The sequence below is a fragment of the Xenopus laevis genome, chromosome 7L, assembly GCF_017654675.1.
Source record: "Xenopus laevis strain J_2021 chromosome 7L, Xenopus_laevis_v10.1, whole genome shotgun sequence".
Taxonomy (NCBI): domain Eukaryota; kingdom Metazoa; phylum Chordata; class Amphibia; order Anura; family Pipidae; genus Xenopus; species Xenopus laevis.
Genome location: NC_054383.1, coordinates 37,931,826 through 38,003,914, shown reverse-complemented (window position 1 = coordinate 38,003,914; position 72,089 = coordinate 37,931,826). Strand labels below are relative to the sequence as shown.

The 72,089-nt window shown below is 38.8% G+C and overlaps 4 protein-coding genes and 1 non-coding gene across 6 annotated transcripts; all 5 read left to right on the top strand.

Annotated features, from left to right (window-relative positions):
• Nucleotides 1–4,104: 4,104 nt before the first annotated feature.
• On the top strand, nucleotides 4,105–13,198 carry LOC108696982 (beta-microseminoprotein). Its single transcript, XM_018226681.2, has 4 exons — nucleotides 4,105–4,212; nucleotides 5,675–5,765; nucleotides 8,512–8,617; nucleotides 12,994–13,198. The coding sequence occupies exons 1-4, from the start codon at nucleotides 4,210–4,212 to the stop codon at nucleotides 13,121–13,123; spliced, it is 330 nt and encodes a 109-aa protein (XP_018082170.1). The 5' UTR covers nucleotides 4,105–4,209; the 3' UTR covers nucleotides 13,124–13,198.
• Nucleotides 13,199–19,582: 6,384 nt separating this feature from the next.
• Nucleotides 19,583–25,168, top strand: LOC108696980 (beta-microseminoprotein). Its single transcript, XM_018226680.2, has 4 exons — nucleotides 19,583–19,688; nucleotides 20,851–20,950; nucleotides 22,265–22,367; nucleotides 24,911–25,168. Exons 1-4 carry the CDS (start codon nucleotides 19,686–19,688, stop codon nucleotides 25,038–25,040), a joined length of 336 nt encoding a protein of 111 aa, XP_018082169.1. The 5' UTR covers nucleotides 19,583–19,685; the 3' UTR covers nucleotides 25,041–25,168.
• A 1,585-nt stretch (nucleotides 25,169–26,753) lies between these two features.
• LOC108695778 lies at nucleotides 26,754–31,445 on the top strand. Its single transcript, XR_005962648.1, has 4 exons — nucleotides 26,754–26,833; nucleotides 27,621–27,720; nucleotides 28,213–28,315; nucleotides 31,138–31,445. It is a non-coding gene; the product is annotated as an uncharacterized LOC108695778 (transcript).
• Nucleotides 31,446–39,884: 8,439 nt separating this feature from the next.
• On the top strand, nucleotides 39,885–55,609 carry LOC108696223 (beta-microseminoprotein). Of its 2 annotated transcripts, XM_041568809.1 has the most exons (5): nucleotides 39,885–39,932; nucleotides 40,767–40,851; nucleotides 51,761–51,869; nucleotides 53,079–53,181; nucleotides 55,159–55,609. In XM_041568809.1, exons 2-5 carry the CDS (start codon nucleotides 40,798–40,800, stop codon nucleotides 55,280–55,282), a joined length of 390 nt encoding a protein of 129 aa, XP_041424743.1. In that variant the 5' UTR covers nucleotides 39,885–39,932; nucleotides 40,767–40,797; the 3' UTR covers nucleotides 55,283–55,609. The 2 variants fall into 2 exon arrangements, with proteins under 2 accessions (XP_041424743.1, XP_041424744.1); XM_041568810.1 differs by lacking the exons at nucleotides 39,885–39,932; nucleotides 40,767–40,851 and adding an exon at nucleotides 50,532–50,673 and having other exon boundaries at nucleotides 55,159–55,590.
• A 4,428-nt stretch (nucleotides 55,610–60,037) lies between these two features.
• Nucleotides 60,038–66,837, top strand: dnajc9.L (DnaJ heat shock protein family (Hsp40) member C9 L homeolog; the record flags this gene model as incomplete). The annotated part of the gene is given in 5 exon segments (NM_001095806.1): nucleotides 60,038–60,285; nucleotides 62,576–62,716; nucleotides 63,080–63,334; nucleotides 64,159–64,245; nucleotides 65,958–66,837. Coding segments are annotated over 5 exon segments (789 nt in total). The 3' UTR covers nucleotides 66,081–66,837.
• Between the last annotated feature and the right edge of the window lie 5,252 nt (nucleotides 66,838–72,089).

Genomic DNA, 72,089 nt, shown 5'->3' with positions numbered 1-72,089 from the left:
CGCCCAAAGTTGTCTCAGGAGGAAACTTCGGGCAACTTCACGATGTGTAGGTTTCAGTATTGGTGTTTTCAGTTATTGCTGGTGGAGAAGCATTTTCTGCCCACAGTCGAGCATTTTTATAGTGGGTGACAAATCTCCCCAGCCATCACCATAGTTATTACAGGCAAAAAGGAAATATATTTTTTAAAATTTTCATTATTTGATTAAAATGGAGGCTATGGGAGATGGCCTGTCAGTAATTTAGAGCTTTATGGATAACAGATTTCCAGATAATAGATCCCATGCCTGTATACCAGCTGCTGCTAGATCCTTTTTGTTAGAACAGGATTACAGAGGACATCTACGATCGGACAAACATGATCATCTACGACGACAATCAGGCAAACCTGGGAACCCTTCCTTGGTACTGTTGGTGAAAGACTGCTGCTTACTTGCTTTATTTAATTTTGTGAATGCGCTTAGGCTCAAAGTTGAGAAGGGGCTTAAACCCAAGCCATATTCGAAACCATAACCCAATTAGAGAGACATCAGAGAAAACCTAAGAAGGAGTCGGGCTCCAGAAACGCTACACATACATACATACATACAATTGCTAACTTTGACCTAAGGCTGATCACTGAAAAATGCACCAGCCCTGGTTATGTTCCTAATAACCCCTTCAGCTGTTCAAGATCATGAGTAGTGATGGGAGAATTTATTCTCAGGGCGCAAATTTGTGGCGAATTCCCACGTTTCGCCGCCGGCAAATAAATTTGCGAAACTGCCACAAAAATTCACCAGCGTCCAAAAAACGTCTGTTTTTTTTGGATGCTGGTGCATTTTCACCGGCGGCGTTTTGCAAATTTTTCACCGTTTCGCTAATTTTTCCACGAAACGGGACAAATTCGCCCATCACTAATCATGAGGATCATGATCTTCTAAAAAGAGATCAGGTACATACACTGAATATATACATAAGCAATAGCTGTCTCCACTACCCCAACCAGATAAACAATATTCTGGACACAGTGTAACCATTGCCTTTTGATACAATGCATACAATGTGAGTTGGTAACTGTTTTATTCTGATTAAAGGACACTACATTTAGCAAAATATTAAACAAATCTCACCTACATCTCAGTCATAAAACATTTCTATAATAATTACTGTCCAATGACAAAATCGATGTGTACATATAAATAAGTATCTTGAGTAAACTTGTGGCCAAACATTCACTAGCATTCCTCTTGCTCTGCATTTTCATTATAGATTTTCAGTTAGTCAAACAATAAGGCCAAGGGCAGGTCACATTGCAGGCAGCTCAAATAGATAGTGCTTTTTTGGGAAGAATATACTGTATTTACTATATTATGTGCCCTGTACTTTCTATAAAACCACCCTTCTTTCTGACCAATAGCATTTGAGTTTAATTCAGCAGTTTTTGTCACAACCATGTATAACATATCTTCCATTTGTGCTACCTGCTTCTCTCCTCTCACCACTTTGGTCTGCAAATCAGAGCCGGAACTAGTGGTAGTTAGAAGAGGCACGTGCCTAGGGCGCAAAGTTGGAGGGGTGCCACTTTTCTGCCACCTTCCCCTAGTTCGGAGCCTTGTGTGTCCCCCCCATGCACCAGCAATTACTCTATTCCGGGTGTGTATTGTGCTCATTCTTGTGCGCACATGAGGAGGGGGCGACATGGTGCCCAGCTGACTTGGCCCGTCACATTAAATTACAAATTTATTATTTTATCCATTTTGTTCTTCTGCCACCAAACTCTTTGTTCTTCTCACATTCCTTCTTCTTTTAACTTTCATAAGATTTTTTCTCGTTCCCCCTAACGGGTCTCCTTTTCATACTGCCACTCCTAGGGCGTTATTTATTAAAAGATTTATTTATACCCAGATGCTGCAAAAAGCCTGAATCCAAACATCCGCCATCCCAGACCTGTTGAGGTCACGTATAAGTCAATGGGAGAGGCACCTATCTCAATTTGAAGTTTTCGTGGTCTGCTTCCTTGCCCTTTACTTAGTCCATTATCCTCTACTGACCCCATAGTATTTAAATATACAGAGTATCTGATTTGAGTGTGTTTGCTTGATTCTAAATAATGTTTTTTACTGTGCACAAGCAGGGCACTGGACCTTACAGCGCCCCCAAAGTAAAGATGTGACATCATGCGCACATGTGATGCGTTAGGTCACTACCAGCCTCAGGTTCGGACCCATATCCGCACCCTGCCTTCTTTTTCCTTTTTTCGTGACTGGCCCAATACAGTGCTCACACGTAAACACATACGCGCATGCACGCTCACTTGTACACGCATACACACTGGGGGGTGGGGCGGTGGACCACCCTGCTATGATATAAACCCTGCACCCCCCAGCTCCGCCAGTCGATTTACATAGTTACATAGTTAAATCAGGTTGAAAAATTACAAAGTCCATCAAGTTCAAACCCTCCAAATGAAACCCAGCCTCCATACACACACACCTCCATAACTTCACATAAATTATATAATCCAAGCCACTCTTAAAAGCGTAATGTAGTAGTATCATCAGCAAAATAGAATACAGTACTTTCAATGCCCACCTCCAGGTCATTAATAAACAAGTTGAAAAGCAAGGGACCTAGTACAGAGCCCTGCGGTACTCCACTAACAACACTGGTCTAATTAGAAAATATTGCATTTATCACCACTTTTTGCTATCTATCTTTTAGCCAGTTCTATTTCCATGTAGAAATACTATGTTCCAGTTAGTCTCTCTTTCTCTCTCTCTCTCTCGCACCCTGTGCACAAGTGACTACACTGTCCTGAATTGCAGCAGTCAGTGTAGGGCTGAGAGATGTCCCACTTAAATCAGATGCTCTGTAACTTATTTTACCTTTTAGGTCACATTGCTTATCAAAGGTAGCAGCACAAATAGGGAAAACAGTGACCACAGCAGACAAGCTTGGGACCCACTGGGATTCTTCCTGGTGTTCCAGGCCAATCCAACCCTGGTCACATTTTGCCATTTATCACTCAGAGCATTCAAATCACTTAGGATGTTGCTATAAATTCTAACAGTGACAGCTTTATAAACGACTGCGTCCTTCCTTGTCACTTTCAACCAAACCATTTAATAATAATATTTAAGCACTGAATTCTATTACCTTATTTACACATAAGTAATGATTATGTTAATACCAAGGATAGCTAGTCTACAGACAGTTCACATAGCAGTTGTAATTATCTTTAATTTTTTTTTAAAGGTTTTTATTTTTGCTTTTCACAACAAAACAACACACACATTAACATGTACAGTTAGGCTACGACAATCCAAAAGTAGTTATACATCAAAATAGGTTGACAAGTAGTATGGGCATACAGCATAGAACTGTAGGTGGGTGAGGGGAGGGGGGGGGCACTCTGGACCAAGGACGCTGGTTTGTTAAGAATGCACAAAGCTAGGGGCTGCTTCTGAGTTATCTTTAATTTTAATGCCAAAACTTGCAAAACTGCCATATTGACAAAATGAAGTGTGGATTTTGTGGATTTTATATTCTTTTTAAGTGGTTGTTAACCTTTATTAACTTTTAGTATAATGTAGACTGAGTGATATTCTGAGACAACTAGCAATTGGTTTTCATTTATTATTTTTGTTTTTTGAGTTTTTTAGCTTTTTATTCAGTAGCTCTCTTCTTTGTTATTTCAGCTATCTGGTTGCTATGGTCCAAATTATCCTAGCAACTATGCATCGATTTGAATAAGGAACTGGATAAAAAAAAAGTTGCAATAACAATACATTTTTGTAGCCTTATTGAACATTTGTTTTTAGATGGCATCAGTGATCCCCATTTGAAAGCTGGACAGAAGAAGACAAACAATTAAAAAAATATATAAAAAAGAAAACAAATAGTCCAATTGAAAAGTTGGTTAGAATTAGCCTTTCTATAACATGCTAAAAGTTAACTTAAAGGTGAACATTCAATTTCAATAACACTTCTTACTCCAGTTTTAGTTTTGCCCACTTTTCCACCCTAGGTTTGTTACAGTTAAAAATACATGAAATTGTATTGACTTTTGTTAATGCTGATGTCCCTTTAAGAACAGGAATGTTATTGCAAAACACAGGATTCCAGTAACATCCCCCTTTCCGAGGAAAATGTGTTGCTCAGAACCAGTCTGATCTGCTATAAGTACGACCAGGGTTCACTGTGTTGCACCTGCAACGACTGGAAACACAATGGTGAGTGGAATGTGATTATGTAGTTATTTAAAATGTATATTTAAATGATGATTAATGCAATTTCTTTCCCAAGCTCAAAGAGTTTATCAGGCCTTTAGTTTCCATATCATTACTTCCAAAAACATCTCACATGCATGCTTAAAAGATAAAAAGTATAGTTTTATTAAGTCTCCATGTGGGGAGTTTTTGATATTTTAAAATGACTTAATAAAACTATACTTTATCTTTTAAGCATGCATGTGGGATTTTTTTAGAAGCAAAGATGTTGTACCTCTGTTTGGTCACTAGAGGACCCCAGCATGCTAGTATTGGTTTACATAGATCTATTTCCAAGTAATCTAGCTATAGAGTGTACTTAAGTTTCCAGTTTTGACAAAATTATATTTTTTCAAGAGCAATGGTGTTATTTGGTTTGCATTAGATATCTTCTCTCTCCTTCTTTATATAACGGTAAGTCAATCTTCACACAAAAATGTGCTGTATATTGTCTGGTATGTTAACAGAGCAGCACTTGAAGGGGCAGATTTATCAAGGGTCGAAGGGAATTCGAGGGAATTTTCGAAGTAAAAAAAATCGAAATTCGAAGTAATTTTTTGGATACTTCGACCATCGAATAGGATACTACGACTTCAACTTCGAATTCGATTCGAAGTAAAATACTTCGAATATTTAACCATTCGATAACCAAAGTACTGTCTCTTTAAAAAAAACGACTTCGATACTTCGCCAAATTAAACCTGCCGAAGTGCTATGTTAGCCTATGGGGACCTTCTACAGCATTTTCTACGTTTTTTGAAGTTGAAGTAAAATCGTTCGATCGTACGTTAAAATCATTCGAATCGTTCGTTTTACTTTGACAGCAGAATACACAAATTCAATAAAAAAAGTTTGAATTCAATATTTGAATTCGAAGTATTTTAATTCAATGGTGTAATTTCAAAGTATTTTTTACTTCGAAATTCGACCCTTGATAAATCTGCCCCGAAATGTATTCTTTATACAATATAGATTTTGTTTGTGTTTTTGAGCGCAATCTATTGCCTTATTTCCCGTCTAAGGAGGAGATTTATCATGGCTTTTATTTTATGTATTTGGAGGGTGTAGTAGCAATCATTAAGGCCTGTAAATATTTGGGTTATAAATGCAATTGTGGTCAGCTGCTCAAATATAAAATGTTTCAAGTGCTTCCAGGAGCTCAAAGAACTCACTGTCCACTGATGTGACAATTTGTACCTGTAATTTGTTCTGCATATTCCTCCCCACCTCCAGGAGATTCAAACGTTCTATTGAAAACATTAGGGTTCTCTGGGGGTGCAAGAAAGTTATTCTGCCAGTGAATTACTATCACATGAAAGAAGTCTATATGAAGGGGCAGCAGCAATTGGCCCCTTGTAGTTAAATGCACAGATGATGAATCTGCACATATTTTTTTTTATATATTTTTTTTCCATAAACATTTCAGAAGTGCATTTTGGCTTCTCTGATTGCCCTTGCCATTTTGGTGACAACATGCAGCGCCGGATGCTTTTCTCGGCTGCCGGGGGAATCCCACGGTAAGACGGAATAACACTTTTCCAGTATTGCAGTATTTATTGTAACTTTATTGTAAGTTATGAATCAGTGCAATGAATATTTTACTACTCCAATTACTCCTATTTCTATTTGTTATCTGACAGTAGGATTTTCAGTTTAAAGGAAAACTATACCCCCAAAATGAACACTTAAGCAACAGATAGTTCATATCATACTAAGTGGCATATTAAAGAATCTCACCAAACTGGAATATATATTTAAGTAAATATTGCCCTTTTACATCTCTTGCCTTGAGCCACCATTTCGTGATGGTCTCTGTGCTGTCTCAGAGATCACCTGACCAGAAATACTTCAACTCTAACTGTAACAGGAAGAAGTGTTGAAGCAAAAGACACAACTCTGTCTGTTAATTGGCTCATGTGACCTAACATGTATGGTTTGTTTGGTTTGTGTGTGAGTACAGTGAATCCTACGATCCCAGGGGGCGGCCCTTATTTTTTAAAATGGCAATTTTCTATTTATGATTACCCAATGGCACATACTACTATAAAAGTGTATTATTATGAAAATGGTTTATTTACATGAAGCAGGGTTTTACATATGAGCTCTTTTATGCAATATCTTTTTATAGAGACCTACATTGTTTGGGGGGTATAGTTTTCCTTTAAAGGGATAGGGTTTCTTTTTACATGCATAATGAAAGTGGCAGTGATAATGCCTTAAATAAGCTGCCTAGTGCTAATTGTATGCTCTCCCTTTATTGAGTGCCTGCCTACACATTTGCTACACACTAGTCTAAAGTGCACTGATCCACTCCGTTGACCTGAAGGCAAAAGCACAGATTACACAAATACCTTTAAACCTCCCTAAATGCTGATGTATATGAAGTACAGGATTCCTTTGCATACAGACCACCTCTTATCTAGTGAGTCTTCTGCACATAGGGGCATATTTACTGAAGAGTAAAGATTTGGAGTATTTTTCCAAAAAAAAAAAATCAAAACTAGTAAAAGGAGAGTATGACAAGTGAATTAAATTTGCATTGGTGAAAATTCTCATCACATTGGCATAAAAACTCCAGTAAATATCCTCTGATTTGCTAAGTCCATTCATTTTGGCCAAGAGAAAGTCTGGTGAGCTGCCATTATAAAGACAGAGCAGGAGTTTGCATCTCATTATCTACTGTACCTTCTCCATGCTAATATCCCACATGCAGTAAATGGCATAAATTCTCTAACTACAATTGTATGGGGGAATTTACTGGTGAATTTTCACAGAGAATTTTACGCCAGGAGAAAATGTTCACAAATGTAATTATGAAATGTGAAATATGAAATGTGTTCTGAAATAGGCTTCATGAATTGAGGCTGGTTATTAGCAGTAGGGGGGAAATGTTAAGTTAGTAAACCATTTATATGTAAGAACCATAAGAAAAAAATAATCAACCAATTTGCAAATATGAGTTAAGCTGGCCATACATGAAGAGATCCGCTCGTCTGGCAACATCGACGAACGAGCGGATCTATCTCCGATATGCAAACCAATGGCAGGGCTATATTGGGGTAATCTGAACATTCGGCCCTAGGGCTGAACGATCGGATTACAACAAGGAGCAATGAGCTCCGACGGGTCAGTCGACGGAAAAATGAAACCTTCCCAATCGATATCGTGGCCAAATATCGATCAGGAAGACCCGTCGGGAAGCCCCCATACACAGGCAGATAAATTGCCGAATTGGTCTAAAGGACAGATATCGCCAGCTTTATTTGCCTGTGTATGGCCACCTTTACTAAGCACCCACAGTATAGTGTATTTTTTAAAATAGTGACAGTTCCCCTTTAACCTCTGAAATAGTTACCCTTCCATTCACTGTTTACATCATACTAAATATTAATTTCTAGGTGAACTACCCCCTTATACATAAAATCTTACTCCTTAAACAGGGGTCTCAGTCCAATGAGAAAGTCCCCATAAATTTATAGTGATACAGGACTGGAACTAGGGGGCCTATATATTAAACCTTGAATTTATCTGGTCAAGGGGAAAACTCTAATTTTTGGAGGAAAAAAAAACCTTGAATTTTTAGAGATTTATTAAGCCCAACAGCTGATAAAACTCCAAATCTGAAAATACTTCATCTCAAAAGATCATGTAGAAGTCAATGTCCCTGAAGTTGTTTCTTGAAATCGTGATCTGTGCTGGATAATCCGATAAAGTCTGGGTTTTTGTCCAGTAATCTCATAAAGTCGAGTTTTCGGAGCATCTAAAGTAGGATTCGAATTGACGCTCGATGAGTTCAGTTCTTGGATGTGAGTTTAGTCGACTTTGTTTTAATAAAAAACTGAGATAAACTTGAGTTTTAGTAAATAACCCCCTAGTTTTAGGCAAAGGAGCTCCAGTTGCACTGGGGGACAGCATTTCTGGATCCCAGTTTAGCTTCATGTTATACCATAAAGTACAGCCCTGGAAGTGACACCACTTGCCTTCCCTCCCCAGCCAGGCAGAAAGTCCATAAAAGATGCTAATAGCTCAAAACATATTGTAATTATGTGGAAACAACTGATTCTGTGTATTATATATTTGTTTTTAATTCTATTGTAAAAGAGCAAAGCTGCCATATTGCATTACTTTCTTTGGGCAATTATTCTAAAGAAAAAAGCAAACATGGGGGGGGGTGAAATCGAAAGCTTATTGCAATTCACAGAGATCTGGAGGTTCAGTCAGTTTGTGCCTCATGGAAGCTATTTTGTTATGTTTTCTTCTTAGGTTGCTTTTATAGAGGTGAGCTGCATGACCGGGGGAGCAAATTTAGAACAAAAGATTGTATGGACTGTACCTGTTCTATGGATGGCTCAATGAGATGTTGCCAAGCGTAAGTTTATTTCCAGAGAATTCTACAGAAATTCTAATGGTACAGCACGGTACCTACCAAGGGTGCACCTCAGGGCCCACTGGAGCCGTCTGAGGAATTTCTTTGCAGCTCTGGAGAGGACAAGTGAGGCCGGTTGCACATCCTGGGACGGCCTATGGTCATTACATTACTTTAGCTGTGTTGGGTCTTTGTATTCTGTGGCAACGAGTTTCTGCTGTTACAGTGATAACTGGGAACAAATACACCATAAAATGTCAGTAAATTTGCTCTGCTTTTTGAAATTCCACCATTTAGAGAGGTTTAACATTAGGCCATTACTTCCTTGTGGTGACATTGTCTGTGGCCAGGGCTTAAAGGGTTGTTCACCTTTGAGTTAACTTTTAGTAAGATGTAGAGAGTGATATTTTGAGACAATTTGCAATTGGTTTTCTTTTTTATTATTTGTGGTTTTTGAGTTAAGCTTTTTATTCATCAGCTCTACAGCAATTTCAGCAATCTAGGGGTAGGCAGAAGAGGCAGAAGAAGCTGCCTAGGGCGCAATGATAGGGGGACTCTGGGCAGCTTCCTCTAAAATTGTCTTCTGCCTACCCCTAGACCGTGTTTGCACCCCTCAGTCTTACTCCCTTTTCTTCCCTCTCTCACCCACCCCTCCATCATTCTTCCCATCCCTCGGTTGCTCTCCACTCCTTCCCTTTCCCCTTCATCGTGGTCAGGCGAGCACCAGGGTGTGGCCATCCGGGTTGCCTAGGGTGCCCAGTCGGCCTGGCGCTGCCCTGCCGACACATTGCGAAGTCGACCAAAGTTTCCTCAAGAAGCAACTCTGGACAAAAACAAAAAAGAGATGAGTAGGTTTTGTCACCGGTGTTTTAAATTATTACAGTGGAGAATAGGGTTGCCACCTGCCCAGTATTTTACCGGCATAGCCGGTAAAAACGATGGTTGATCCCAATGTTATTAATAGGGAATAAAGATAAATATATAGGAAGGCCAGTATTTTTTTCCAGAAAAGGTGGCAACCCTAGTGGAGAACCATTTTCGGGAGGTTTGTCCCTCCGCAGTAGTGCACCGTTATCGCAGACAACAAATCTACGCGTAGGTCATTACCCGTAGAGTACATTTTAAGCAGGTCGTCTTAATACATTATTTCCCTTTTTACTGTATTAATGGAACTTCTGATACATTAATATTAAAGCCAGTGGGCACTGGTTTTCTCCACCAGAGGGCAGCGAGAGTCATAATACAATGTGCTATAAGCCTTAAATAGCAACTAGTACAGGTATGGAACCTGCTATCCAGAATGCCCCGACCTGAAGTTTTCCGGATAACAGATATTTCTGAAATTTGGAACTTTGTGCCTTAAGACTACTAGAAAATCATGTAAACATTAAACAAACCAAATAGGCAGGGGTTGCTTCCAATAAGGAATAATTATATTATATAATATATAATTATAATTTGCAATTGGTTTTCATTTTTTATTATTTGTGGTTTTTGAGATATTTAGCTTTTTATTCAGCAGCTCTTTAGTTTGCACTTTCTGCAATCTAGTTACTAGGGTCCAAATTATCCTAGCAACCTTGCATTCATTTGAATAAGAGATTGGAATATGAATAGGAAAGAAACTGAATAGAAAGATGAGCAATAAAAAGCAATAACAATACATTTGTTGCCTTACAAATTTGAGTATTTATTTTGTAGATGGTGTCAGTGACCCCTGACTATGGAAAGAGTCAGAAGAAGAATTTAAAAACTATAAAAAAAACTATATATATATATATACTGTATATATAAAAAAAATAACCTGAAAACTGAAAAGTTGCTTAGAATTGGCCATTCAATAACAGGGGGGGGAATGTAATTAAAAGTCGCAGGCGTTATTTAAAATGGCGTCTTTGTGAATGTTTAGCCCTGCTCGTAGTGTAATATCAGTCACATTGCACATTTTTCGCTAAGCAAAGGTTTAGCATTAACACCCGCTCTTGCATTAAAAGTTAACCTTTAGTATGCTATAGAGTAGTCTAATTCTTTTCACTTGGTCTTCATTATTTATTTTTTATAGTTTTTGAATTATTTGCTTTCTTCTTCAGACTCTTTCCATCTTTCAAATGGGGTTCACTGGCCCCATCTAAAATTCTCTGTAAGGCTACAAATGTATTGTTATTGCTACTTTTTATTCCTCGTCATCTTTCAGCCCCTTTCTTATTTATATTCCAGTCTCTTATTTAAATCAATGCATGGTTGCTAGGTTAATTTGGACCTTAGCAACCATATTGCTGAAATTGCATATTGGAGTCCTCCTGAATAAAAAGCTAAATAACTCAAAAACCACAGATAATAAAAAATAAAAACGAATTGCAATTTGTGTCAGAATATCACTATCTACATCAAACTAAGGGGCAGATTTACTAAAGGGTGAAGTGACGTTTGCGAAAATTCGCTAGTGTGACATTATTTTGTAGTTCGCCGATTTACTAATGGGTGCAGGGCTAGCGAAGGAGACTCTATCGGTAATTCGCTCCCTTACGCCTGGCAAAGTTGCACTCTGGCAAAGAGATTTAACTTCGCAAATTTAGTAAGATACGGATTTTATTGAACGTTTCCTCTTGCGCCAGACTTGCCTTTGCCACCTCAGACCAGGCGAAGTGCAATAGAGTAGATAGGACTGCCTCAAAAAATAGTTGAACGTTTTTTTAAAAAAACGCTGGCGACTTTTCATTTTTCAGGGTGATAGGCTGCAAAAGAATTTTTTTCTGGAGTACCCAGCTTCCTCCCTACATTTCCTTACATGTGGCACATAAACTATACACTGGGCTCATGTGTAGGGCAATATAACAACTCTATTTTATTTTATGAAGGTTTCCCGGGCTTGTGTAGTGTAATGTATTTGCTGCAACATATACGTCCATTCAACTTTAACTTCCCACGTATGCAAATTAGCCAATGCTAGTGCAACTTCGCTAGCGTTCTCGCCCTGGACGCAACTTTGGATTTTAGTGAATTAGCGTTGTCCTGGCGAATCTACGCCTGGTGAAGTGTTGCAATGTGAGCGAAGCAGACACTAGCGCTAATTCGTTGCTTAGTGAATTTGCCCCTAAAAGTTAAAGGGATACTGTCATGGGAAAAAAAAAATTCAAAATGAATCAGTTAATAGTGCTGCTCCAGCAGAATTCTGCACTGAAATCCATTTCTCAAAAGAGAAAACAGATTTTTTTTTATATTCAATTTTGAAATCTGACATGGGGCTAGACATTTTGTCTATTTCCCAGCTGCCCCAAGTCATGTGACTTGTGCTCTGATAAACTTCAGTCACTCTTTACTGCTGTACTGCAAGTTGGAGTGATATCACCCCCTCCCTTCCCCCCAGCAGCCAAACAAAAGAACAATGGGAAGGTGACCAGATAACAGCTCCCTAACACAAGATAACAGCTGCCTGGTAGTTCTAAGAACAGCACTCAATAGTAAAAACCCATGTCCCACTGAGACACATTCAGTTACATTGAGAAGGAAAAACAGCAGCCTGCCAGAAAGCATTTCCCTCCTAAAGTGCAGGCACAAGTCACATGACCAGGGGCAGCTGGGAAATTGACAAAATGTCTAGCCCCATGTCAGATTTTAAAATTGAATATAAAAAAATCTGTTGAGAAATGGATTTCAGTGCAGAAATCTGCTGGAGCAGCACTATTAACTGATTCATTTAGAATTTTTTTTTTCCCATGACAGTATCCCTTTAACTCAAAGGTGAACAACCCCTTTAACTTTTTAAAATAGGTATTTATTTCCAGTTCATAGATAACAATCCACTGTGAAATAGAATTTTTCATACCTCCAATTATTTCGTTACTTTAACTCAAAGGGGAACCACCCCTTTAATATAGCACATTTTGCAAAACAAAACAAAGAATGTAAAGAATTATAAATAATTGCCGTCATACCAATAATTTTTTAAGAAACAATTATTGTCCTGCAAAAATAATATAGGGGACTATTCTGGTAGATAATCAAATAGTTATGCCTTTTAAGTTTAGAGTTTGATTTTCTGATATTTTAGGAAATTAATGTAATCTCCGACACTTTTTAAAATAAATTATTGGCTGAGCTACAAGAGTTTATGTTTTTAAAATGTTTTTTTTGGAATCTGCACATAGCAAAGATTAGGGAAGAGTCAAAGCCTATCTAGTAGGGCAGGCTGGGTTGTGATGTATTTGAGCAATTTTTGACAGATTTTGGTTAATGGACTGGTCTCGTTTGCTCACTTTAGACTTGGCAGAAGAGAAGAAAGGTAGCAAAGGGAAGGGACTAGTTTAACTCATAGGCAGACAAACTGCATTTGTTATCATTATAAAATTTAATAAATAAACCTTTTTCTTTCTTTATAGATATGGTACCCCAGTGAAGTATGATAAGGAAAAGTGTACGGCTGTTTTTAATAGGAATACCTGCCTTTATAATGTTGTGGAAAAGAAAAATCCTTCAAGGGAATGTGACATTTTAGCTATGGTTGGCTGAAATGACCGTCTCCTGGAGCTAGAGCTTCATTAATTGAATGTTAACAAATAACTGAAAATAAAGTCATTAAATTTACAAATCTTGCTTCCATTATTACACTACATTAGGGGTTAATTTACGAATGCACATGCAAGTGTGAGTGCTCTAAAGTGGATACAATGGAGAGTGTAAGTTGATACAATGTGCCCTTACACACTCCTGCACTTCCATATGGTTGCCAGTGTGTACCTATTAAGGGCAGGACTCCACGGACGATTCTGGCGTGATCCGATGCTCTGCGCAAAAACGCAGGCGTCACGTCGGATGTGATGGAAATAAGGTAAGTAATTCTATTGTCGGATCATGTCTCAGTGTTGATGCGACGTGACAGTCGGATGCAGACGCTGCATGCTCATCGCATCGCATCAACAATGCGACACGATCCGACAATAGCATTACTTTATTTCCGTCGCATTCCGATGTGACGCCTACGTTTTTGCGCAGCGCGCCGGATTAAGCCGGAATCGTCCTGCCCTGACACTGGAGACACTGGGAGTTTCCTGCTATCCTGTGGGCCAGTCTGACACTGTTAGTTGTGGTCTGTTTTATACCTATAGAAAAAATGAGGTGAATGCCACAGTGGTACTGCAGCTTATATGATTACAGGTATGGGATCCGTTATCCGGATATCAGAAAGCCCAAAATTACAGAAAGAATGTCTCCCATAGACTCAATTTAATCCAAATAATCAAAAAATGTAAAAAGGGTTCCATTTTTTTCTGTAGTAATAAAACAGTGCCTTGTACTTAATTCTTACTATGATATAATTTATCCTTTTTGGAAGCAAAACCAGCCTATGGGGTTTATTTAAAATGTTTTCTAGTATACATAAGGTATGGAGATACAAATTACTGAAAGATCCATTATCTGGAAAACCCCAGGTCCTGAGCATTCTGGTTAACAGGTCCCATACCTGTACTAGTCTCTGCTCTGCCTGGTTCCTCTGCTATAGCACAGTTCCTTACACTCATTGTGATTAGTAAAACAAAAATCAATTATGGGGTAGCTGCTGTCTATACAGCGAGTACTGTGCACAGGTCCAGTTAAACCACAGTAAATATCAAAGACATGCACAGTTTCTCGCTTAAAAACATTTATTGGTGCATATATACCACAAAAAATGACATATCAATGTTCAAATCACACACACCACGAAGCAGTGTCTCCCCCCCAGTCTGCCTACCTGTTGTTAACCACACCCTCCTGACGCGTTTCGCGCTATTGGGCGCTTCATCAGAGGAGCATACCAGTAGCATACCATCTGGTTACCTTCCCACATTTGCCCATTTATCCCTCCATCAACATATCACTTACCCTCCTCTCGATGGTTTTTGTTTGGGACAAATTATTAAAGCTTTAAGGTCTACTATAAAGCCTCACTGTTGAATTTCTATGTTTGATATATAACACAAACTTTGTTTTAAGGCCCTAATATATGCTGGCACTTTAAAACTAGACAGAGTCGGGACATGATGAAACATGTTGCTAACATATTTAACATTTTTCTTTCCTTGGTTAAAGGTGCTGATACAATTTTACACGATGGGAGTGTGCCCCTTCTTTTATAGTTATTTGTAGACTTTGCCTGCTCGGGACCAGCAGATTAAGGAGGCAGCACCCCACCTGGAACATTTGTTGGAGTTGCCAGATAATTTCCTTTTAACTCTTATAGTATCGAACATTTGGATTTGACCTTCGGAGCATTTGGACTTTATCATTTGTTTGCATTATTAGTTTCTACACATAATGGTCTTAAACCAGTTAGTGCCCCCTTTTCTCTTATATATTTCAAAACTTGTCAAGTACTCCAGCTGCTGTGATGGCTTTGACCTATAGTTAATGACACCAGGGCTCTGTAACCCTTTCATGGCACTCCCTTCTCGGGATCACATTGGGTGCCTGTTTGCTGGTGATCAGGGGGAACTCTGTGGTACTGATGGAAGAGACTGTCCAACCTGCTATTTACTTGCACTGTGCCTAAACATCTCTTAAGAAATACACCTATGGGAATTCATCCAGGTAATAAAACTTTACACAGGAATAGCAACTATAATAAACTTTATTTGTGTAGCACACGCTTGAGTGCACTATCGCTGTGTGTATTGCAATGTGTGTCAATAATGGTTTTTAGTCAGCACTCACCACTTATCCACCTCCTTTTTAAGTGCACGTGTCCAGTGGTCCACTTTCCAGTGGCCGGAAAACAGGCCTGAGACGTTGTGTTTGTAACAGATCACAAAGCCATGTCTTAAAAAAAAAAGAAGGCTTTTTAGAACAATTTGGAACTTCAGAATGGTGCTGTGTCAAATATTGGAGTATTGTAATGTGCGAACAGGACTACTGCTGCTTTTACTGTGTCAATGACCCACATGTACCTGTGTAACTCCCTGCAACTCCCGGTAGCTTGTGTAGTTCCGTGCAGCAAAGGATCCAGTCACAGAGATGATTTCTTGCAGCAAAAGAACTGGTTTATTTACAGTGAACAGTTGCAATGAAGTAATTTACAGGCACTTTGATGTCAAGCAGAATAATAACTGTAGAATCCCCTTTCAGATGTGAAATATCAAGAATAGGTTACCTGGGGCAAATCATCCCATAAAGTAGAGCTTTGTGCACAGGGATAAGCAGCCTGGGGTCTTGGATCTCGGCACCCTCATTGGTCCTCACCTCACCCACTGACCCCACTACTTCTCCTCGTTGGAGCAGAAACTGCTCACTACATACCCTGAGCCTCTCTTTTGCTCCTAGAGCGACTGTGACAGAAACTTACTAATCCTAGATAAATCTTTCTAACTTTTACCACTGGCAGACCTGGACCTGTAACACCTCACAGTGAGGTAAGGTCCCAGGAAAGACCTTGAACACATGGGGCTATACCCCTTTATATTTTAAATACTGCCACCTAGTGGGCAACCCTTGCCTACAGTAAATCCCAATGGACCCAGGGTCATACAGTAGCTGCCTGAGTATACTAAAGGACCCTTAGGCATCCAATTACACAGGGGGAACTGCCTGAGTAAAATATACCCAAATCTCAGGGTCCCTACATGTAGAAAAAAAAAAATTGCAACAGGCATAGAACACAGTAGAACAATACTTGCAATCAAGACATTTGGATGCCTACAGTCAGATAAATAAAAGCACAATTTAGTTCTACCACTAATTCCTACAAAAGAGTTTTTAATACGCTATTGTGAGGTGCTGCAGTCTCCGTTTGCATCTTCTAACATCACCACTCTGTGGTGGGCCTCATAACGTATGTGATGATGTCAAAGACATCCGCAGCTGTGCTTTTTACCATTTCTGACCTTGGGCTTTGTTATGTGTGGGGCTTATTTGCCCTGTGTGTTTGTGTCAAATTCCCATTAAATCCTTGCAATCAGAATTGCTGTCCTGTGGCTGCTTTTATTGCTCAAGATGGCTTCTGTTTTTAAAGATCCTTTTAATGTGCTTAACTGGTATTTTAATTTAATCCTTGACTGTAATTTCACTACGAATCTTGCTGCCTGGTTTGAACCCTCTGCCTGTTGTGACCATGATCTGCAGGATACTTGCCTGTGCCCTGCTTATAATTTGCCTGAACTCTGTAGTAAGTAGGTTCTAAGCTGATACCACAGCAGAAACCCTAAAAGTTCCTGAACCCTAAAATGGTGTTGGCAGAGATAGCTGGGGTCTTCCAGCTTTACGGAAGAATTAGACTTGCCCTTCCTCTGGGTTCTTGCCAGCTAGGCCATTACAGTTAGCTTGTGTCTAAGTGTGGAACCCTCTTAGACTGCTAGCTCCTCTGCTTCTTTGGAGTTCATTGCGGATGTTCTCGTTAAGCATCTTGAGAACCCAGAGACTAAGCAATTACGCTCACAGACTCTTCAGCACTTAACCATTATCCTAGAAGCTTTGCAGGTTTTTCAGAAGGGCCAATAACTCCTGCTCTTGTTCTGCAACCTACTCTGGCTGTGTTTCCTTTTGGGCCAGCTCATGTTCCCGATAGTAAGATTCCCTCTCCCTTGCATTACGAAAGAGGCCCTGAGACTTGTCAGGTATTTCTGAATCAGATTACTACTACCTCAGCACAACAACTCCCTCTATTTGTTCCTGGCTCAGTTCCTCCTAGATGAAGATGCTATCTGCTTTCTATTGAAATCTAAGATATGGAAGATTATATTCTGTAGAATGTAGCCAAATGATTCATTAGGAAATCCAATCCCTCCTCTGGAGCCAGTTTCTTTTTTGTCCCAAAGAAGTATGGGAGTTGGAGACCTTGCACTGACTATAGAGGGCTGAACAAAATCACCATTGAATTGTTATCCAACAGGGTAGATGGGAGATATGGCACTGACACAAAAATCCCTAGGTCTACTCCACATTGAAGAATATTTGCAAAAATTCGGCTCATTTCTCTTTGCATGACAGAAAAAAAGACACGCGACATGCGCAACAAAAAAAGGCATTTTATCCTTTCCCTCTGCTTCCACAATGGGATCTGAGCCATCCCAATGTCTATATAATGACATACACATAAATATATGGTTTATTCATGTTGTGCCTGTGTTTGTAAGCTAGTAGTAATAAATCAACCATAGATGATACTTTTTGCTTAAACAGCAACTTAGTGTAGTAGTAGTTGATACCATTATCAGAGGTAATGTCAAAAATTACAGACATGTTTTTAAGGAATTGGCAATAGGGTGGTCTTTTTTCTGTTGAAAAAGCAGTTGTAGCCTAGTGAATGGGAGGTCCTCTAACAATGTAGGGAATGTGTGTAGCAGTATACTGAGCAAATGTTGCCTTCCCATTTATACCAATGTAATTCAGCAAATTTTAATGCTAGTTTTTGAAAAAAGCAAAACATGGCAGATTTGCTCAACACAGGACTTGAAAGTAAGGGGATAAAAAAATGTTTTTGTGAATTCTCCACCATACATTTTTTGGTAAAGTAGGACAGATTCGCTCATCACTATTTAAAAGTAATAACTGATGGTGATGGGTGACTAGACCTTAACAAACGTTGCACTTTTTTACATTAGCCTGACACAGTTTGTGAGGCATATCCCATTAGTAAAGGGGTGTAGATTAATAATCTGAAACTCTCAAAAGGGTTAAATAGTAATCTTCAGACTCTGTTGATTTTATACAAACAATAAAGTATATATATATATATATATGTAGTGCTCTTTTCAGCAGGGAACAGCAGAGATGGTAAATATGGTTTCACATTAAAATAACTGTTCTAAATTACAGGGTGACATTATGGGTGGATGACAAATACTGTAACACCAAAGTAAAGAAATAATGTTCTTTATAGCCACAGTTTCATGGGAAAGCCATACCTTAGGTTAACATCAAACCCCTGTGCAAAAACACCAAACACCACCCATGCCTCATGCTATTGATTTTATGTACATTTCAACCCAAAAATGCATGCTTAGTTTTCGGGCCAAAATCTGCCCAATGTGCACAGCAGCCTGATGCAATTAAAGTCACTAACAAGAGGTATGGATGATTTTGGGTGGAGAAAATATCACATGTAATATTAGCCTTACAGATCAATAGAGGAGCTATCCTATGCAAATATATTGCAAATAGCATTTCTCTTGGCCCCCTGGCAATAAAGTTATTTACAATACGGTAATCTTTTTTTCACCTGTGTATCCTCCTTATTTGATCATCATTTTCTATATGTCATTTATAACAAGGAATACATAACCATTAATATTTCTATATCACATACATATTAGATTTCCAGTATAGGTAAATATAGATTTTTTACCCCCCACAGGGGCCACTGTTCCTCTCCATTCCACTCATGGCTGCCATCAGGGGGGGACAGGGGGGACAAGTGTCCTGGGACGGGCCTGAAGGGGGGCCCGGCAGTGCTGCATTTTTGAAAGAGCCAGGACCCCCTTACGAGCGCTTCGAGCCGTGCGGCCATTTCACAGGTTGCCGAATGCGGAAGTGCCAAAAAGGCGAACAGCTGAAGTCCCGAAGACCACCTGCCCAAATAAACAGACAGAACAATGGTATTTGCTAAGCATTTGGAAAACTACAGGTAATTCATTGTTTGGTCACTTTAGCCACATATTTTTGAATTCCTTGACTCATTCCTGCCTAATCCTACCATTAAAGTATTATGTTTGCCCTAGGTCTACTTACTGGCTTTGTAAAATAAATAATTCCCTTAAGAAAGAAGTATGTAAATCAACCTGTAGATTCATGACATGCACATTAGCCAATATTCCTCTAACCTGCTCAGCAATTATTTGTTTAAGGAGGTCCTGCAATCCCTTTGCATTGATAAATTAGACACCTAAATGATTAGAGATTAGGTTTATGTTTAAATATACATGAAGGTCTTTTGAATTGTGTTAAAGTTAATGTCCCTTTAAGAACAGGAATGTTGTTTTATGCAAAGTTTATTGCGCACACAAGACTTCCTTAGAAAAACATTGCTCAGTTCCATTTTGATCTGCTATAAATAGGTGAGAACGGAGCTTATTGTACAGTATCTGCAACAACTGGAATCATAATGGTGAGTGGTGTGTGTTACTTTCCAGATATGAACAATGTTATATTTCAACTCATTTCATTCTGTTATAAGAGCAGAGACCAAAGGACACATTGAGTGTTTTTTTTTATCTTAATCTTTAAGAATTTGGCATTTAGTTTCCAAAGTTACCAGCTTTTGGGTTAGTTCACACGAGGAGATTCGGGGAGATTTTGTCGCCTGGCGACTAATCGCCTTGTCTTCTGAGCGACAATCTCCCCGAACTGCCTCAGTGTGTTTTCCCATAGGCTACAATGAAAAGTCGTCTGCGCTAAAGCACACGGGGCGATTCGTTTTCCATAGTCACCCAAGTTGCCTCGTGAGGCTATGGAGACTATGGAAAATGCATGGCCGCGTGTGCATTAGCGCAGGCTGCTTTTCATAATAGCCTATGGGAAAACACGCTGAGGCAGTTCGGGGAGATTGTTGCTCAGAAGACGAGGCGATTAGTCGCCAGACGACAAAATCTTCCCGAATCTCCTCATGTGAACTAACCCTTATAAGTACAAGAACAGAGAAGTTGCTTCTGTTGCATTAGATATCTTATGCACAAAAATGTTCCTATATTGTTCAGTGCGTTAACAGAGCAGCTTTTGAAATGTATATACATTTTTTTCTTGAACCTCTGAGTTTGATCAAATGTTACATCCAAAATCTCATCTTATTTACTAAGTAGGAGATTTTGTAGTTATTTGTTTGGGGGCAAAGTAACAATCTTATGGGCTTTTTGTATTTTATAGGCAATTGTGGTCATTTTAGCTGTTCAAGTATAAAATAAGATATAATCGCTGCCAGGAACTCATGAACATTTATTTACTTCTGAAAAAGGATTATGAAGCATTCACCAAATTTTTGTAGATTTTTCTATCTTAATATAAATTCACCATCAAAACACTTGTATACTGTACGTGCTCCCTGGGGCTGCAGGAAATTCATACTGCAAGTGGAAATTTGCTCTGATTTGTAACCGCTGCTTGTGGCTACCGACAGATTTAACTAAATCCTAGTGGAGAAAACAATGCTAGTCCCAGAGGTTTTCACAATATAAATCTGTATGAAGGCAGCAACAAGTGGCACCTTGTAGTTAAATGTACATCGTGTGAATCTGCACTTATTTGTTACTTCTTTTTTTCATAAACATTTTCAGAAGTGCATTTTGGCTTCTGTCATTGCCCTTGGCATTTTGGTGACAACATGTAATGCCGCCTGCGAAAGATCCCTGCCAGTATTGGGGGCAGCACATAGAGGTAAGTCAAAATAATACCTTTTCCAGTGTTGCATAACTGGTATCAGTGAAATGATTATATTATGACTCAAATTCGACTGAATATTTATTTCTAATAAGTCTAATAAGGATTTTCAGTTTTTAAAACTGACAAGTAAGTGTGTATTTTTGGTAAACTAGAGACCTTAAATGTTTTTTCCCTAACAAAAAACACTGCTTTTAAAGGAACAGTAACACCAAAAAATAAAAGTGTTTTAAAGGAATGACAATGTCATGTACTGTCAGTGTCGGACTGGCCCACCGGGATACCAGGAAAACTCCCGGTGGGCCAAGGTGTCAGTGGGCCTCTTGCTTCTAACCATTTGGTCTATTTCATGGTCATTCCCTTTTTCTTTATGTGAACAAAGAGGCTTATTAATGGAAGAATAGAGAATAGTATGTAGAGAAAAGAGGCTAGGAGAATAAAGAGGTTGAGTGAGGAGAGGAGGTATAATAATTTGGAAAGTGGGCCCTCAGCCTAAGGTTTTCTGGTGGGCTCCTGGTATCCCAGTCCGACACTGTGTACTGTTGTCCTGCACTGGTAAAACTGGTGTATTTGCTTCAGAAACACTACTATAGTTTGAAATTCGAATGCAAAAAGACCAATCGAAATTAAGTCGAAGTTTTTTTTTTCTTTGGTCGAATAGGTCTGTCTTCGATCTAACAGGTCCGTATTCGGCCGAATTCGAATCATACAAATAGAAGGAATAGCGCATTAGATCAGATTCGATTTGAAGTTTTTCCCAAAAAAAAACTTTGATTTTTCAAAGTCCACAAATTGACTCCAAATAGTTCTATGAGGTCCCCCATAGGCTAAAACAGCAATTCAGCAGGTTTTAGATGGCTAATGGTAGAAGTCGAATTTTTAAAGAGACCGTACATGATAAATTTTGATATTCAAATTTTTTCATTTTTTTCAAATTCAAATCAAATTTGGACTATTCCCTAGTCGAAGTACACTAAAAATAGCTTGAAATTCAAATTTTTTTCATTTGAAAATTCACGTCGACCTTTGATAAATCTGCCCTTAGTGTTGCTTTTTGATGAAATGTCCTGTGTGCACATTAAATTTTACTGAATATTCCTGAATTATATTTGATTCTCTTTTTAATAAATGAAAGCAAAAACATACTGATCTTGAAACTGATAAGAAACTGAGGAGCTGCCCATGTTTCTTCCCCATTACATTTTACATGGGGGGATTTCAGTTATTCCTGTCCTTAGCTACTCAACCTTTTCTGTTCATTAAGTTGAATTTGTCTTTCAGGGACATTAATTTGTTGTATTTTCCTCTTAGGTTGCCTTTATGAAAACAAGGTGTATAAATTGGGGAGCAGATTTAGAAATAATTGCAAGGACTGCGATTGTTTTAAGGATGGCTCAATGCAATGTTGTGATGTGTAAGTTGCACTTTCAGAGTATTGTACGTAAATTACAATCAATAACTATGCAAAATGTTTAAGTGTGTGACATACACTAGTGTTCAATATTCTGGAATCAGCCAGAAATGGCAATGGAATTGCACTTTTGATTTTATTCAAAAAGGCAGCATTAAACTGATGAGAAATTTGATTGTGATGCCAATCCATCAAACTCAGTACCCTGGCTTTCTGTTTTTCCCCAAATAGGTTTTGCATTGCTTAGATGTACAGTTTGCTTCTATTGCTGTACTGCTGAATGATGAAACTTGCACCAATCAAGTGCTGACCACAAGGGATTTTAAACACTAGTGTATGAGCTGTATTGGGTTATTTAATACTGTAGTAGTAGGTTTCTGCCTTGTAAAACTCTGTAAAATAGCACATTTCATGGGAAAGAAATCCATGTTAAAATATAAATACATTTGCCCTTCTGTTTGTAATTACACTCCCCTCCACCATTTAGGAAAATTTACAATATTAGGGTGCTCATTCACCAGCAGGACAAATTGCCTGTGGCACAAGAAATAGGAACGCAAATAATCACGAAGGTGAAATTAATGGTTCCCACACTTTCCATTATTTCTCTGCAGGGCTGTCATGGGTAATCATGGTGGTCCCTGCCCCCAAGGAGCCAGAATTATTAGCCCAAAGGTCACCTCTTGTGAGGAGGGCCCTTCCAAAAAGTAAAATGGGATCCCAGTTAAACAAAAAGCTACACACATGGCCACCCTACACAATGTACACAACTATGCCCCTATTATGACAGAACTCCACACATGATCCAACCAAACCCCCCCACCTTCACTCCTCACAAACCCTTCCCCTTTTGTGGCACACAAATTGCACCTTTCCGTCATGGTGCCCCCTCTTGCCACGGGGTCACTGACTGCTGTACCCCTTGAGCACCCCTGATAATGACCCTCCTCTCTGTGCCAATATTCTCTTTGGGATATATGATACTTGCACAAGGTAAAAGGATTAACATTGATTCTATCTGTGCCCTGTGGTCCTCAGAAGCATATTATTCCTGAGCACAGCCCCACTAAGACTCACCAAGGCTACTGGGTTTCTACCTGCAAATTTACATATAACATTTTTTGCCAACAGTAGCGTTCCTAGAGGGGGGCGGGCCCTGGTGCATGACGCCCCGCCCCCCTCCGAACGGCCGAATTTTAGTGGGGATTTCAGTGGTGTGCGGCGCTGCCGGGGGCCCTGAGGGGGTGCGGGCCCTGGCCCGCTCGCACCCCCTGTTCCCCCGCCACTGCCTGCCTTCAAAATCGAAAATTGTTCTTGCAGCTGCCCTGTATGTTCTATATATAACACTTTCTCTTAATATATAACTACAAAGAGCAGAGAGAGAATCCTTTGAAATCTGAGATCATATAATTATTTTGGAATATTGCTACTTATAGTTTTTTATATGGTCATGGAACTCCTCGGTAACTAATAATATCCTTATATTTTACAATAGGGGGTACTTAATTCATTATATTATCATAAAAAGCACTTTTACACAGGTCACATAACTCCGAGGTGACTTGAAATATTTATACATTTTAGCAGGGGATACATTACTCATAATAATCTACAGTTAGATTTATATAGATTAGTCAAGAGTTTTCTCTTTGCTGCACAAAATGGCTGGTACAAATGTGGCATAGGGTATGATATTAGAACTCTTGTTTACAATATAATAGTTGCTTATGTTAGGCTATTAGACAAGTGTCAGGCAGTGTGCAAGGGGAGAAAGCTCTAGTAGAGATCACCATAAATTATAAGCGACACGTTTATAATGACCTAGAAGCGTGCTGTTCATAAGGATATCATTTACAGTTTAGTCCCATAGAAATAACCAAACTGTAGATTATATAGTGAATAAAAAATAAGGATATTATAAGTTACTGTGAAGGTCCATGACCATTTACTGTAAAAACATACAGGTCATGGAACTCCAAGGTGACTTCTAATATCCTCATATTTTGCAAAAGATGGTAGTTTATTTATTATAATAAACAAGTTTCAATGAGTCGTGTGACAGAATTGACATCGCTAAGCTCCGATTATAACCAATGACATCACTAAGCTCCGTTTATATAGTTTGAAGGATATTCACGGCTCTTGTGTATTATAATGATGTATTAAAAAGCAACAGAAAATTGCTGAATAGAAGAAGTCATAAAAACAAGGCGGGCCCTAGTACAAATGTGGCATGCCACCCCTAAAGAGTCCCCCTAGGGACCTTTCCACAAATCCAGCCTGTGCCGGTTTAATAATGTGTTGGGCAGTTTAGCAGCTCCCTATAGCAATAGCATTAGACTGGACAGAATAGAAAACGTAGACAGACAAATCAGTAAAAAGTAACAAAGGGACTAGAACAAGATCCCCATAAAACCATCTCATATAAATGAATATGAAAAAATTAATTTTGAAGATTGTATTCATTATTTATCATTGCAATATCAGTGACTGTTAAAAAACAGCATTAACTAACAAATATACTGTATGTTTTTCATTCGTTATAGATCTGGTACCCCAGTGGAATATGATAAAGAAAAGTGTGAGGCTATATTTAATAAGCAAACCTGCAGTTACAGTGTTGTGGAAAAGAAAGACCGTTCAAAGGAATGTGAGATTTATGCTATGGTACTGTAGGCTGAAATGGCCGTCTCCTTGGGCGAGAGCCTTATATTAACAACATTTATCTCTATGTGATACTTTGTGTGAACTGAATTCAGATCCTTGATCTTCAAAAATAAGTAAAAATAAAGTTCTTTAAAACAGCAAGTCTTTCTGGTGTGATCTCTGATAATATACACTATGGAGATGTATCCTTGGCCATCATCTATTTCTCATTCTTCATTCATGGGAGTTATGTAATGAAAAGTGCAACATTCACTACAGGTCTGGTCAGCTATTGCAACCAATCAGCAGGAAGTATGTACATGCTGCCTTAAACATAGGGGCAAATTTACTAAAGCGTGAAGTAACTAACGTGGGGGAAAGTTCGCTAGCTAAGGAGATAGACTCTAGTGGTACTTTGCTCCCTAACGCCAGGCGAATTTGCGCTCTGGCGAATGGACGTAACTACACAAATTCACTAAGATGTGGATTTTACTGAACGTTACCTCTTGTGCCAGACTTGCCTTCGCCACCTCAGACCAGGCGAAGTGTAGATAGGACTAAATTTAGTTGAAACATTTTCTTTTTTTCAGGGTCATAGGCTGAAAAAGAGCGTACATTTATAAACTATACACTGGGCTGATGTGTAGGGCAATATAACAACTTTATTTTATTTTATTAAGGTTTCCCGAGCTTGTGTAGTGTAATGTATTGGCTGCAACATATACGTCCATTCAACTTTAACTTCCCGCTGTATGCAAATTAAGCAACGCTAGCGCAGCTTTGCTTGGTGCAGTAACGCTAGAACAACTTAGCCAGCGTTCGGCACCCTGGACACAACTTCGGATTTTAGTGAATTAGCGTAGTCCTGGCGAATCTACGCCTGGCAAAGCGTTGTGCTGGAAGCAAAGCCGTCGCTGGCAAATTTTCAGAAGTTAGTAAATTTGCCCCATAGATTGAACAACTGAAATGAATTATGCAAAGAGAAGAATCATATAGAATGTGAGGTTAATTGTAGGATTTGAAATAAAGTTCTTCATCCTTGGAAAACCTGATCATGATTAGTTCTTTGCTTGCTTTAGCCGTCTAAGTTATAGGCCAAATTGAAGATTGTTTGGCCCCTTCAAGAATTTGGATAATAGGCAAAGTCCATCCTGACCTCAATCTACATCCACAGGCACATCATTAAAATGGCATAAATGACTAGATTTGGTTGTGCAATTAAGACATTTTAGATCTATTGCCTGACCATCTAGGCATGCATGGCCAATCTATTGGCTGATTAGGATGCTAATGCTGGAAGATTGAGGATTATCAATTTTGACAGAAAACTTCCGTTGGTCAACTGAAAGGAAAAGAAGAGAAGCCACATTGATGCACTTAGTTTTCTAAGATCTTTCTATAATCTGCCCAATGTGCACAGCAGCCTAGCAAGAGGTATGGATGGTTTTGGGGCAAACATTCCAATGGAGGAAATATCACATGTAATATAATCCTTACAGATCAATATAGGTTCAATTCTATGCACATATATTGCAAATCGCATTTCTTTTGCTCCCCTGTAATCTTCCTTATTTGATCATCTTTTAATATATAGCATTTATAACTAGGAATACATAACCATTAATATTTCAATATCACATACATACTGTATTAGATTTCCAGGACAGGTAAATATGGATTTTATAACCCCACCCCCCTGCCCAGGAGCCACTTCCAATTAAACCTTCCCTTAGAAAAACATTGCTCAGTTCCATTTTGATCTGCTATAAGTAGGTGAGACGAAGGCTCATTGTACAGTATCTGCAACAACTGGAATCATAATGGTGAGTGGTGTGTGTTACTTTCCAGATATGAACAATGTTATATTTAAACTCATTTCATTCTGTAATAAGGGCAAAGATCAAAGGACACATTAGGTGTTTTTAAAGGATTTTGCATTTCGTTTCCAAAGTTACCAGCTGTTGTAAGTATTACAAGAACAGTGAAGTTGCTTCTTTTGCATTAAATATCTTGCACACACAAATGTTCATATTCTGTTCAGTGTGTTAACAAAGCAGCTTTTGAAATGTATATACATTAGTTTTCTTTAAACTGTTCTGAGTTTGATAAAATGTTACATCCAAAAAATCATCTTGTTTACTAAGGAGGAGATTTTGTAATGATATGTTATTTGTTTGAGGGCAAAGTAACAATCTTATGGGCTTTTTGTATTTTATAGGCAATTGTGGTCATTTTAGCTGTTCGAGTATAACATCAGATGTAATTGCTGCCAGGACCTTATGAACGTTTATTTACTTCTGAAAAAGGATTATGAAGCATTCACCAAAGTTTTGTAGATTTTTCTATCATAATATAAATTCACCATTAAAATACTTGTATACTGTACATGCTCCCTGGGGCTGCAGGAAATTCATACTGCAAGTGGAATTTTGCTCTGATTTGTAACCGCTGCTTGTAGCTAGCGACAGATTTAATTATATCCTAGTGGAGAAAACAATGCTAGTCCCAGAGGTTTTCACAATATAAATCTGTATGAAGGCAGCAACAAGTGGCACCTTGTAGTTAAATGTTCATCGTGTGAATCTGCACTTATCTTTTTTATATTTTCAGAAGTGCATTTTGGCTTCTGTCATTGCCCTTGGCATTTTGGTGACAACATGTAATGGCGCCTGCGTAAGATCCCTGCCAGTATTCGGGGCAGCCCATAGAGGTAAGTCAAAATAATACCTTTTCCAGTGTTGCATACCTGTGGTATCATTAAAATTAATATTTTATGACTCAAATTCGATTGAATATTTATAATATATCCAATAAGGATTTTCAGTTTTAAAACTGACAAGCAAGTGTGTATTTTTGGTGAAATGGAGACCTTGAAAGTTTTTGCCCTTTTCATAAAGAGCAACTGCTGTTAATTTGTTGTAATGTCCTGTGTGCACATTAAATTGTACTTTTTAACAATATTTGCACAATCGCTGGGCTGAATATTCCTGAATTATATTTGATTCTTTTTTAAATAATTGAAAGGAAAAACCTACTGATCTTGAAACTTATAAGAAACTGAGGAGCTGCCCATGTGTCTTCCCCAATTATATTTTACATGGGGGGGATTTCAGTTCTTCCTGTCCTCAGCTACTCCACCTTTTCTGTTCATTAAGTTGAATTTGTCTTTCAGGGACATTAATTTGTTACATTTTCTTCTTAGGTTGCCTTTATGGAAACAAGGTGTATAAATTGGGGAGCAGATTTAGAAATAATTGCAGGGACTGCAATTGTTTGAATGATGGCTCAATGCAATGTTGTAATGTGTAAGTTGCACTTTCAAAGTATTGTACATACAGTAAATTACAATCAATAACTATGCAAAATTTTAAGTGTGTGACATATACTAGTGTTCAATATTCTGGAATCACCCAGAAATTACAATATTATTGCACTCTTGGATTTACTCAAAAAGGCAGCATTAAACTAATGAGAAATGTGATTGTGCTGCCAATCCATCAAACTCAATACTGTCTTTTCCCCACATAGGTTTTGTATTGCTTAAATGTACAGTTTGCTTCAATTGCTGCACTGCTGAATAATCAAACTTGCACCACACTAGTGTATAAGCTGTATTGCGTTATTGAATACTGTAGTAGTGTGTTTCTGCCGAGGAAAACTCTGTAAAACTGCACATTAAATGGGAAAGAAATCCACAGTAAAATATAAATTAATTTGCCCTTCTGTTTGTAATTACACTCCCCTCCACCATTGAGGAAAATGTACAATATTAGAGCGTTACATCCTTACTGTGCTGTTGCCACAGAAGCATAAGAATCCTATTACCTGGCATATTTTGTATATTGCTGATAGAATGTGAGCCAGTAACTCCAACCCAATGGAATTCTCCCCTACTGCCTTGTATTGGATCATGCCAGAAATAGTTCTGATTAAATACACTTACTTATTTTCATCAAGGAAATCACTGTTTCCTGATGTAGATGGGATAATAGGGACATTGTCAGAATGCCAACATGACCCAAAAGAATATGGCAACTGTGATTAAGGAAACGGCTCATTCACCAGCAGGACAAGTTGCCCGTGGCACAAGAAATAGGAACGCAAATTAATTTTGTGAAATTAAAGGTCCCCACACTATCCATTATCTCTCTGCAGGGCTGTCATGGGTAATCATGGGGGTTCATACTACAAAAATTAGCAGGGCCCTGTCCCCAAGGAACCCCAATTATTAGTTCAAATATCACCTCTTGTGAGGAGGGCCCTTCCAAAGTAAAATGGGATCCCAATGAAAAAATGCGCTACACACTTCACACCCGGACACAATGTACACAACTATGCCCCTATTATGACAAAACTCCACACATGATCAAACCAAACCCCACTCACTCCTCACAAACCCTTCCCCTTTTGTGACACACAAATTGCGCCTTTCCATCATGGTGCCCCCTCCTGCCACTGGGTCACTGATTGCTGTACCCCTTGAGCACCCCTGATAATGACCCTCCTCTCTGTGCCTGTATTCTCTTTGGAATATATGATACTTGCATACGGCAAAAGTATCGACGTTGATTCTATCTGTGCCCTGTGGTCCTCAGAAGCATATTTTTCCGGAGCACAGCCCCACTAAGACTCACCAAGGCTACTGGGTTTCTACCAGCAAATTTACATACAGTATAACATTTCCTGCCAAGTATTTCTCCAAAATCAAAATTGTTCTTGCAGCTGCCCTGTATATTCTGACCTACTATAAGCATAGTGTAAGTGTGAATTGCTGAGTACTTGTCCCTGTTTTTAACACTTTCTCCTTACTAATATATAACGACAAACAGCAGAAAGAGAATCCTTTGAAATCTGAGTTCATATAATGAACCCCTGTATTTACATTTTTGAAATAATGCTACAAAAATGTATTTTTTTTTTTGTCTCAGAAAATATATATTTTTGAGTATTATAGCTACTGCCACATGCTAAGATCTATCACATTTTTTATACAATAAAAGCTCAATGTTCCATCAGTCTTTAGGCACACAGGACTGGGAATTGGCTCTTCTCTGTTTACATTTTGTGTGCAGGAGGAGAAACTCCTGTCTGCTCTCATCCATTCCTTTCTGTATCTGACAGGCACGGTGTCAGCCTGCGTGCACATAATAGAGCAGATTACGGTGTGAAAATGTGAAAGTATGCATTTTCATGCCTAAATCCACTCCTTCTAAATGCACATTTAGCTATTCTTATGGGTTCACTTCCTTGGCTCTGGTTTAGAACTTTTTAGAAGAAGTACTGGGTTTCCTTTCCAGTGTTCCTTCTGCCAAGAAGGAAAAAAAGTTTATCTTTATATCTTTATGCTGTTGGAAACCACCAGAGGGATTTAAATGTTATATAGTGGATAATGTACCCTCTACTGTAATTTATATAGTGAATAAAGTACCCCCTATTGTAAAATATAAGGATATTATAAGTCACTGAGGAGTTCCATGACCATATGAAACTTTGAGGTTACTTCTAATATCCTCATATTTTCCAACCAGGGTTACTTAATTTATTATAATACACAAGTTTAAGTGGGTTGTGTGACAAAAATGACATCAGAACTCACCATTTATAAGGATATAATTAACAAGATATCCATGGCTTTTGTGTATTATAAAGATATAATTTACAGTTTAGTCACATAGAAATAACCAAACTGTAGATTATAATGATAAATTAAAAAGCAACAGAAAATTGCTGAATAGGAGAAGGTATAAAAACATGGTGGGACCTAGTACACTGGAGATCTAAACAACTAGCAAATGCTGATGTGGCCAACCCTAAAGATGAGTCCCCATAGGGACCTTTCCACGAATCCAGCCTGTGTCAGTTTAATAATGAACAAGTGTTGGGCAGTTTAGCAGCTCCCTATAGCAATAGCATTAGACTGAACACAAGAGAAAATGGTGAAAGACAAATCAGAAGTAAAAAGTAACAAAGGGATCAGAACAAGATCTCCATAAAACCATCTCATATAAATGAATAGGAAAGAATACATTTTGAAGATTATATTCATTATTTATCATTGCAATGTCACTGACTGTTGGACAAACAGCATTAACTAACAAACATACTGTATGTTTTTCATTCTTTATAGATATAGAACCCCAGCGAAATATGATAAAGAAAATTGTGAGGCTATATTTAATAAGCAAACCTGCATTTACAGTGTTGTGGAAAAGAAAGATCATTCAAAGGAATGTGAGATTTATGCTGTGGTAGGCTGAAATGGCCGTCTCCTTGGGCGAGAGTCTTATATTAACAACATTTATCTCTATGTGATACTTTGTGTGAACAGAATTCAGATCATTGTATACAAAGATAAAACAGTTTGTATGACTCGAATAAAATCTATAAAAATAAATTAGATTTAAAAAAATAAGTAAAAATAAAGTTTTTAAAACAGCAAGTCTTTCTGGTGTGATCTCTGAAAATAAACACTATGGCCATGTATCCTTAGCCATCTTAGAGTAATCAAAAACGTTCTCCGCACTGCCTTAGTTGTATTGTCGAATGCATCAAATCCTCTTCCGGGTATACCGCTATCCCGACATATACTGATAAATTCCAAAATGAGGAGAGCACTCAAAGGTAGCAAAAATATGCTGTGGTTATATTTATTCATGGCCACTACGTGGCCTTGAATAAATATAACCACAGCATATTTTCGCTACCTTTGAGTGCTCTCCTCATTTTGGAATTTATCAGTATCCTTGGCCATCATCCATTTCTCATTCTTCATTTATTGGGTTATGTAATGAAAAGTGCAACATTCGCTACAGGCCTGGTGAGCTATTGCAACAGTAACATAGTAACATAGTAACATAGTAAGTAAGGTTGAAAAAAGACACATGTCCATCGAGTTCAACCTTTTTATATATATATATATATATATATATATATATATATATATATATATATATATATATATATATATATTAACTACCTATCTGCCAGTTGATCCAGAGGAAGGCAAAAACCCCATCTGAAGCCTCTCCAATTTGCCTCAGAGGGGGAAAAATTCCTTCCTGACTCCATAATGGCAATCAGACTAGTCCCTGGATCAACTTGTACTATAAGCTATTACCCATAACCCTGTATTCCCTTACTTGCTAAAAAGCCATCCAACCCCTTCTTAAAGCTATCTAATGTATCAGCCTGTACAACTGATTCAGGGAGAGAATTCCACATCTTCACGGCTCTCACTGTAAAAAACCCCTTCCGAATATTTAGGCGGAACCTCTTTTCTTCTAATCGGAATGGGTGACCTCGTGTCAGCTGGAAAGACCTACTGGTAAATAAAGCATTAGAGAGATTATTATATGATCCCCTTATATATTTATACATAGTCATCATATCACCTCTTAAGGGTCTCTTCTCCAGCGTGAACATCCCCAATTTGGCCAGTCTTTCCTCATAGCTAAGATTTTCCATACCTTTTACCAGCTTAGTTGCCCTTCTCTGTACCCTCTCTAATACAATAATGTCCTGTTTGAGTGATGGAGACCAAAACTGTACGGCATATTCTAGATGGGGCCTTACAAGTGCTCTATACAGTGGAAGAACGACCCCCTCCTCCCGTGACTCTATGCCTCTTTTAATACAGCTCAAGACCTTATTTGCCCTTGATGCTGCTGACTGGCATTGCTGGCTACAGCCAAGTTTATCATCTACAAGGACTCCAAGGTCCTTTTCCATAATGGATTTGCCTAGTGCAGTCCCATTAAGGGTATAAGTGGCTTGGATATTTTTACATCCCAGGTGCATGACATTTATCAACATTGAATCTCATTTGCCACTTAGCTGCCCAGATTGCCAGTTTGTCAAGATCATGTTGCAAGGATGCCACATCCTGAGTGGAATTAATTGTGTCATCTGCAAAGATACATTACTTACAACACCCTCCCCTAAGTCATTAATGAACAAGTTAAATAAAAGTGGACCCAATACTGAGCCCTGGGGGACCCCACTAAGAACCTTACTCCAAGTAGAATGTCCCATTAACAACACCCTCTGTACCTGATCCTGTAGCCAGTTTCCTATCCACGTGCAAACGACTTCATTAAGCCCAACAGACCTTAGTTTAAAAAGCAGTCGTTTGTGGGGCACAGTATCAAACGCTTTGGCAAAATCCAAATAGATCACTTCTACTGCCCCCCCCCCACTGTCCAGAATCTTACTTACCACATCATAAAATGCAATCAAATTTGTCTGACATGACCTATCCTTCATAAAACCATGCTGATTGTTGCTGATAATGCCATTCATTAGGACAAAATTTTGAATGTGATCCCTTAACAAGCCTACAAATAATTTGCCCACCACAGATGTCAAGCTTACTGGCCTATAATTGCCAGGCTGAGATCGTAATCCCTTTTTAAATATTGGAATAACATCAGCTTTTCTCCAATCCATAGGCACCATACCAGATGACAGTGAATCTGAGAAAATCAGAAATAAGGGCTGGTCTAAAACTGAACTAAGCTCTCTTAGAACCTGGGGGTGTATGCCATCAGGCCCTGGAGCCTTGTTTACATTAATTTGTATTAAAGCTTTTTGAATCATATCCTGAGTCAGCCACTGAACCATTAATGCAGTTATAAAGTGAGCCTGTGAACCCAGACTCCTCTATTGTATACACTGAAGAAAAGAACTGATTTAACACATTTGCCTTTTCTGTATCTGTTACAACCATACTGGTACCATTATTTAATGGAGCAACACTCTCAACCTGCATCTTTTTACTATTAATATATTTAAAAAACTTTTTAGGGTTAGTTTTCACCTCCACCGCAATTAACTCTTCATTTCTTTTCTTAGCCTTCCGGATTCAGGTCAGCAGGAAGTACTTGCTGCCTTAAACATAGATTGAAGATGAACAACTGTAATGAATTGTGCAAAGGGAAGAACAAAACAAAATGTTGTCAGTGTGTGTAAAATGTGTCACATAGAACAGCCACAGAATGTGAGGTTAATTGTACGTAATGAAATATAATTCTTCATCTTTGAAAAAGCTGATCATGCAAGACAGAACCTGCTTGTTTGGTCAGGTGCCAAATGATTCGTTCTTTGTTTGCTTTAGCCTTCCAAGTTATAGGCCATATTGAAGATTGTTTGGCAAATATCTGGATAATAGGCAAGGTCCATCCTGACCTCAGACTACATCCACAGGCACCTCTTTAAGCTGTTGGTTGCCCAATCTAGTCATTTTTGATCATATTGCCTGGCCATCTAGGCAATCTAGGAAGATTGAGGATTATCAATCCTGACAGAGAACTTCCGTTGGTCAACTGAAAGGAATGGAAGAGGAGCCACATTGATGCAAAGATGACCATACATGTGTATGACTCCTCATGTGTCAACCTGCATCCTGAAACTGTGTGGGTGGACCCATCTATGGTAACCGTAAGGGATTTGTCAGTTCAGTTGTTCAGTATCTGAGCATGCTTTTATCAAATCTCTAGGTAGGAAGATGAAAAATAAGCTCACTCTTATTTAGGCAGCACAGCCTCTATGCACATGTCAGTGTTTTATACAGCAATGCCAAGGTAGACAAATTCATCCTAAAACATACCATATTATTAGGGTGGAAAAAAACATAATGCCTTTAGTATAGAGGGAAAATATATTTATAGGGCTAATGCCACACCAGACTGATTCTCAGCCTGTGGATAAACACTGCAGTCTAAACAGTTTATGAACAACAGGGCTGGATTTATATATATAGGGCACCCCTAGGCCAGGACCACTTGTTGCCCCCATTTCCCTCTTCAGCCTCCCTCATTTATATGCTTGCACATGCATTCACAAGACTTATTTCGTCGGAGTGTCACGCCTAATTTTCTGCCACCCCAAACCCGGGCCTTTCCACAAATCCGGGCCTGGATAATATTACCAAGGTGTGTGTCATGTAAAGAGCCCAAAATGGCAAAAAGTTCACATTTTTATATTTTTACATGCAAAAACAAACAGAATGCAGAATACAATCAAATTGCTAAGGAATCCAATAAAACCAATCAAAACAACAAAAAAATATATATTATTGCACAGTGAGAACAGTGACCAAAATCCGACACACAACAGGGCACAAGGTTGGGTCTACATGTGGATATTTAAAAATAATAATGTACCAATGGTTAAAAATCTCAGTGTTTGTTTAGATGCTTCGTGCACTTTTCACAAAAAAATGTGACATGTCACACAAATGTTAGAAGCCTAATGGTAAGTCATACTTTGCCTTGTGACCAGGGTAAATATTTAAAAACAATATTCTTAAGCACACCTAGTTTTATTTCTTTTGAGTTTGAGATTGAGTTATTAGATTTTTAAAGAAAGTAATTGGCATCCGTTTGCACCTCTAGGGAGACATAGATGAATGAGGATCCAGATTCAGGATGTAAAATTTCTAATGGCAATGTTAAGTATATTTTGGTAAATCAAATTCTTTAATATAGAAAATTTAATTTTCTTCATATAAATTCCCATGGGGGCAGACTCAGGTCCCTGTTTTGGAGCTCAGAATCCTGGTAAAATTGATTCAACATGTAGAACTGGTCACAAAGTGCAACAACATGTCTGATTGCACCCATTTTTTTGCACTTTGCACCGTGTCTTACACATAGCAAATGACCCCCCAATGAGTACTGCCTGGTGCATTTTAGTATAAGGAAGAAAACAAATACAGAGGAAGCAGAAGGTGCAAATAGGGAGACATCCCAAATTGGGGCAGATAAAAGCCTAATATTTTGAGGCCCAAGTCAAACCTGCATGTGTTAAACTCAGTCAATCAAATTGAGTGTATTAACCTTAAAGAAACAGTAACACAAAAAAATGAAATTGTTTTAAAATAAGGAAAATATCATGTAGTGTTGAGCTGTACTGGTAAAACTGATCTGTTTGCTTCAGAAACACTACTATAGTTCATATAAACAAGCTGCTGTGTAGCAATGGCAGAAATTGAAAAAAAAAAAACTATATGGCACAGGTTAAATAGTGGATAACACATAACACCATTATGTTCTACAGAGCTTATCTGCTGTAACTTGAGCCTTTTCTCCTTTGAATGGCTGCCCCCATATTAGTGTTTTTGAAGCAAACACAGCAGTTTTACCAGTGCAGGGCAACATTGCATTATATTTGTATTACTTTAAAACACTTGCATATGTTACTGTTCCTTTAAGAGTAATGGCAGAGGGGATGTTTTATTTCCTGCACAGGCATCAAAAACTTCCAGTGTCACATTTCTACTGTCATTAAATTATCAGTGGTAAAACGTATGTATTGCAGTTGCATCATATAGCAGTCAGGCAAGGAAACTTCAGGCTATGACACAATGCATATGTTTTACCACCTGCGTTTTACAGGAATGTAACTTCAGATGTTTTGCTGCCTGTGCAAGGCAATGTAGACAGGATCTTTGAGTTCAGTGGCCTATATACTCTGCCAAAAGCTATATAAAACAGGAACAGGACACATTTTTGTTTTAAATAAGATCTGCTTGCATGCAGTCACCATTCACAAAGCGGAGCAGAGGTTGGCCCAAATATGAGAAAGCTGGCATTTTCAGGCTGAAATCTGCTCTGCTACTATGGAGATGGAGTATGGAGTGGAAGTGCTTTTCTCACATGCACAGATGGTGGAGTCATTGTTTGCTGCAGTAGGTAGGTTAAGTCATACACACCAGTTTTTTTGCCTTTGATGCTACACTGGTAGCAGATGCAGAACTACAATACAGTAAACTGAGATACAGTCACGGGTGATGCTCCCATGAGTAGTGATAAGCGAATCTACGGAAAATTTGCAAAACGCATTGAAGTCAATGGGCGTCAAAATGTGGGTTTTTTAACAATTATTTACGAGAGCGACAAATTTTTCTCACTCCAAATGCATTAAAGTCAAAGGGCATTTTTTCTTATGGCGACTTTTTTGTCCAAATTCATTAAAGTCAAGGGGTGTTTTTTTCTTATGGGCGTTTTTTCTCTGCATCTTTTTTGTCATGCCCCACAGGTATCCAGGGGTGGCAGAAACCTGCTGCTGGATACTTCAGGAGCCAAAATCCAGTTTTTTTAAATTTTTGAAGGATTATCCTTAGTTGCGAATGTTCCACTGAACGGAATCTCAACTCTTAAAGTTCATTTACTTTCTAGCTGTGGACAAATGAAGCTGACATTTTTTTGTTCACAAATTATGCATTTTTTTATTTTTCTAAAATTTCAATATGCAAATTAGAGTTTAGATTCAGTTCAATTTTGTGGAGGCTTTGGTATTGGTCTCAATCTAAAAAATATGGATGTGTTTCTTCCCTTCAAGTGAGAACAGATTTTATTTAGTATTGAGGCTTTCTGATGTTTCAGATACAATGACCACCCAGCAATGAAGCAGAAATTTCAGAAGAAGTTTATGTAGTACAATCAGATGTACTTTATATGTATTCCTCTTTAAAGTATGAATATATTTGAGATAGTGTGCAGTGTATGTAATGAAACTTCTTAAAGGAGAAGGAAGGGCTTCATACATTTGGGGGTGCCAAATGTTAGGCACCCCCAAGTGATTGTATTGGCTTACCTGAAACGCTAGGCCAGTGCTCCTATCAGCAGAAAACTGCACCGGCTCGGGGTTATTCTAGTGAGCACCACGGAGCGAAGAATAGTAAATTGCTACATGCAAATGTTTATTCGCAAATGTCTTCTCCTTGCAAATTTTATGACATTTCCCCCAAAGGAGGTATTCACTATCCCCCTGGGCAGAAGTGTAAAAGCATATCCTTACTACTAATGTATGAAGCGCATCTGCCCAAGGGAAGGAGGCACTTTGCACCTCTTTCACATCAGTAGATGCAGGCCACCCCTGTGTATAATGACAGGGCCTTGTTGCATCCTCCACCACTGCTTTAATGACACACATGTTGGAATTTGGTATCTTATCACAAAAAATTAAAATTAGTCATGACATTGCTCAGGTATTTGCTAATTTCAATTCCTCATACTTGTCAAGATGTTCTATGGACACAATGTTCTACAGTCCACAGTGACAAAAGGACATCAATCACATGCCCTTTAGTGTGTTATTCTATTATGTGTGTATGTTCTTATGCCTTACTGACGTTACCCTGTTGTATTGTATGGTACATATTGTGCTGGCACTGGAGAGTCACCTTCTACGCATGTGTAATTGTACTCGTTTTTGTTTTGAGACGAATGTCATAGTTAACTGTTTGGCTGCATTGCGACCACTGCACAACAAGGGGACCATTTCTCATTGGGATTCTGTCACAGATCAATTAAAGGAAAATGAAACCCCCAAAATGAATATTTTAACAACAAATAGTTTATATCATATTAAGTTACATATAAAAGAATCTTACCAAACTGGTATATATATTTAAGTAAATATTGCCCTTTTACATCTCTTGCCTTGAACTACCATTTCGTGATGGTCTGTGTGCTGCCTCAGAGATCACCTGACCAGAAATACTTCAACTCTAACTGTAACAGGAAGAAGTGTGGAAGAAAAAGACAGAACTCTGTTAATTGGCTCATGTGACCGAACATGTATGGTTTGTTTGGTTTGTTTGTGCACAGTGAATCCTACAATCGTACAATAGTTTTTAAAATGGAAATTTTCTATTTAGTTTTACCCAATGGCACATACTACTAAAAAAGTATATTATTATGAAAATGGTTTATTTACATGAAGCAGGATTTTACATATGAGCTGTTTTATGCAATATCTTTTTATAGAGACCTACATTGTTCGGGGGGTATAGTTTTCCTTTAATAGTGCTGCTCCAGCAACATTTTGCACTGAAATCTATTTTTCAATAGAGCAAACATAATTTTATATTTAATTTTGGAATCTGACATGGGGCTAAGCATGTTGTGAGTTTTTCAGGCGCCCTCGGTCATGTGACTTGTGCTCTGATAAATTTCAGCCAGTCTTTACAGCTGCACTGCAAGTTGGAGTGATAGCACCCCCCCTACAGCCTACCAACAGAACAATGTAACTAAATAACTGCTCCCTGACACTAGATAACAGCTCCCTGTACTCTGGTAGCTATGAGAATAGCATATTTAGGCTCCAAGCTGATCCAAATGTAGGCATACATGAGCCGATAAAAGCTGTCAACTAGGTTCCTCCCAGGTTGGAAACGTATGGGCTGTATATGACTGAATTGGAATTTCCAGCCAGAATATATACTCTGTGGTTGTTTCATGGGGACAATACTGATTCCATGTCTCAAAAAGGGTTGGAGATTAGAGGGAATTGGGTAAATTGGGGCTATACTGGATGCAATATTAGAGGGGAATTGTGGAAGCACTCAAGGCTAAATCAAAATATATTCAAATATAATGGAAGTGCTACTTACAATGCACTTCCCTGGGCCCCTGTCTCATAAATAATTCAGTATAAATGCAAGTGCATATGTTTACAAAAGAGGGGTTTTTAGTTACCAAAGTTATGATCATAAAATTGAAAAGCCACCATACCACGTCAAGGTAAACCCCATATGGCGGTCCCTAACTTGCTTACTTTAAAAAGAGATACTTCTCTACATAAACATATGCACTTGCATTTATACTGAATTATTTATGAGACAGGGGCCCAGGGAAGTGCATTGTAAGTAGCACTTCCATTATATTTGAATATATTTTGATTTAGCCTTGAGTGCTTCCACAATTCCCCACTAATATTGTATATTGGCCTGAAGCTGTGGCATAGCTTTATGTGGTTTTTCAATAGCACCCCATACCCCCCCCCTTAAAATTAATGGTGGTCCTACGCTTTTAAATATGGGCGTTGGTTTGGGCAATCTCTCTCTCTTAAAAGCCTTTACTGGCGGGGGAGGATTCAGCCTTCAAATTGAAACCAATGCTCAACACACACTGAACACAGGTAATGCTATTATGCAGAGAAGTATCTCTTTTTAAAGTAAGCAAGTTAGGGACCGCCATATGGGGTTTACCTTGACGTGGTATGGTGGCTTTTCAATTTTATGATCATAACTTTGGTAACTAAAAACCCCTGTTTTGTAAACATATGCACTTGCATTTATACTGAATTATTTATGAGACAGGGGCCCAGGGAAGTGCATTGTAAGTAGCACTTCCATTATATTTGAATATATTTTGATTTAGCCTTGAGTGCTTCCACAATTCCCCTCTAATATGCTATACTGGATGCAACTGCAAAACCCTGGATCAGGAATGTTGCAGGGAATGGGATGCCTTTAGATACCCGACCTCCCCTTCTTTTAATTGCAAAAATAATATTTTTATTTATTGCCTGTTTCCATGGGCTTTGGAGAGAGAATACAAAGATCCATCCAGCTAGTATTGGCTTGAGGAACAGTGAGATAACTTGAAGCAATTACACACCACCAAATATTGTTTTGTATCTTGTAGTTATCCTGTTTATCTCCCTAGCCTGCCAGCATAATAAAATGGAAGCACTGGGCAGATTAGCTTCAGTTTACAGCAATAACAATAGACTGAGCAGAAAAGAAGATGGTGAAAGGCAATCTAAATATGAAAGGTAGCCAAGGGACTAGAATAAGTTTAACTCCAAAAATTCAGGTCACACATAGAATACATTCTTCAGATTATATGCATCATTATCATAATGATAATGATAATTATATGCATCATTATCATTGTGATATCACTGATTGTTGTACAAACAGTACAAGCCACACAATGTAACACATATATCTTTTTCATTTCTTTATAGATATGCTTTCCCAGTGAATTATGATACAGAAATGTATGAGGCAGTTTTTAATAAGAAAACCTGCTCTTACTATTTTGTGGAAAAGGTAAACCGGTCAAAAGAGTTTTCTGACATGGTAGGCTGAAATGACCCTCTCCTTGGGCCAGAGCCTTATATTGACAACATGTATCTCTATGTGATCATTTGTGTGAACTGAATGCAGATCCTTATATACAAAGCTGAACCACAGTTTGTAAATAACAAATTTTGGATTAAAACTGTTAATCTTTCTGATATAATCACTGATAATGTAACAGTATGGAGATGTATCCTTGGCCAGCATCTACTCCTCATTCTGTATTCATGGAGGTTATGTAATGGCAGGTGCAACGTTCACTACAGGACTGATCATCAACAAGTATGTACATGCTTCATTAAGCTTAATTTAAAGACAAACGACTCATTTAAATTGCACAAAATATTGTGTGGGTGTGTGAAAAATGTGTAGGAAGAGCCATGTACAAATGTGTTAGTTGTTCAACTAACAACCTTTTTCATTGAAAAAGTTGGTTAGGCAAAATAAAACCTGCTTATTTAGTCAGCTGCCAAATGACTGGATCTGAGCTTGATTTGGCCACCCACGTTGCCAGTGTGGCCTGCATCTGGATTATAGAGAAGGCCTGTGCTGATCTCAGACAGCATCCACAGGCTAAACCACTTCCTTAAAGAAGAAACAAACCCTTTACCAAAAAAAAAACCCTACCCCCCACCCCACGTAGACCTCCCTCCCTTCTCCCCTGAGCCTAGCTGCACCCCGGGGAAATGCCCCTAACTTTTTACTTACCCCTCGGTGCAGAGTCACAGCATCGGAGTTCATCGCAGCCATCTTCCAGGCTGCCCTGTTGGTGTTACTGTTCTTTTAATGATACAAGTTCAGTAATAACAAAAAGGGAGCGTAACTTAGACAGAACTAGTGTTCAGAACAGAAAAAAGAAAGGCTGCTTCTTGATGTGCTCTGACATCTACCCGAAAATGCTTAGCTAATGTTGGAGAACTTTGGCCTGTTGTCTGCTGAGAGCCCTGCCTGCTCTGCCCAAGATTCTGCCTCTTCCCAAGTAGAATGTTCTTCCAATTCTTCTGGTACAGGTTTATTGGCTTTTGATTAAGACATAGCCATGTTGATGGCTAGTTTAATCCACCATTTTAGAATGCATTTGGAGGCAGTGAACAGTGCCAATAACTTTGGTAAAAGTTGTGCGACTATGGTAATGCTTTTTAAATGACCCCTTACATGTACCCTTTAATTTAGACATTTTATTTACCTCTGTAAGTCCACCTATCTGCTCCAATTCCTGTCTCTTTTTCCAGGCTGTGCAGGTGGAGCTGGGTGCACTCAGCATACTGCATTGTAGGATAGGAACCATTCATCAGCTAGGTGTACCTGATAGGGAACTGAAGCCTGTCTTTGCTTGTGTGACTGCAGGACTGTAATTGGCTATCCCCCCCCTTCCTCCTACTGAGCTTCTGGCAAGGACCATTAGGACACACCCACCCTTCACTTGAAACATGGGCAGGGCCCACAGCACATCTATAGGAAGCTCCAATACAGGGAATATAAAAAGTACAAATGCAAAAAAGTACAAATGCAAAAAAGTGCTGAACACTCTGAAAAAAATTTCGGAAAATTATAAACGAAAAAATATCCTAAAACCTCTAGAAGTCTGAAAAGGTCCAATAGGATCAGCGCATCTCCCATTGTCTTATGTGGAAGTCAATGGACTTGGAGATGTTTTTAGTGGTTTTTACATTTCATAAATCTTGAATTAGATTAGAGAAATAAAAAACATTTTTTTTAGAGAACAAATATGATTCGTTAAAAAAATATATAATCTGAATTTTAGTAAATAGGCCCCTATGTGTCTGCATTGGTAAATCACATGCAAGTTGTGGAGGAGACTTTTTCTAGTTATTGAGATTGATATCACTATTAGTGCACTGATCCATATAGCTTCAAAAATGGTGTTGCTATGCGCAAGTTAGTTGCATGTGTAGGTGAAATACACAAAGGGAACCATGGAAGTAACAACTCCTCCACTCTTACATTCGTTCACTTTGTTCTATGCCCATTGGGAACAATCGCACACAAGAAGGGTAATTTATGACAGCAAGTGCAGTGTGCAAAGTGCAATTCTGAGTGCAAGTTGCTGTGATTTTTCCCCATAATTCAAGTGCAATTGCAGTTGTGTTGCCTGACTCAATTGCAACTTGTGAATTAAAACAAACAAACCTGAGCGTGTGATTCAGTTATATGACTGTCAAAATAAAGTTTACTTGATTCTTTGGGCATTGTTAATTAGCCCTGTTGTCAGAATGCAAAGCCCTACAGCAATATCTATTTTAAGTTTGTATTTTCTACCTTATTGTATAGCCCTACAGCAGTATTTTATGATAGCAGGTCTGGGCCTAATATGGACAGTTTCCTTAGGTTTCCCTATGGTAAATGTCTCTTAATACAGTATATACTTATGTATATAATCCCATAAATGTTTGTTATTAAACAGAGAGCAAATCAATACCTGACTAAAGAAGGTGCCAATTACCATGCAATATATTGTAGCACATAGGCAGTTTATTGTATTGATCATTTAGGTGCCAAATTGAACTTCATTGTTAATGGCGTTATATTGGTGTTATCTTTCTATGTTACTATAAGGCCTATGGCATTCTCCATTGGTGTTTTATAGCCAGCAGAGAAAGATTCAGTCATATCAGTTCAGCCTGGCATTTGCTTTAAAGGGGTGGTTCACCTTTAAATTAACTTAGTTTTCATTATTTAATTTTAATAGTTTTTTTAATTATTTGCCTTTTTACTCTTACCCGCTTTCAAATTGGGGTCCCTGACCCCATCTAAAATATGAATGCTCTGTAAGACTACAAATATATTGTAATTGGTACTTTCTATTACTCTGCTTTTTATTTATGACATTCCCTATTTATATCGCAGTCTCTAATCCAAATCAATGCATGGGTGCCTGGGTAATTTGGACCCTAGCAACCAGATTGCTGAAACTGAATGTTGCTGAATAAAAAGCTAAACAACTCAAAAATCACAAATAATAAAAAAAAATATATAATATAGAGAAAAAGAACCCCTTATTAACCAATTTATTTAATCATATTTCCCTTGTTTGGGTTAAATTTCAAAATTCATTAGTACTGTATGATTAGACGCACATTAAAAATAATGCCAACTATATATTTTAAAAATGACCCAACAATGATTAATTGACAATAAATTTCTGCAATTTAATTGAACCTCCTTCAATCAATAATTTGAGGTAGAAAAAAAAGGGTTAAAAAACACAGCACAGGTAGGTTCTTAACACCCATATATTGTAAATTACCCCAGTGAGTACAAACTGAGTCAACTGTTTGGAAGGGTAAGTACCTGCTAGTAACTAGGTGTGTAGCTTGTATAGTATACAAGTATATAAAAACTACACGTGTGATTCTTATGTGTCCCAGACAATGGTGATGTCTTATGGTTTATTAATCACTGAGAAAATGAGTCATGGAACAATGTTCTAGCTTGGGACAAATTTAGAAACAATGTCAGGATAATAAAACACTCTATAACTTTCAGCATGGAAGCCTGAGATACATTTGAAGGGTCATTTATGATCGCAAGTGGAGTGTGCAAAGTGACATTTAATGCAAGTTGCATTTTTTTTTACCCAGAGTGCCTTTGTCCCATAATGCCAGTTCAATGGCTCCCAATTCATAAAATGTGCACAACTGCACATTGACACAAATTCTTGCAAATTGTGCCCATAACTCCACAGAAATATCTGGTCCCCGCTGTCAAAATGACGCCTCTGCCTGATTGTTTAAGCACAAGTATATTGTGTATATTGACATTGGCCATTGTGGAAACCTTTCAGCTACCATCACCTTTGAGGTGGCAGTAGCTCCAGGGTTCCACGCATAAGTAGGAACACCTTTGCACAACTGGAGGCAGTAGAGATTCAGCAGCACTGAGCGCAGGCGTGCGGAGGTCCATGGAGCAGCTTTGGACACAAGAAACCTTGAATGAATGCTGTTTATTTGTCCAGTGGTGCATACATTTTTGAGGGACCATCGATTCTGCACTTGGGGCTCTAAATAAGCCCTTATGTGTCTATAATTGTTGAGGCCATATCAGTTGCAATGAATATACCAGTCTCTAAAAGCAGCCAGGTAACATTCACCTAAATGGGAAATCCTCTGATTATATCCAATATTTCTGCCACTAGCTGGACAAAAATAGGGAAGTCACCATTCCCAGTTGAAGAACCTGCAATAGACAGTGATAAACCAGGTCAAAGCTGGCTTTGATGAGCATTTTGTTTTCTGTAATTCTATATTCTATACTGTGATCACAAACCTCCTTGCTTCATAAGTCGCTTAGTTCATTATCATTGGCATGGTATAGTAAATGTGACTCTATTTTACAGCTTACAGTATACAGCTTGTTGGACAGATTTAGATTCTTTGCTGTAAGGGTTCTTCACAATTTATTACCCTTACTACGACACAGATCATACAGGCATGTGAGTTAAAAAGCCTAGAAATAGAAGCACATTTTTTAAAATGTGATAAAACTGTGTTCATGGCCAGGCCACCCTCCCCAACTGCTATTCTAGACTTTCAAGAGGGGCCTATGCTCCCTGTACCTGAGCTTTAAAGGCATTGTATAGTTGGGTTGGTGGCCACCACTGCTGTGTTTGCTGAGTTGGAGCATGCACACTAAAGGGCACATTTACTAAGGGTCGATGTGAATTCTCAAATTTAAAAACTTTGAATTTCAAAGTAATTTTTGGGTACTTCGACCATCGAATAGGCCAAATTCGACTTTGATTCGAATTGAAAATATTTTGCATATTCGACCATTCCAAAATCAAAGTACTGTCTCTTTAAAAAACTTCGACTTCGACACTTCGCCACCTTAAACCTGCCGAATTGCTATGTTAGCCGATGGGGACCTCCTAGAACCTATAGCCAACATTTGGCTGTTTTTAGAAGTCAAAGTTTTTTTTTTGAAAATCGTTCGATCGTTCGATTATTACGATCGATCGAACTATTTTAATTTGATCGAAAACTGCTAAATTTAATCCAAAAAAAACTTCGACTATCGAATTTTTTCAATGCGATGGTCGAATTTCGAAGTTTTAGCACTTCGAAATTCGACCCTTAGTAAATGTGCCCCTAAAAACTGAGCTAATCGTGTCTTTCAGCATGCATGCTTCTGGTCTGCCATTGCAACAATGGAAGCTCTGAGAGGATGTGACATAGGAGGAAAGGCTGTTGTTAGCCTGAAACGACGCTGAAAAGCCATTTTTAATAAAGGCCTTTTAATTTTCCTGTGTGGTGCTGTCTACTTGAAAATTGTGCCTTCAGTTCGGGGCTTACAGAGACTTGCACCTGATCATATTGGATCCTGCTGGTGAGTGCTGACTTCTTTATAACCAGACGGGGTAGCCATTGACCTCTCTGCTTATCTGCATTTTGAGTCCATTTATAGGGCTGTAGGGTCCCATTCTGGTGGAACAGTTGGGGAGGTTGTACTATAATAAGCTTTACTTCTACTTTTAAATGTTTATGAAAGCAAAGTAATCCAATGTGGCTAAATTTGCTGCTGTAAAAAACAGGTCTTTCTACTAACATGTGGCCAGCCATGACAGGCTCGACATTTTTTGTCATGTCCCTTTAGTCCACAAGTGTAGCTGTACATAAAAACCCATCAATACATAGGAGCAGATTTATAGATTTATCAAGGGTCGAAGTGAATTCGAGGGAATTTTCGAAGTAAAAAAAAAATCGAAATTCAAAGTAATTTTTTGGATACTTCGACCATCAAATAGGATACTACGACTTCGAATTTACTTCAACTTCGATTCGAAGTAAAATCGTTCCAATATTCGACCATTCGATAATCGAAGTACAGTCTCTTTAAAAAAACTTTGACTTCAATACTTCGCCAAATTAAACCTGCCAAAGTGCTATGTTTGCCTATGGGGACCTTTTAATGCATTTTTCGAAGTTTTGTGTAGTCGAAGTAAAATCGCTTGCTCGATCGATCTATTTAATCGTTCTATCAATTCGATTTCAATTCGATGGTCGAATTTCAAAGTATTTTCTACTTTGAAATTCTACCCTTGATAAATCTGCCCCATAGTGTTGATATTTATTTATTATGTTAACAACTAGTTAAGTGTATGAGTACATGCTTTATTTCGTGCTACAGCCCCTAATTTAATTCAAAGGCTAAAATATAACAAAACTTAATTCACTTAACTCAAAACAACTCAAAACAAAGGTTATTTAGCTGAGCCAATAACGTATATACCAAGCATAAAAGGGGTTGTTCAATTTTGCATTGCCTTTTAGTATGATGCAGAAAGTGATATTCTGAGACAATTTGCGATTGGTTTTCATTTCTGTTTTTTTAGTTAATTAGCTTATTCAGCAGCTCTCCAGTTTACAGTTTCAGTAGTCTAGTTACTAGGGTCCAAATAACCATTTCAACCATGCATTTATTTGATCAGGAGAAGGAAATATGAATAGCAGTGGGCCTGAATAGAAAGATGTGTCATAAAAATTAGCAACAACAATACATCTGTAGCCTTACAGATTATTTGCTTTTTAGACCCCCAATTGAAAGCTGAAACGAGTTAAAAGAAGAAGTCAAATAATTCAAAAAATCAAAAATGAAGGCCAGTTACTTGGAATTAGCCATTCTATAAGATACTCAAAGTTAAAGGTAAAGATGAACCACCTCTTTAAAGTATCACTACAAATTTCCGCGACCTACAGCTTTGAAACTTTCCATTTACATCCAGCACAGTATGCCCATGTGTATTCATGTTCACTTTTATGAGTGTTGATTATTTGATCCCATATATTAGCAATTAATAGTTAGGTAACGCAAGATATAGTTAGCTGTGGTTAGCCGTGCTTAAAGGTCGCAATATTAGTCATGATATAATTGCAGGGATCAGTGAAACTGGTTTGAGTTCTAAAGTGATATAACCAAGTTGTTGCTGGACCCATGATCCTTCAGTGCAGGGACATGCTATATACAGGACCTTTCCTTTAGACTTGTATCAGGAACAATTATTCACTCACAAGTTTTCCTTTTCAGTTTTCCAGTGTAATTATGATCTCCCTGTATACATGGAGTTATTGTATTTTATTTAAAACAGGGCTACTGCTCCCAAGAATGTTTAGAGATACACAGCAGATTTTTGTTTGCAGTTTATGGACAAAAATAAATAAGGGACTCATTTTCTATGGCAAGTAATGTACAAAAACTGGTTCAAACCACACTCTTGCCTCCACTTTTGCATCATCATCACAGGTGTAATGCTTTAAGGCTTCACACATGCTGACTTTTCTTTTATAGGTGCAATGTGCTCCTGCCATTGACCAAGAACAGTCACATGCATGGCCCCTACTTCCATAAGCAAACATGGTATGGTTTTGGCCCTTAATTTCCAGCATTTGCGCACTAATAATTGATCCCTATTGTCTCAAAAGTGTATAAAGTGTATTTACAGTACAGTGTTCCTGGCTCTTTAAAACAAATGGTTTAATTTTTTTTTTAACCAAACATATCCCTGACATTATGATCTTGTGCATACAATAAATATGCTAATGCTTCTGCATTGTGCCAGGTTTGTTGACATAGTTAGTTTCCCGAAAAACCACGAATTTTTCAGATGTTTGCCCGAAAAATCCGAAATTGTTGAATTTTCGGGCTGATTTCAGCACAGACCAAAGAAATTTCCAAATAGGTTAGGGACCTCTCCCATTGACTTATATACAACCTCGGCAGGTCTGAGATGCCTGATTTTCGGATTCTGACTTTTTGCAGCCTAGGGGTATAATAAATCTTGAAAAATTCAAGTTTTTTTTCCACTAAAAATTCAGATTTGTTAGTAAAAAGAACTAATTCCGACCACACCATAATATACTGTTAGCGTGCACTGGTACAACTGGTGTGTTTGCTTCAGAAAGACTATTATAGTTTATATAAACAAGCTGCTGTGTAGCTATGGGCAGCCATTCAAGCTGGAAAAAAGGAGAATTTTGTATAATTGACTGGTTCCAAGTGTTGCCTTTTACGTGCCTTCTGCTCTGCCTTTGTCCATTAAAGGCAAATATATTAGTATAAGTGAAGTAGAGCCAGGCACTTGCAGATTCACTGCAAAAAGTTTTATTTCACGACATGTTTCGGGCAAAGTCCTTTGGGCAAATGACTTTGGGCTTTGCCCGAAACATGTCGTGAAATTAAACTTTTTGCAGTAAATCTGCAAGTGCCTGGCTCTACTTCACTTATACTAAAAAGGAGAAGAGGCACAGGTTACAGAGCACATTACAGATAAGCTCTGTCCAATACAATGGTGTTTTATCTGTTATCTGTTATGTAACCTGTACCTTTTCTGCTTTTTTTTAGGTTGAATGGCTTCCCCTATGGCTACACAACAGTTTGTTTATATAAACTATAGTAGTCTTTCTGTGCAGAGCAACAGTACAATATATATTAATTACTTTGATACACTTTCAGTTTTTGGTGTTACTGTTCCTTTAAACATGACTAAAGGGAGAACGATGACTCAGTGGGTAGCACCGGTTTCCTCCTAAAAAACACATGGGCAGGTTAATTAGCTCCTGTTTAAACTGGCTTTGTTGTATATGATAGGGAGCTTAGAATGTGAGCTCCACTTGGGCAGGGACTGATGTTCAATTTTATATAGCACTGCAGAAGAGAGTTTGCACTATATAAATCCCAGGAAATAAAAAAAGGACAGAGCTAGGGGTATATTTATCAAAGAGTGAAGTTAGAGGTCGCCACAGTCCTCTAGAGTGAAATTCCGCCACTCTCCATTCATTGCTATGGGATTTTTAAAGGCGTATTTATCAATAGGTGAAAGTGAATGTTCATCCTTTAAAGGAGAAGGAAACCCTTTTGCAAAAAAAACGTACCCCATCCCAGGTAGACCCCCCTCCCTCCTCCCCCCAGGCTTACTAACCCCCCCCCCACCGGGGAAATGCCCCATACTGCATACTTACCTTGGCGCAGATTCTTCCAGTGGAGTTCCACGCATCTATCTTCCGTGACCTCGGTAAGCTGACTGGGAGATCGTCAATTTCCACGTAATTCCGCGCATGCGCAGTTGTCACAAACCGGCAAACTGCTCCAACTGTGCATGCGCAGAAATACCGATCTCCCAGTCAGCTTACCGAGGAGCCGGAAGATGGATGCGGGGAACTCCGCTGGAAGAATCTGCGGCGAGGGTTAAGTATGGAGTATGGGGCATTTCCCGGGGGGGGGGTAGTTAGCCTGGGGGGAGGAGGGAGGGGGTCTACCTGGTGTGGGGGGGTAAGGGTGTTTTTTACAAAAGGTTTTGCTTCTTCTTTAATAAATACGTCTTTCAAAATCCAATAGAAATGAATGGAGAGGGGTGGAATTTCACTCTAGAGGATTGTGGAGATCTCTACCTTCACTTTTTTGATAAATATACCCCCTAGAGTCCAGTAACAAAATGGTTTGTCAGAGTAAATAGCATGTAAAATTGTGACTGTAGGGAGCCAATATTCAGCAAAACCATGAAAATAGTAGATAGGAAAACTAGGCTATAAATTGTAAATATTTACATTTTCTAATAATGTATTCCAAACCACAATGCTTACATTTCTGTCCACTGTTTTTAATCTGATGGAGAGTGATTCATTCTGTAGCCACACCTTCTTATTTATAAGAATCTTCATAAATTGTGGGAGTTAAATAGCGAGTGCTTCTTCACACTTCTTCACACTTGAGGTTTCCTCTCCAAGATCAGATCTACTGAACATGATGCTGCTGGCATATTCAAGCAAATCTCCATGGGTGAGTTATTGGGCATATGTCACATGCTATAAGTAAAAGAGAGCTTGCAGATGGAGTAGACTGATTGATAAAGAAAACTTGGCCAATTCCTTATGAAGCTCTTGTACATAGAATTGTTTTGCATTGGGGCACTCTGCCCCAATTAGTTCAGTCCTAGCTAACAAGCAGTGGTGTAACTAGATATTACTGGGCCCCACAGCAAATTAATTTTAGGGCCCCCCACATATCCAGAGGTTATCCTGTTTTACCAATAGATATTGAAATTATTCAATATTTGGCCACATAGGGCTCCTATACCTCTTGGGCACCCTCCAGCCGCTGGGTCTGTTTTCTCTGTAGTCATTCCCCTGCTAACTAGGTTCTTTGATAAACCAGATCATGTACGTTTGTGTGAACTAAGGGCCCAGAGTCACTAAAGATAGGATTTACTGTATTATTGCAAAGAACTACGTAACGTTGTATATTGTTCGAATTGACCTAATACAGATTGATAACCTAAGAACAAATAGCTGTGCTCTTATTATCAGCTAATATCAGTATTGGTCAAATTCATTGCAAAATGTACCCTTGGCCATAGCTTTTCTTGTAGTGTGATGTTGCAATTGGTTTTGATTTATTATTATTTTATTCAGCAGGTCTCTAGTTTACAATTTCAGCAATCTGGTTGCTATGGCCCAGATTACCCTAGCAACAATGCATTGATTAGAATCAGAGACTGGGATATGAATAGGAGAGGGCCTGAATAGAAAGATGAGTAATAAAAAGTAGCAAGAACAATTCATGTGAAAAAATTGAGGGCACGCCAGCTCATAAAGTAACCACTGTTTAATGTAGCATTAAAAAACAGGTGGCTGCTGTATAATGGACGTGTTTCTGGATCACCCCTTCAATAGTCAAAAGAAAAAAATTAAGGCAATTTGAATATTTGCTTAGAATTAGCCATTCTATAAAATACTAAAAGTTAACTTAAAGGTAAATCACCCCTATAACTTGCAGATTTCCAAGTTTGGTCGATAAATCTGCCTTTTATTTTCAAACGAGATTCCCCGTTTTTCCTACTAATTTAGTTTTTTAATTTGGCCCACAGAATCTACTGTTTGTTCCAATACTGGCTTCTTCATTTGTAGTATTCTTATGTAATGCGACATGCCTTGACAGAGATCCCAGCAGGGGACAACCAGGTGCCAGACTAGACGGTAAGAAAATGTCTTTGATCCTAAGGGCATAAAGAATGTTATGCCATTAGCTGTATTAGAGTATGAGACAGATTTACACTGTAGTAATCAGTAGTCTGTAGCCAATTTATTATGATAAAAGCAAAGATCTGCTGCACCATCATTTTTTCTTTTTGCCTCTAATCATATGTGTGAAGCAAGGACCAACCTATCACATCTGTGCACATAAGTTATATTTTTGTCTTCCCTGTTAAATAGGAAATCCTAGGACATTCCAGTTTTTCCAGTTTGTTCTTATGCCAACCCATTATGACTCAATGTACTACTGTGTTTATTGTAGCCATGGTTATGTTTAGCTTATATATCTGGAATGCCATGCCATCCTATATTCTGGAAGAGAAAGTGATGATTTACATTAACATGGCAGAAAACACTGAAAATGTTAAATTATGTAGACCATTTGTAAGACAAGATTGGATTGGATAAATCTCACACAGACTATTGGTTAAAAATTTGGTTGCAGAGCCAGTGAAAACTGGGGTGAGAAATACTGAATGTGCTGTGCATAAGGGAACTTAAAAGGGACCTGTCACCCAAAACAATTATTCAAAATCCTATTTTATCACATTAGTTAAGCAAAATTAACTTTAATTAAACTATATAAATTGTTTGAATCTTGTTTCCTTCAGTCTGGGAATTCATAATTATAGCAAGCAGGCAGGAGCCATTTTGTGGACACTGTTATTAAGACAAGCCTTGTATCATCTCAGAATCTTGTTTGTGCACCAGAATAGGGGACCTGATGTCCATCCCCATGCACTGGCTACACAATTAAACGGTGAAGAGAACAGGGGAATGTGGGGAGAGCAGTGACATCTAAGAAGTGCTGAATTGAAAGTAATTGTTTGTCCCGCCTCTATGCCTAAGGCATAGAGGAGTGGCAGACAATATTTGATTGACAGCTGAGATTTCTAAATGAGTTTACAACAGCTATGAATGCTTTAATAAAAGATAGAAATTGGATTTCATGTTTAATTTGAAAAGGACTTTTATTAAACAACTTTTTGTGTCTGGATGGCAGGTCCACTTTAAAGGGGCAGTTCAAATGGAAACAAAATTCAATATGAGAAAGTGGTGTTTCTAATTGTGAGTTTTGAGTGTAATTCTGTATCGTTGTAGTGTTAATGTGGTAAAGCAATTTGGGGTAATCATTTCGTTCTTATGATTTAGGCTGTCTTGATGGGAACGTGATGCGACCTTTTAACTCTACATGGAATATAGAAAACTGTACCGAATGCAATTGTACTCAGAGTGGGATAACCTGCTGTTCGACGTAAGTGAAACAGAAATGGAAACTTTTTTTTCTGGAACACGGATGAGGAATTTGAAATTTTCTTTAAATGAAAATTTAAAGGAAATTGAATTTTAATTTTGCTGGGATCTGCCAGTTTGGTGACTACGGACACTGGGGGTGCATTACAAAGTCCACATGCACACCTGTAAAAATGTGAAAGCCAAATAGTTTTCTCAATTCCAATTGCAGCACCATTATGGCAGATCTGGTAAAATGTCAATACATGCACACAGGGCCGCCATTAGAAATCACGGGGCCCCGTACAATATAATTTTTGGGGCCCCCTGGGCCCCGCCCACACTGACGACCAAGCTCCGCCCCATATCCCGCCCACATCGCAGTTAAAAGACCACACAGACATCAGCGCTAAAAAAGTAACCCCCCCCCACACAAGTTGTAAAAAGCTATTGATGGTCAGGGCCCCCTTATAAAAAAAATTGGGGCCCCAAAAAAAAAAAAATTAAAATTTTTTTTTTTTTAAAATCATTGGTGGCAGGGGCCCCCTGTTGAAAAATTAATTTTTTTTTGAAAAAAAAAAAAAACATTGGCGGCAGGGGCCCCCTTATAAGTTAAAAACAAATTGGGGCCCCAAAAAAAAATTTGAAAAAAAATTAATTTTTTTTTGAAAAAAAAAAAAACATTGGCGGCAGGGGCCCCCTTATAAGTTAAAAACAAATTGGGGCCCCAAAAAAAAATTTGGAGAAAAAAAAATTTTTTTGAAAAAAAAAAAAATGGTGGCAGGGGCCCCCTTACAAGTTAAAAACAAATTGGGGCCCCAAAAAAAATTTAAAAAAAAAATAATTTTTTTTTGAAAAAAACTGGTGGCAGGGGCCCCCTTACAAGTTAAAAAAATTTGGGGCCACCAAAAAGAAAATTAATTTTTTTTTTAAAAAAAAAACCCAAAAAAAAACAATGGTGGCAAGGGGCCCCTTACGAGTTAAAAAAAAAATTGGGGCCCCAAAAACAAAAGTTTTAAAAAAAAGATTGGTGGCAGGGGCCTATAGAATATTAAAATAATACATTGGTGGCCAGGGGATTAAAAAAAAAAAAAAACACAAACTGGTGTTCAGTAGAATTGAACTCATGGCTTCAGTACTTCAACTTCGCCTCCTTTCGTGACTTCGGGTCTTTTCACCGCTTCAGGACTTCGGCTTCGGCTGTTTTCGTGACTTCGGGTCTTTGCGCTGCTTCAGGACTTCGGCTTCGGCTGTTTTCGTGACTTCGGGTCTTTTCGGCGCTTCGTGACTTCGGGACTTCGGCTTTTTCCGTGACTTCGGGTCTTTTCGTCGCATCGGCTTCGGCTTTTCGGCACTTCCGCATTCGGCACTGAAGAGGCAAGACGTACGGCTCGGGCGCTCGTAAGGGGGGCCCGGATCTTCAAAAAAATGCAGCGCTGCCGGGCCCCCCTTCATGCCCGGGCCCGGTACGCTTGTCCCCCCTGTCCCCCCCTGATGGCGGCCCTGCATGCACATTATCCCCTGTCACCAGCCAAATTCTATAATGAGCATGCATGTGCTAGAAGGTTTTTAAATAAAGGAAGCAGTTGTAGGGAAACACATATTAACCTCGTCCCCAGGGTCATTCTAGCCATGAACTGTATGTTGGCAGATCATGATTTGTCAGAAGTCAGAGTTCTAGACTTGTATATTGTCGTTTTATACTGTATATCTGTCTTCAGGTGTCTAAGCGAAGACCTTTTAGATATGCTACAATCACATGTAAATTGAAAAATTTTTATTTTGAAAATACCAGTTATCCATGTATTATTTTGCATAAGGATTTTTGTATAAAGGCTAGTCATTGGCATTGTCATTGGTCTTAGCCTCTACCTACCATCCAATGCTCCAACCCACCCTCTTCACCCAGAAGGGTGAGATCCACAGTTTGGAAACCCATGCCATCCCTTTACATCTGTGTCAACAATTATCATTCCCTCTTCCTCCAATTTCTTTTCAGGCTTCAAGTACCTGTAGTACTTTCGGGGAACTGTGAAGTTGTGGTGAATAGAAGTGCCTGTACCTACTATATCCAGAAAACCAGTGATAAACCTGAACTCTGCAATATGTATGTGTTGCTATAGAAGCCGCAAGTCATGTCAAATGCAAATGTAAATGCTCCATGCTCCAATGCTCATTGAAAACCGTTGAAATGTTTATGTTTAAAGATAATCGTTTTACAATAATATATATTGGGAGGATCATAAAACAGGTCAACCAAATGGTTATCTGAGCACATTGCAATTATTTAAGTACATAATTGCTATTGCATGGTATTTAAAGAAGACATTTTGGGGGTTATTTATCAAAATCAGGTTTTTTTCAGATTTTTTTAAGTAAAAAAAATCCAAACTAGAATCCATGATATGACCTTATTTATCATTGAAAAAACTTGATAAAATCAGTTCAGAAAAGAACTCAAAAAAATTCAGGTTTTTGTGAAAAAAATACGTTTTTACTTAAAAAATCAGAAAAAAACAGATTTTTGGCCAAAACCCAGAGCAGACCATGATATCTTCAAATTTGAAATGGGACCTTTGCAATAGACTTCTATAGGACCCCGACAGCTTGGAGATGGAGTACTTTCAGAATCAGTATTTTAGCAGCCTCAGGGTATAATAAATAACAAAAATTGATTTTTTTTTTCCACTAAAAATTCGGATTTTATTTAAAAAAAAAAAAATAGAATTATTCGCGTTTTTAGCATTCAGACTTTATTAAATAACCCCCTAAATGTAAAAAAAACAAGAATGTACCAGTGCAGTAAAATCTTTTAGGTATGTATAGAAGGAAGGTGCTTAAAAAAGTAATGTTTCTTGTTACTTTATTGAAAATGTATGCAAAAACCTTACTAGTCCCGCCCATCTGTTCCACTTCCTGCTCTCTCAATTGTCTGGCTTTGCAGGGGTTGCCGGCGGCACTCAGAACACTGCACTGTAGGATAGGAACCAATTAGCAGCTACGCTGACCTGATAGGGAACTGAAGCCTTAGCTTGTGTGACTGCATTTAAATCAGGGACCATTAAACATCTAAACGGAGCTCCCATAAAGAGGTTATTTTGAAAGATATATTCATTTTTAGCACAATGTGAAACCAACACCATATATTAAACATAATTGCCTACAAAGTTAGTGTTTTTTTTTTGTTTATCCCATATGTCTTCTTTAAAAGCATTAACATATAATAAAGCTTTTTATGTTTTTGTCATTGTCTCTCTGTGATTATTCATCACCACTTGTGAAATGCTAAATAATTCAATGCATTATTTCAGCTAACATAGGAGATGTCCAGAATTGGGAATAATGGTTTATACCAGGGGTCAGCAACCTTTACTATCAAAAGAGCCATTTTGCCCCCTTTTCCACTAAAGAAAAATAGTCTGGAGCCACAAAACATAAAACAGATTATAAACTTTTAAAAGTTTTTACCTTTTTTCAATTTTAACTGTTACAACAACAGAATACAACAAACAGAAGTGCAGTGTGTATGTGTAAGCCTACTTTGAAATAAATTAAACACTGAATAACCCCAGGTATGGGCAAATTTGACCCGTTTAGTTTCTCCAAAAATGTGCCACCGGCAAAATGTCGCCGACCCCATTAAAGTCTATGGGCGTCAAAAAAATGTTGCCGTGCGGCGTAATTTTTCCAGCGAAACAAGGAAAAAAAATTCGCCCATCCCTATATAGCCCTATTAAATGCTAGTGTTCTCATCTGTTTAATGTAAATTCTGTTTCTGAAGTTCAATGCTGATCTTCCCTCTATTGTCTTGAGTTTGTGACCACAGTAAGGAGCATGATGAATCATCTTGCTGCGGCTCGGTCTTGCCTGTCACTCCTGGGATGTCTATAAGCCCTCACAGCTGCTGGCAGCTTCCTGAGTGTGCGACCGCGGTAGGCTAACAGTTAACTTACCCCGGTCACACACTCAAGCAGCCGCCAGTAGGTGAGAGGGCTGTAGAGCCGACCTGATAGGCCAAGCCGCAAGACCGAGCCGCAGCAAGCAGGATGAAGAGCCGCATGAGGCATGAGGCATGAGGTTGCCTACCCCTGGTTTATACAGTAATAACAAATCCCTAAGCCTTCAGCAAGAGGATGAAAGACCATAAGCGCAGTGGCACACAAAGTTCGTACTATTCAGGCACCTATTGTGGCTCTCATTCATTTAGCACAAAAAATGTAACGAGCATCTTTGGGCTGAAAACTACATTTGCCAGAGGTTTCAGAGAGTTTCACAAAGTAGTCCTGTAAAGATACCAGGGTTACATCTCAATGGTGGACCACCAGCAGGCCTACCCATCACCCCAAAACATTTGTGGCTTTATTCACCCACCATAGCTTTACACTTTCATATTACAGTCTCTTATTTAAATCAATGCATGGTTGCTATAGTAATTTGGACCCTAGCAGAATAAAAAGCTAAATAAATTAAAAAAAACACAAATAATGTTAATTGTCTCAGAATATCACTCTCTAAATAATACTAAAAGTTGACACCCAGGTAGCATATGGCAGGCAGAGTATGGTACACAGGGAACATAGGGGAGGTGGAGTATAGCACACACAGGGAGCATAGGGCAGACAGGGTATGGCACACACAAGGAGCATAGGGCAGGCAGAATATGTTAAACCCAGGCAGCATAGGTCAGGTAGAGTATGGAACACACAAGGAGCATAGGGAACGCAAAATACAGCAGGAGACAGGGAAACCTATCAGGAACACTCTAAGATGAACAGTTCATACTATGCTACATACAGTGACACAATACTTTTGCCCCTTTTTCTGAGATGTGAACATGTGAACAATGTGGGCAATTTAAATTTGGGACTGAGGTGTGAACTGTACAGGGTTTTAGGGATGTAAACAAAAGCGGTGTTACATGCGTGAACAATGCAGGGGGGGAAAGGTTTTTTGATTAATAGGGGTTTCGTTCTCCTTTAAACCCTTTAGGCTCCTCTAGGATTTGACTTTTACATCTATACGTTTATGTTTACATCTAGAAGATAATTATGAAGTATGTATTCCTTTGCATATTTTCTCAGAATATCACAGAACAACCCCTTTAAGGACATTCACAATATCCTTAGAAATAACAGTTGGAAGCACATGCCCCTGAATAATATAGAACTGAAGTTATGTATACTCATATGCTGGCACTGGCTGCTTCCTCCTTTAATATTGTAATTTAATTGCATGCACAAGGCCTACATATCCTGTGATACACTGTGGATAGCAATTTAGGGCCCCCAAAATATTGATAAGTTACCACAATAAGTTAAAATTGCTCATTAGTTAGGACTTTACTGGGCCCCTTACACTCCTGGGCCCCCTGTTTCCTCTGTAATTACGCCCCTGGACCATACAACAACAGACATCACTGGAACGTGACTTAAGAAGGGGACAGTGGATGAGGAAAAATTAGGAAAATTTTTACCTGTAAAATACCGGCCAGGTGGCAACCCTAAGTAAACATAGGATATAAATGTCACACTATAAGGCTGATTAGTAATTAATACAGATAATAACTACATGGCAGCACAGAAACCAGTGCAATTAGCATCAGAATTTAATAATCAGCCCTGTAGCATCAGCTTATATTACAGGAAAACCTCATTTTCTGCTTGATAATTTGTGACTGAAGTCCAATAAACTGCAGCACACTCACTCGATTGTTGAGTCAAATCTGTGTCATTGTGTTTTTATTTGGCCAACACCAAAGTAGATCAGTGAGCCCTTTATCAATTTGTGACCACCCCACCCACTGAGCATGTGTCACAAACACTTTTCAAGATGGAAAGCTGCTATTGAGAAGCTGAAACTTTAGGCTGGTGCAATAAGTTCAGTATATTAAATATGCAATTTTTGGCCATATTCATTTCTAGGGTTTGGTTCTCCTTTAAAACCCTAAGAGTATGTGGTTAAAGGGAAACAAGTAAAAAGTGGGCAAGGCCAAATAAACAGTGGCTTTTCTATCCTGAATTTACTCCCAAAATGGTATGGCAGGATTATTGATCAGAAGGGCTCAGTGTCGGCCCGGGGCCCACTGGGACTGCTGTCCGGTGGGACTGCTGTCCAGGGCCCCCGCCCCCCTTGCTGCGTGCGCTCTGTTCCTTGCATTCCACGCCGGCGCACATGCGCAGACGGTGTGGTGTTGGTGCGCATATGCAGACGGCGCTCCTGCTTTTTATTTTTTAAATACCATGATGGGGCGGGGCCCACCGGGTTTCCTGCCGGGCCAGTCTGACCCTGGAAGAGCTGCATACCTCCCAACTGTCCCGTTTTCAGAGGGACAGTCCCTCTTTTGACATCTCAACCTGCAATCCCTCGTTTGTATTGGAAAGTTCTGATTTTCTCTGCACCGAACAACCAGAAAAAGAAACAGTGTTTCTAACTTAATTGCAGATAAGATACTTATGTAACAATTTTGAGATAAGCAAATAAGTAATTCTAACAGCATAAGATAATTAGGAGAAGTTAGCCTCACAGCTTTAAAGGGCAATTCACCTTTATTAGCAAAACTGTCACAACTGAAAAAAAAACAGAAATATGCTCAAACTTTTATAACCTGCCAAAATTTGTAAAACGAACGTGGTAATTAGGGGGTGTGGTCAAAAATGGGCGTGGTATGGGGCTGTAGGACTGGAAATACATGCATTATATATAGTACAAATCTGTGGAGAACTAGTCGTGTGCAAGATACTGTGCGTTATGTGTGAGCAATAAAGTTATACATAAAAAAAACCCGCGCAGCGTGTCGGCGGGAAAGTTACAGCCAATTGGGATGGTTCTACTCAGACCTTCCCGCCAGATCGAAATCCGCCCAGTGTTGTCTGTCAGAGCGGAGGCTTGTGATTGGCGAGCAGGTGAAGAAGCTGATAAGTTCTCCTCATACAAGGGAATCAGGATGCCGGGCCTTCTGGAGAGCTGCGAGCGACACTTTGGTACGTCAGACCTTTACAAAGTGCTCGGGGTACGCAAGGAAGCGGGGGAAGGAGAGATACGTCGCGGGTATCACCGGGTGTCATTGAAAGTGCATCCCGACCGGGTTCAAGATGGAGAAAAAGAAACTGCCACTGCTGAGTTCCAGGTACGCAGTCTGGTGATGGAAATGTACCGCAGACACGTGGATACAAATCAGCTACTTACAGGCGATACCGAGCGCAGTCACTACGGAACGCATTTTAGGACATCGCATGAAGGACAGGTATTTCGCTGCAGGATGTCCTAAAATGCGTTCCGTAGCGCAGGCGGTTTTCACTTGCACCTTATTCTGCGCTACTTTCCGCTGCCGCTAGAGAGGCGCTGTTGTGCACTGGCTGAGACAAGATGATAGAATGGTAGTAACAATAAAAACTCAGGAAATGACCTATATCTCCCTGCGTTAGAAAATATCATGGGGAGGGGCGCAACAAGCCCATCCCCATTTAAAAAACCACTCCCATTTCCCCAATGTATGGAAAGGCAACATCATATTAGCATTACATGTACTTCCTGCCCAAGAGTAAAAGTAAATCTGCTCATTTGTGTATTATTACAGTGTTGGCGTGTTTGCAGACTCATGGAGCTTGTACCAAGGCCCTGAAAATCCATGAAAGGCTAAGAATGAGCATTGTCTTTACAAATGGCCTTTTGTTTGGAGGTTCACATAGATCTTCTATGGTCCCTGTCTGTGTTTCAATTGAATGTTGGGAATGTCAAAATAGTCCCTGCCAGAAGCACAGTAGTAGGGGAGTAGCCAATCACAGCCTTGTTTTCACACAAGCAATGACAGGCTGTAGTTCCGGTCCATGTAGCTGCTGATTGGTTCCTAGCCTAGAGTGTTGAGAGCCCCCAGCTCCTCTGCACAGCCTGGGAAAGGAGGCAGCAGGAAGTGAACAGATTTGTTTTTGCAGAAATTTTCAGCAAGTGATCCCAAAACACTACTATTACTTCTATATTTATGTACATAATGCACTAATACAGTCGTGTTTTTCACGCATTATGTCCCATTGAAGGAATTAGGAATTCTCAATTACAGGGGCTAAATAGGGCCCTGTTAAAAAGAGTAAATGCACAACTGTGGTGTATATTGAGTCTTGGGGCCCTCTCCATTTTATGTTTACTGGGACCCAATCTAATACCTATAAACAAATAGATTAGATATGGTCTACATTGGAGCACACTCGGCTTGCGTGTCCTCTCTTCCAGACAGTGCCCTAGCGAGATGTTGGCAACTCCACGCCGAAATACTTCTTTAGCAAGAAAAGGTCCTGCATTACTCGGCGCTAGCATTACTAGCAAGCGCACCCACTGCAAAATAATTGTGCTACTGAGTGTGTTTTAATGAAGCCGCTTTTTAAAGTATACAATTTGTTCTCTGTGGAGGTCTGGAACAGCACAGAGTAATGCGGGAACTTTCTTGCTAAAGAAGTCCCATCTAATTCCTGTTAGTGCATGAATCGTGTGGTATGTGGGTCCCTCCATAGTGTCATCTGATAGGTAGGTACACCACTGGTTTATCATCTAGTATACATTTTTGGTACTCTACACCTAACTGCTTTTTGGGGAACTTTCATTTTATTTTATTTTTGGGGGGGTTAGCACTAAAGTTCTTTCCAATATGTAGCACCCTTTTTTTTACTTTTCCTTTAGAAATAGAAATGCCATTTCATGCCTAGCACCCAGTCTGCACTTCTTCCATCTCTGAATTGGTTTTACTGCCAGATACATTAGATGGTTCCAAGAAAGGGTTGCATGTATTTTTAACAAGTGGCATCATGTAAGGTTTCTAGCATGCAGGTGCTTAATGGCTGAGACAGGCGCCGCTAGAAAACATGGTTCTGTGATCTAAATGTTTCAGAAATAAAAAATTAAGTTCTGTGGGTCACTGTCTGAAGCTGATATTTATTGCATGATAGCCTGAAATGTAAACCAGACTGCCTTAATAAGTAGCCCTGTAATTAATGAAAAGTGGCTCCGAACAAATAATTAAAAAAATAAAACCAGTTTTTTTTTTTAAACGTGATCTTAGCACAAAACGTGTTAGGCTCTCTATGAGTAAGTGCCCCATTAGGCACAAAACATGTTAGGTTCTTTATGTCCTAAGGTTTTATTTTCACTTTGATAACTATTTGCAACACTTTATCTTGGGGTGTCCATATTTTTGGTATTTAACTGCAGTTTGCCCTTCAACTGGTGCTATTTATATTGGAACCCAAGTTCCCTTTTTCTTTTTACTAACCAGCTACTAATTGAGTTTTCAATAACTCCCCTTTGAACTCATTGAACAGCCTTTTTATTTATTTTTTTCTTTTTAGGAGGATTTCCATATTATTGCACTTTAATAGCACTGATTCTGTGAAGCTTCTTGTTTTTTTTTTTGTTTTTTTTCCCTGCAGATACTTGGAAAGGTTTATGCAGTTCTCAGTGATAAGGAGCAGCGAGCTTTGTATGATGAGCAGGGAATTGTTGATGAAGAAACTGATACACTGAGTCAAGATCGCAACTGGGAAGAATATTGGAGGTTGCTGTTTAAAAAGGTATGACTTATTCTTTGTTGGCTTATTGCCATATGAACTACTACAGCAGCATTTACCAGCCCATTGAACCCTATTCAATTCTACAGAGTACTGTATGTCTGCTGTGTAAACCTGTGTCTTAACTTTTCAACTTGAATGTTAGCCACCGTGGCTACACAGCAGCTTATTGATGTAAACTGTCGTAGTATTTCTGAGAGAAACATGCAAATTTGTACCAGTGCAGGGGCATCATTATATTTAAATTCATATAAAACACTTTTTTTTTTTTTTTAACTGCTCCTCTACGCAAACGATCAAATTGTGCGTGTTTGCCCTCCTGCAATAACTATAGCAGCTGACTTATGTGTTTCATATATTTATCAGATAACTGTGGAAGATATAAAGGCATATGAAGAAAAGTACAAAGGCTCAGAAGAAGAAAAGAATGATATTATATCCGCTTATATGGACTTCGAGGGAGACCTGGATGGCATCATGGAGTCTGTGCCATGTGCAGAGTTTGAAGATGAACCAAGAATTAGACAGATCATTCAGAAAGCCATTAAATCCAAAGAAATTCCTTCCTATGACACTTTTGTTAAGGAGACTAAAAAGAAACGTGAACAACGAAAGAAACGGGTAAGTGCAAATACTCTTTGCCTGGAGTTGTCCTGGTAAAATACGATCCTGATCCTCCATTCTCTGCCAAGCATCGAAACAAAAGTATTTCTGTGTTGTCCACTCAATTACAAGATGATATGCAGGAAAATCCAATAATCCGGTATTATGATATTTATACTCCACTTCGAATACAATGCAAATTTTGGAGTGCCACTTTTTTGAGAAAGTGACCCAATATTTGCTGTGCTTCACTGTTGCGCACGTTAATCAACTTACCAGTTATCCACAGAACCCAAAAAATGCATCTTTGCTAAAACTGCACATGCAGTTTAGATTTGATGCAACAAATTGCATCCTAAATTTACAGAAGGCCTATTCTCTGAATTTACCAAATGATTTCCCTCACACCCCTAATTGCATATGCAAATTAGGATTCAGTTCGTCCGAGCAGAATGATTTGGCCAAATCCTGCTGAAAAAGCCAGAATCCCGAACCAAATCCTTGATTCGGTACATTCCTAACAATCTTACTATACTCTAGATCGGTGCACCTGCTAAGGGCCAATCAAATGGAAGTTTAGACCAGCAAAGCCACTTATGGCTTTATGTGAACTTCCAGGATGACACATGAAGCTGAACCAAAAGGTTTAGAACCCTCCACGGGGTACAATTAGTGTTCAGTATAAGGTTTTAAAAAAACTCCCCTTATGGCAGTTATCAACAAGGCAATAAATGCATATTTGTTGAGCGGTTATTTTCTGTGAGTGCAGTAATAGGAAATATGCTATGGTTACATTTTAGCTCTTGTTGAAATGAAATTTTTTTTTTAAACTGAATTTTTAGGCTCATGAGGAAGCAAAAGAAGCTGAAGAAATGAAAAAGGAAATGGGCCTTGGTGATGATAATGATGACCTTAAGGCACTGATACAAGTAAGCTTTACTTTTGTTACATTTATATTGAGCTACATGTGTACCTGTCTCTTTTGTTTGATCCACAATCTAATAAGGCATATTTTTCAAAGGACGAATATACTCCCAACTCGAATGGAAGGTTATTTAAAAAAAAAAAAAAAATTGAACTTCTAATATTCAATCGAATAGACTTGAATCGAGTTTCCCAAGTCACCATGGCAGCCATTCACCAACATGGATAAACCCTCGTTGGTTAATGCTGCCATGAGAATGACTTGGAAATAGAAATTATTGTGAATAGAAAAAATCTCTACCTATTTGAATGTCAGGAAGGCAATTAATGTCTTCAAATAGTTCAATGGACCTCTAACTTGTAAATGACCTCTGCAGGTTAAAAGGTGGCGGATATTCAAATTAGTATGGTCTCCATGGTCGAGGTGTGATAAATCTCACATTCAAATTTGCATTTGAATTGTGGGTATTAAAAATCGAATGTGTGACTTTTGACACCAAAACAATTCGAAAACCTAAATTTTACTATTTACTGACCCTTACTTAATAAATCTGCCTCATAGTATGTTTTAGATGGACCTGTATAAATTCCCCTTTACTGGCCTGCAAATGAGTGCTTTCTGGTTGTTGTTCCTCTTTCAATCCAACAACCAATAACAAGTTGAATGAGAGGCTTCAGTTCATATTGAGTATCATTTTTTTTTAATGACATGATGTCCTCTATTTTCCCTTTACTCTGACTTCTTAAAGAAGAAACAAACCCTAAAGTAAAAAAACCCTACCCTACATAGACGACCACCCCCCAGCCTAGTTCATGGCAGCCATCTTCTTCTCTTTAGTAATCCTCAGAATGAGAGAGGCGCATGCGCAGTTGGAGCAATTTTCTGTTTCGCAACAACTGCGCATGCCCTGAAACTCAAATTGCCAAAGCACTGGTCTCATTCTGAAGATTACCGAAGCGGCTGAAGATGGTGCCCGTGAACTCCGCTGGACAGAATCTGCACCGAGGGATAACTAAAGAGTTAGGGGCATTTGCCCAGGAGGCAACTAGGCTGGGGGAGGGAGGGGTGTCTATGTAGGGTAGGGGGTAGGTGTTTTTTTTAACTTTAGGGTTTGTTTCTCCTTTAACTGCTGCTAGACAGATGTTTGCTATTTTAGATTCTGAGCCTGACTACACAACAGTAACAAAACTATTCTTACTCCAAATGTAGAGATTTCTCAGAATATAAATGTTGAGATGCTTCGACCAGTTGTATAAAAGTAATATCCTTAGGTGTGCGTGATGCGCGGGTTGATAAATTGTCAACCAAACTCTAAACCGGCGATCCGAATACGACCCTAACCTGCCGATCCGATTCCCCTTATATGTCCGCCCCCATCTCTGACATCACAGGTGAGCAGGCGCGTGTCTATAAATAGATGTTGCTGGCAGCAGAGCTTACTTAGGTTGCAGGTGGGATGGACATCAGGAAGAGCTTGTCCCAAACCCGCCTACTGCCCAAATTCACTTTGTGTTTGTCTGACGACCTGCAGTTATCGGACCAGCTCACACATCACTATTAGGTACTGCTATCCATAACTGACAGCTGATTAATGGAACTAGATACAGTGTTTCATGGAACTAGATACAGTATTAAATACTTAAATTGCTAACTTTTTTTTTGTTTTAAATATTAATGATCGACCCATCTTCAACTCTTCTCCCCCCCCCCCCACAGAAAAGGCAGAGTGATCGAAAAAAAGAAATGGACGGTTTCTTTGATCAGTTGGAAGCAAAATACTGCAGTAATTCGAAAAAAGCACCAAGCAAATCCAAAGCACCAAAGCGAGGGAAGAAGTGATTTTTGTCCGATTGTGTTCCTCCGATTGTGTCGTCATTTTAAGGTCCATTAAACTTCATTAGAGAAGCCAAAAAGAAAAGTGAAAGTTTTACAAAAAGGGATTTCTATTTGTCCTTAGATTGTATCTTTATAGTAGTTACCCAAATGGGTTCATAATGTTGTGGATCTACTGAAGAGGGCACCTGTCTCGGAAGATTTAACAGCACTTACAAATGATGTAGATGTCCTTGGAGTTCAATTTTAATATTAGCTTGAACCAATTTAAAGGGTAAACAAAACACTTTATTTAGCATAGCATGTGTGGCAAAGCTAAGACTCCCTGCATGGCCAAAGCCATTTAGTTTATTGTACAGACATGATAAAAACAATAGGCAACAAAGATTTTGCTTTGTGCCGTCTAAGTTTGAGTTCAAAACCCTATTGAAAATGAATAACATTTTTGAACTCTGTGTACCTAGGGTATGAGTTTTTTTTTTTTTTTAAAGCAGGAAAAAACAGCTATGACCCATAAACTTATTGTAATGTTTCCTAAGCCTACAATTTTGCTTGTTGCTCATCCAATTCCAGCATTTCTCAGCTTTGTAGATCCAATAGGCACCTGTACTTCTTTTATAACATTCAGCTCCATGAGCTTTACTGGTCTCTCCTTAATATGAATCGGCAAAATGTATATTTGTAAATGTTGTGCTTTTTGTTGTAGATGCACTTACCTTTTAAATGCAAAATCCCAACCAATAAAATATTTTGTTAACTTAAACGAATCGTGTTTTCTAAGAATGAGCCTGTTGTAAAACCATAAAGTATCTTTGGAAAAATACACAGTCCCTGGGTAGTAATCATGACAACCAATCAGATGATTGCTTTCAGTGTTCAACCTGCAGCTGACTGAAAAGAACTAATCACTGATTGGTTGCTATGTGTTACTGCCCAGGTGCAAATTTGCCCCATGTTTATGAATGAGCCCCACTGTTGGCAAGAACAGCGGAAAAGAAAGCATTAGGGACAAAAACCCCATGTTGTTCAGGATCTCCGGTGTTTCATAAGGTGAGAAGACATCCTTGCCAAACAACTTTGTGCGCCACCTCTGACCCACTGAAACACAGAGCAGCCGCTGCAGAACAGTTATAAGGGAGCTGCACCAGTACACGTGGTGGAAAACTGATTTGATGGTTACATTTCTGGGTCCTCTAGGCATTTCCAAGTAATAGAAATAGTGTGTGCTTCAACCACCTTTCAAAGAACTCTTGCAGTCTGGAAGCCCTTGCCAGGGGCAGGCTTGAGAGAGAGTGAGATTTAGCCCCAAACGTTGCCTGTTTTTCTCTGGGCATTTCCAGAGCTTATTACATCGGGGGACATGAGAATCTAACTATCTGCAAGTTTGATGTACAGGCATGGGATCAGTTAAACCCAATATCCAGAATGCTCAATTACGGAAATGCCATAGACTGCATTTTATACAAATTGCCTAAATTTTTGAAAACCATTTCCTTTTTCTCTAATAATAAAACAGTGCCTTGTACTTGATCCAAACTAAGATATAATTAATCCTTACTGGAGGCAAAACCAGCCTATTGGGTTTATTTAATGTTTACATGAATTTGGTGAGCCAAATTACAGAAAGACCCCCATGATCTGGAAAACCCCAGGTCTTGAGCATTCTGGATAACCAGTCCCATACCTGTATATTGCACTCCAAACATTTAACATGTGTGGACATACTGTATCTGTACGGCAGATTTACCATAACATGCAAAACAAACTTCATGCTTCTGATTAAAAGTTGATGATCAAATAGAAGAGGGGGGTGGTGGTCTGTACAATTTCCCAAACGATTTGTGTCCGATTCCTTAATGGTTGCTCTGTGCTGCAACTACTACAAACAATCCAGGTATAAGAGAAGGAAAAGGAACTCCAGCAGTATTTACTGCAAACTAACTTTTATTCCGGATAGTGGTAAACACAAAGTATGATAAAGGGTATTGAACCCGAAACATGTTGGGTTTACCACTACCTGGAATAAAAGTTTTGTTTGCAGTAAATACTGCTGGAGTTCCTTTTCCTTCTCTTTATATACCTGGACTAAAAATGATGATACTTGGGGGGGGGGGTTGTGTATTTCTTTTACAGGTATGGAATCAGTTATCCGGAAACCCGTTATCCATAAAGCTCAGAATTAGGGAATGGCAGTCTCCCTTAGACTCCATTTTATCCAAAAAAATGTCCTTTTTCTCTGCAATAATAAAACCGTACCTGGTATTTGATTCAAACTGAAATATAATTAATCCTTATTGCATGCAAAACCAGCCTACTGTGTTTAATCAAGGTTTAAAAGAGTTTCTAGTAGTCTTAAGGTATGAAGATCCTAATTACAGAAAGATCCAGAAGACCCCAGGTCCCAAGCATTCTGGATAACGGGGTCCCATACCTGTACATACATATTGGAGTAATGCCGTCGTTGATTTGTCAATGTTTTATTTGAAAATGGTGTTGAGCACAACCCCAGGCTTTCCACTGACCGCAAATGCTTGAAAACGCTAATGATCTTGGAAGTTGAATGTATTCACTGCACAAAGTATTACAAAACATTTTGTTACTTCTAAAAATACTTTAACCTGTAAATTACAAAAGAATGAATTCAAATTTAAAAAAAAAAACGATTTTGATTTGAGCACTGTTAGGAATAGAGTAACAATTTCTCATTGGAATGGGATGAACTGGGACATGTTATGTGTTACCAATGTGGCTCAGATGTTCTGCCCTTAATCTGGTGCCTCGCCTTTAAATTAACTTATTAATGTTAAGCAAATTTTCAATTGGTCTTAATTTTTTTTTTTATACAGTAGTTTCTGAATTTGACCTGATTCTTCCCAGCTTTCAAATGGAGGTCACTGACCCCATCTAAAAAAAATGCTCTGTAAGGCTACAACTTTATTGTTGTTGCTACTTTTTTCTTACTCTTCTTTCTATTCACTTCCTCCCATGTTCCAATCTATCATTAAATTAATGCATGGTTGCTAAGGTAATTTTGACCCTAGCTACCAGATTGCTGAGAGACACTAAATAACTCAAAAAACACCAATTAAAAATGAGAAGCAATTGCAAATTGTCTCACTATATCACTCTCTGCGTTATACTAAAAGTTAAAGGTGAACAACCCCTTTAAGCCATACCATTTATGTTTCAATTACACCAGCAAATGTGGAACCTCTGAACTGCTGGCCAGTAGAGCATACATACACTTAGGGGCACATTTATCAAAATGTGATCTTAAAGGAACAGTTCAGTGTGAAAAGAAAAACTGTGTAAATAGGCTGTGCAAAATAAAAAATGTTTCTAATATACAGTAGTTAGTTGTAACTAACTAAACTATAAAGGCTGGAGTGACTGGATGTCTTAATAAAACAGCCAGAATCCAACTTCCTGCTTTTCAGCTCTATAACTCTGTTAGTCAGCGACTTGAAGGGGGGCCACATGGTACATTTCTGTTCAGTGAGTTTGTAATTAGTGTTGCCACCCGGACGGTAAAACACCAGCCAAGGCCAGGGCTGGTATTACAAATTTACCGGCAATGTAGCTGCCGGTAAATTTGTAATACACCTATAAAAAGCCCGTGGCCTGCCCCCAGCCTGCTCCAAACGTACCTTTTTCCTGAGCTTCTTGCCAAATTCGTGCGTATGGCTCTGCCCCCTCCGCACGACCCGATCAGCCAATAGCGCGTCACGGTCCCGTCCCCTTTATTGTCCCGGACCCGCCCTTATAAAACACCGCCCCCTCCACCTGCTGGTATAGATTATTTTAAAAGTTGGCAACCCTATTTGTAATTGATCCTCAGCATTCAGCTCAGATTCAAAAGCAACAGATATGACCCATGTGGCCCCCCCTCAATTCTCTGATTGGTTACTGCCTGGTAGCCAGGGTAACCAGTCAGTGTAAACCAAGAGAGCTGAAAAGCAGGAAGTAGTGTTCTGGCTATTATATTAGACATAAAGTCACTCCAGCCTTTATACATTACATTTTTGCCTAACTAACTATATTAGAAACACTTTTTATTTTGCACAGCCTCGATTTACCCAGATTTTATTTTTACACTGAACAATTCCTTTAATACAAACAATCTCACCCACATTCTATTCATTCCTATGGGGTTTTTAGAAGCATATTTATCAATTGGTGAAAGTTAGAGCTCACCATTTGATAAATACAATTCTAAAAATCCCATAGGAATGAATAGAACTTGGATGAGTTTTCATGCATTAAGCTCTAAATGCACCTTTTAATAAATCTGCAACTTAAAGTAGAAACAAACCCTTGCTACTAATATCCCCTACCCTACATAGACCCCCCTCCCTGCTTCACCCCAGTCTAGGTGCTACCTTTACTAAATGCCCCTAACTCTTTACTTACCCCTCGGTGCAGATTCTGTCCAGCGGAGTTCACGGCAGCCATCTTCTTATCTTTGTGAAGTAAGTGTCGTATCGGCGCAGTTGGAGCAATTTTCTGTTTCGTGACAACTGCGCATGCGCCGAAAGTCCCGGAAATTTCCTGAAGCGCTGGAAGAAGACTCAAAGATTACAGAGACGGCTGAAGATGGCGCCTGTGAACTCCGCTGGACAGAATCTGCACAGAGGGATAAGTAAAGAGTTAGGGGCATTTGCCCAGGGGGGCAGCTAGGCTGTGGGGGAGGGGGTGTATCAAGGTTAGGGGATTTTTGTAGCACGGGTTTACTTCTCCTTTAAGAGTTCTCCACTTGATAAATACATTTCTAAAAAATCCCATAGGAATTCAAAAAAGGGGGTGAGTTTTTTTTTTTTACAATGAGCGCTAATCTTTACATTTTGATAAATGTGCCCTTTAGTATTAGAATTCTATTATCAAACATATGTAAGACATTGTTTTCTTGCCCTGGAATCAGGAGAGACATATTGCTAATGGAGACATGGGCAAGTTTCAGCTGGGGAAGATAAGACAGAACCCAAATGCCACTTACAACTATGATGGAAATTGCTGAACACTTTTATTACTGGAGGATATCGGCCTGAAAAAAAAAAATTGTTTTTTTTTTTTGCAAACGACTGCCTGTACCATCATCAGTGTCAGACTGTTTCCATTAAAGGACAAGGAAAGGCAAAAAAATATAATCCCATTTTTACTTTCTTTAATGAAAAAGAAACCTTTCTCCAATATACTGTAATTAAATAATGTGTACCGTTTTTATAAGAAACCTGACTGTATGCAGTGAAATTCTTCCTTCATTTACTGCTGTGGATAGGAATTGTCAGACGGTCCCTAACTGCTGAGCAGGGAAACAATCATACTTATGAACAGCAGAGGGAGCTCCTGCCTTACTTCCGAGCCATGCAGAATTCAAGTAGCTTTGTTTATGACGATCCCTAAGCAGCCCAGACCACACTGAGCATGTGCAGGGTCAGGGTCAGGCCAAGATGTTTAACAAAGTTACAAGATGACAGCCCCCTGTGGCCAACTTTGAAAGCATAAATCATTTGTTTGGTTAGGCTTTGTGGTGCAGTAAGTTCATGCTTATGTTTAGTAAACAAAATACAGCATTTCTAGCCTTATTCTATTTTAGACTTTCCTTGTCCTTTAAAGAGGTTGTTCACCTTCCAAACACTTTTTTTCAGTTAAATTGTTTTCAGATTGTTCAGCAGAACTACAGACTTTTTTTCAATAGCTTTTCCATCTTTTATTTTTCACAGTTTTTTCAAAATTAAAATTTAATGTTCCTGTCTCTGGTGTTTTAATCTGGCAGCTCGGTGATCCAGGTGCAGATTCTGAACTGTTACAATTTGTTACATTAGGGGGCAGATTTATCAAGGGTCGAATTTTGAAGTAGAAAAAGCTTCGAAATTCAACCTTCGAATTGGAATACTTTGACTTCGAATATCGAAGTCGAAGTTTTTTTACATCGAGTTTGGTTATTTGCGGTCAAAGTAAAATCGTTCGATGAAATCCTTCGAATTGAACGATTCGAAGGATTTCATCCATCGATCC

What these genes read in the sequence shown, in the direction of transcription:
- LOC108696982 (XM_018226681.2), top strand. An exon ending in GCTGCCGGGGGAATCCCACG is followed by an intron (nt 5,766 to 8,511) that starts GTAAGACGGAAT and finishes TTTTCTTCTTAG; the next exon opens with GTTGCTTTTATAGAGGTGAG. An exon ending in TCAATGAGATGTTGCCAAGC is followed by an intron (nt 8,618 to 12,993) that starts GTAAGTTTATTT and finishes CTTTCTTTATAG; the next exon opens with ATATGGTACCCCAGTGAAGT.
- LOC108696980 (XM_018226680.2), top strand. An exon ending in ATTGGGGGCAGCACATAGAG is followed by an intron (nt 20,951 to 22,264) that starts GTAAGTCAAAAT and finishes TTTTCCTCTTAG; the next exon opens with GTTGCCTTTATGAAAACAAG. An exon ending in TCAATGCAATGTTGTGATGT is followed by an intron (nt 22,368 to 24,910) that starts GTAAGTTGCACT and finishes CATTCGTTATAG; the next exon opens with ATCTGGTACCCCAGTGGAAT.
- LOC108696223 (XM_041568809.1), top strand. Translation starts at nt 40,798, where the DNA reads ATGTATGAGGCAGTTTTTAATAAGAAAACCTGCTCTTACTATTTTGTG. An exon ending in CTTACTATTTTGTGGAAAAG is followed by an intron (nt 40,852 to 51,760) that starts GTAAACCGGTCA and finishes TTTGGCCCACAG; the next exon opens with AATCTACTGTTTGTTCCAAT. An exon ending in GGGATAACCTGCTGTTCGAC is followed by an intron (nt 53,182 to 55,158) that starts GTAAGTGAAACA and finishes ATTTCTTTTCAG; the next exon opens with GCTTCAAGTACCTGTAGTAC.